We start from the raw sequence: 71,661 nt of genomic DNA on the forward strand, positions 1-71,661 counted from the left end.
GTTATAAAAATTTCCTTGGATTCATTTATTATTAACACTATTCAATGTCATTTACTGTCTGCTATAATGTACAATTACTTCACACTGAATAATAAAAAAAAAAAGACTTCAAAACAAACATTTGTTGTTGTTTTGTTTCTGTATTCTAAAACATTTTACAAGGAAGAGCAAACCATCCAAAATCTTAGTTTACACATGGTGCATAAATATTCTCAGCTCATTTACTGAAGGTTTCCTTACTTTGTATCTACGTAACATGCTTCCTTGTGGGTTGTTAAGTCTTCAGTTAAATTTGCAGTCAGTGAAAAGCATGGTCTATTGATATCAGGCAGTATTCTTTGGGCCATTATCCATCCCGATTTAATTCTGCTAAGGTTGTTAGCAGACGCATCGTCATTAAATAACAGTGACAGTGTTGCTCTGGCAACATTTGAGGAACGACTACCAAATTAAAATCATAACATTAACTAGCCAATTGCTAATTGATTACTTTTGTAATCAAAATTAAAGCTGATATTTTACACAATTTATTTAGTTAGTTTTGTTAAGCTAATAATGGCTTCCATTAATCATAAAGACAGCTTTTTAGATCATGTCGCACGCTTCCCTTCTCCCAACTTTTATCCAGTACGTGCCACACATGGGAGAAAAAGACGCTGGACTTACTATATGTTGATGTTAACCCTCGAGGCACCTTGGGGTACCAAACGTGTACATTCTGCTGATTTTGGTTTTTCATTTTTCAATATCTCAGTCAATTCAAAGGCTATCTGTATAAAATTTCCCCAGGATTTTTCTTTTATTCTAAATTTTAAAATTCCAATTCCCCTCTATTACAAGCTGTATAGAATAGGAGATATGCAAAATGCATACACTCTTTACCCTCGGGACCCGTTTTGGTCCCATTGACTTCCATTATAATGACATATTTTTGATATACTGTAATCCTGACCTATTATCATTCTTTTCCCATTAATACCAAATAAATCTAAGCCTCTACCTTCAAAATACAGGGAAAAAAGGTTTTACGGTTCATGACCCCCCCAAAACCACCAGGGTCAGCAGGGTTTTATCACATAAGGTTTCGATCGAGGACTGGTTCTCTTACGTTACCAAAATGCATGGCAATAAGAAATCTGAGCACCACAAAAATGGTCTTGGTGTGTAGGACTGATGTAAAAGAGTAGTGTGAATGTGAGTGAAAATGTATTTTTTATGTGTGTGAGTGTGTGTGAGTGTGTGTGTGAGAGAGAGTTAGTGTGTCCGCATGTGAAATTTCAGTCATCAAAGGCCCAATTGGCTCAGTTTATAAAACAGAGTGAAAGTGATTGAGAATACATTTTGTGTGTGTGTGTGTGTGTGTGTGTGTGTGTGTGTGTGTGAGTGTGTGTGTGTGTGTGAGTGTGTGTGTGTGTGTGTGTCATCAAAGGCCAATTGGGCTTATCAAGAGAGAGCCTCGTCTCTCCTTTTGGATGTGTAGTAAACACAGACATGCACCTGCATAAACATGCAGGGAGAATAGTTTGCAGCCTTGTCTGGCTGGTCATATGTCCTGAAGACAGCCATCAGGGGAAGAATGAAACTAGGCGAGGCCCCTGCTGCAGACTTGCAGTCCTCTGAGGAGAGTGAGGAGCAAGTTACCAGCAGTGAAAAGTCAACCGAGAGTCAGGTGGAACTCCTGCTAGGCAACTAGGGGACCTGCAACTCGGAGGAGGAGGAAGAGAAAGTGGTAATATCTCAATAGAGATCAGAAAATGGGGAAATCCTTTGGTCTGCCACACATGAAGAGCCCCTGACATTCTTTCACCCTCCCATCTTGACCCCAGGATGGACTTATACTTTGCATTTGTCAGGATCAGCGGCCCTGAGACTGCATTTGAGAGTATGTGCCCTCCAAACCTGGAAATTATGGGTTGAAGAGGTTGTCTGAAGATATTATGGGCTGAAGATGTTGTCTGCCTGCATGCAGACCTCATATGCATGCAGGTTTCAAGTATATCTAGGAATATGACATGATGGACATGTCATGTTACAATGCCTATGTCCTGCTCACTTCTGTGGACCCATGCTGGAACAGCACGAAGTGCTGCAGCTGGCATCTCTTCTTAGAGTCGGTTGACAGAGCTCTCATTGCCCCAGCCATGGCAAAGAGGAGGCATTTGCACAGAGGACTGTCTGCAGACAGACTGGTCCGACAAGCCCAGGGCCAGGACCATGGTCATGTGGAGAAAGAAGAGAAGGAGGAGAAGCTACAGCCAGGGACCTCCAGAAAGCAGAAGCAGTGGGTGTTGTGCCCACAGTGCAGAAGGGTGTGGAACCAGTGCACCAAACGTGGAGTGCATGCATGCTAAATTCACCTCACAGGGATCTGTGGTTTATGCATCAACATGCATTGCAAACACACAGACACACATGACAAAACAAAACATCTTTTGACAGAAAATAACAAATTGGTAAATATTGCATAGGAGTTTTTCTCTCCTGTGCTTATGACAAAAAGGGGATAAAACACTAAAAAAACATATAAAACTGATAAAAACCTTATATATATGGATAAGTCTGAAGCTGTTGAAGAGATCTAATGTGGTAAAACTGAAAAAAAAATATTTCTAAATAACACTTTTATTTCAGTTTTATGAGAGTGCCCATTTTGGACCCGGAGGTAAAAGGTCTAAATTTTGTACATAAACTCTTATTGCTGCAAAAATAATAATGCATCAAAATCAAAGTTGTTATCAATTATTGACATAGTCAAGGCTCTAGTACCCTCATCCTGAATATTTCACTTTGCATCTTATTTTTGGTAAATACTGCATGTTTTGTGTTTTTGCCTGTTGAAAAATCGGGGGTTCTCATGACAAAAAGGGCATAAAAACCTAAAAAACATATAAAAATAATAAAAACCTTTACATATATGGATAGGTCTGAAGCTGTTGAAGAGATCTGATGTGGTGAAAGTGAAAAAAAATATTGATATATCTCATTTTTATTTCACTTTTATGAGAGGGCCCGTTTGGGGTCCCGAAGTTAAAAGGTGTAAGTTTTTTGAATAAACTCATATTGCTCCAAAAATAATAATGCATCAAAATCAAAGTTGTTATCAAATATTCACTTAGTCAAGGCTCTAATACCCTCATTTGGAATATTTCACTTTGTATCTTATTTTTGGTAAATACTGCATGTTTTGCGTTTTTGCCTGTTGAAAAATTGGGGGTTCTCATGACAAAAAGGGCATAAAAACCTAAAAAACATACAAAAATAATAAAAACCTTTATATATATGGATAGGTCTGAAGCTGTTGAAGAGATCTGATGTGGTGAAAGTGAAAAAAAATATTGATATATCACATTTTTATTTCACTTTTATGAGAGGGCCCGTTTGGGGTCCCGAAGGTAAAAAGTGTATGGTAATTTTAAAGGTGCCTCGAGGGTTAAGGATACATACGCCTTTAACCCCCTCCCCCTACTGCGCAGTTCTGATCACAACCCCGATTATATAAATAATCGTCTTTGCAAGGCTGGAAATGCTTTTTACATGCTGAATAGTGTTACAAGAATAATCTCCCACACCAAAAACCTGAGAAGAATTGTGCAAATCTGATGAGAAGAAGGGAATTGGGCACTTGTTAAGGACAGAGCCAGAAAATATAATCTGCAAAACCCTTCAATGGACACCAGAGGTCAAATGCAGACAATGAAGACCAAAGAACACCTGGTGATAAAGAGTGGAAGGAGCATTAAAGAGCATGAACCACACTTGGGACCATCCAGAAGCTGGCCCAGAAAAGACTTTTGTTGCCACCCTACAAGCCAGTGGCAAAACAGGCAATACAGAGACTCCACGTCTGCAGAAATGTACAGAAATACAGAAATTTAAATAAATAAACGGCAACTTTGTTTGCAGGTTATTTGAATCCTGCCAGATAAAATGAGTAATTGGTGGAACTTATTTGAATCCTTGATGTTGAATCCTAAAAGAAAAAAAAGTTTCGGTTTATAGGTTTTAATAAAAACTGATTTAAATTTATTCAAACTCTTACTGAAGTATCACTGGGTGACTACCAGGGAATTCTATCAGAAAAAAATGTCAATGAAATTAACCTGCCATGTTTTACAGTGCAGTTTTATTTATTTGTTTGACTATAGGCAAAATACCCACACTAGCTGCTGTCACTTTGACAAATGGCACCATTGACACCCATCAGTGTTTGGAGCCGACACTCGTTAACAGCAGTCAGAGTTTGGTGATTCAGGAGAAACATCAAAACCAAAGTGATGATGAGGTGGGTGTTCATTAATGTTAGATTTCAGTTAATACTTTAAAAGCGTTAAACAATTTTACGGCAAAAATAAGCAAATGTAACTTTCAAAATAAATAAAATAACAAATAAAAAAGATATGTTGTCGTTATCACATGCTAGATCTTTGCCGTCATGGTTAATGATCAGCAGCTGTTAAGGACTAAATAAAAAAAATACATTTGGTTTTATAGACACAAAGGGTTCGGTTGGCTAAAAGTGATTAGGGTAAGGGAAACGTGGGGTTTGAATTTTAACAATCCAATAGCAGTACTGATTTTCAGTTTAAAAGAAGAAACTGCTGTCAAGTCCTGTGTTGTTGTTTTTTTTTTTTCATCCCATCTATTCTCCCAGATGCATTATACACCTTTTAATATGTTAAATGCTGAAATACTGTCTCATGTTTCATATAATTCATATATTTCGTTCCTGTTTTTCTTCTGTTTTTCCAAAAAAGCTGTTCCACACAAGCCGATGTCCCAGTCAACTCTTCTTCTTCTCTCAATTACTTTCCCAACTGCCCCAATGGAAATGTAATTTTTATTGCCATCATCCTCACTAATGTCATCCTCCTCCTCCCTCTGTCCCTCCTCGTCCTCTACCTCGGTCATCAGCGATGGAGGCAGCAGCGCTCCTTTGCAACAACCAGCCACTCTGACATCTTCACCTACCACTGGGCTGCCACGGAGCTCATCGTCGTTGTGGGGGCAGCTTTTTCCCTTTGTGGAACATACCTTAGTCTCCCAAAGTTAATGGAAGTGGGGATTTACACAACTTCCAATTTTTTCTCTGGTCAAATGTACTTTCACGTCCTGACCTGCATTGAGCGCTACCTGGCTGTTGTTCACCCTGTCATCTACTTGGGGCTGAGACAATCAGGGGGCGCCAGGATCAGAAACATCAGCATTGGGTGTGTTTGGCTGCTCTACTGTGGATGGATTGGTGTGGAAGCCTTGTACATCCCCGCTGTACCCTATATGCCAATTTTCTCTTTGTTGGCCGTGTTCTTAGTTATTGTGTCTTTTTGTAGCCTCTCTGTTCTCCGTGTCCTGATTCATCCAGGGCCAGGGGAAGTTGGTGGAAAGAGGGTTCTGGCTGACCAATCAAAGCAGAGGGCTTTCTACACCATCACTGTTATAATGGGAGTTTTGTGGTTGAATTTTCTAGGGATGCTTGTCTGTATTGCTCTGGAGAAGTCACAAGTGCTGAGTGACGATGTCAGCTGTCAAGTGCTCGTGTGTGCAAACTTCTTTACTCTGCCCAGCAGTTTAGTTTTACCCTTGTTGTTTTTAAAGAGAGCAGGAATATGTCTTTGTTAAAAGAAAGTTAGTGTTTAGTCAGTCTTACAACAAGTGGTAGCATAGAGACTTAGACTTGGTGTCACTGAAGAAAACTGATGAAATACAGAAGTTACAGGATAAAATGCTACGTTTTCTTAGATAATTTTATAGCACATATGATTTAGTAATGTTTTCTCTGGAATCAATAACGTGTACATGATTTTTCATGATTGACGCAAATGTACTAAAGAGCACAAACTGATATTGTAAAGATAAAAACGATCCAAACTAAATGGACAAATTTATATTTTGTACAAACCATTTAGTTTGACTTAGCTTGAGGACACACATGAATGACTAATATGTAAATACACATTCACCAATTTAGGCATAAAAAACATTACATAACTGTATAATGTTACATATTCTTCCTTTGTATTTCTTTCATTTATTAATGCTATTTAGTGTTATTAATCACCTATTATTATAAACAATCATCAAACAATTATGAAGGTGTTTATATTCATTCACTGCTGGTGCTTGCTGCTGTGTCCTTCAGTGAGGATACAAACAATGCAAAACTGAATAAAAATTGCTTCTTTTTTTTAAGGTTTTAGGAGGAATAATTTACACATTTAATAAATTTGAGAGACATATAGAGCATTAGGGAATGTATTGATAAATACTGTATGTCAACATATGTTTTATTTGTATTTAACTTTGATAACAGCATGAATTCTGTAGCTTTTGACTTGTGATTTTCTACAATAAAATGCTACCCCCCAACAAATGTTGGGGGGTAACCCTGTAAAGCCCAGTCCAATAAATAGTAGTTACAACATCCTATGTTTGTGTATTGCACACTTTGTTGAAAAAAATTGTGAGAGATTATTGCAAAATGTAGAATTTTTCGTGTTTAATGTTTATTTTTTATGTTACATCAGAAGTTTATGATAATTATTTAATCAACTGATTTTTGCGTATCAAATATGATACCATTGGCCTTATTTAAACTAGTCGTCATAATGACTCAGCTGATAGAACTGTCTATATGTCTGCATGATACTAAGTGATTTAAATAATCATCAGTCTTTTCAGGCAGGTTATTTGTATTCTGTCACACAGATTTAATGAATGACAATTAAAAACATGACTAATGAAAAACATGCATGAACTTGCAATTGGGGCTTTGTTGAATATACGTTGTAAAAAAAGAACTCAGTGTTACGGAAACTTCTTTGGGCGAGACACCAGGTCACTACCACTGATGTTCATCAGCAGCTGACCCTGTTACCTGTGATTGAGTTACGTGATAAGCAAATTTGCCTGCCATGATTTAAAGTTCAGAGATGCAAAAAATATTATGTTGACAGTATGCAAAACCCTCACAGTCCTGCTGCTCGCTGTTACCAAGACAAATGGATGATATATTTAGAGCATTCAATTTAGGGTCAGCTTTTGATGAACACCAGACAGAGTCTGGAAGAGAAGGAGAAAGATCAGAAACAAACACTGAAGATGAGGTGGGTAATCTTTAAATATGTAATGGTTTTACACACATACGTTCATGAAACTATCCTATAAAACTACATGAAATGTTGTTATATTGATATATATGATTGTTTGATGTGTTTCAATTAGGTCTCTCCCTTCCAACCTCTCAAATGCCGTGTTTCTCTAAAATATCTTTTAGAATTTACTTTAAAATCTGAGAAAACTAGTAAAATATTTGTGTTATATGAGTTGTCATGCAACAGAAAAATGTATTATTTAATTATTTTGAATTAAGTTTTAAATTAGTAGTGAGATAAGCAATACTCTCTGCTTTAAGACGTTGTCCGGTGATGTGCTGACAGTGGCAGAGCAGGCATTCTTATCTTAAAACATCAAAGAATTGTGACATACTGCTGCAACAGGCAGTTCAAAGCTGGAGTTTTAGTTTGTAAAATGCTGAAATGTGCTGAATGGGGTTTTCCGTAGATGAATTCAGTTCAGTGACTCCATTGTGTCATTGTGCTTCCTTACTGTACCACCCAAAAAAATCACAACCACAGAAAAAAAACAAAACTGCTTACTGTCTTTGTAATTCAGTACTACATAAGACTGCTTCAAATGTTAAAACTATACTGAATGACTGATATGACTTTATAGTAGTATAAAGTAGGACTGAGGCTGCTCACTACACAGAGATTCTATATTAGCTATTATTATTGGAATTTTCATTTTAAAGACCATCCTATATTTTTTGGTAAGGTATAGACAGGACATACTTAATGATTGGCAATAACTCTTTTGGCTCACATTTTGTAAAAAAAAAAGTTTTTCACTGTTACCGAGATTGTCCATAAAATTACACATAATTACAAATATATAAAATATAAAATACTGTTTTTTTCTTAGTCACAAACCACTTTTACACATTTTTAATTACGTTTTCCCTCTTTTCTTCTTTCAGTCAAAGCTATGTCACTCATTCCAACATGGCTGATAACTCTTCTTCTTCTTCCACCAATTATTTGAACAACTGCTCGGACTCTAAAGGAGTATTTATTACCTATATTGTGTATAGTGTCATCAACCTCTTCTTCCTCCCTCTCTCCCTCTTCGTCCTCTACCTCGGTCACCAAAGATGGAGGCAGCAACGCTCCTTTGCAACAACAAGCCACTCTGACATCTTCACCTACCACTTTGTTGCTATGGAGCTCATCCATGGGTTGGGGACTTTATTTAATGTTTGTGGACAATACCTTGGTCGCATTGAATTGATGACAGTGGGGTATTTTGCAATTTCTGCGTCTTTCCCTGGACAGACGTTATTTCACATCCTGACTTGTGTAGAGCGCTACCTGGCTGTTGTTCACCCCGTCATCTACCTGAGGCTGAAACAGTCAGGGGGCAGTCAGGATCAGAAACATCAGCATTGGTTGCACTTGGCTGCTCTACTGTGTATGTTTTGGTGTGGAATCTTTGTACTACCCGAATGTTCCCTATACTCAAGTTTTTTGCTTAATGGCAATGTCCTTAATTATTGTGACTTTTTGTAGCCTCTCTGTTCTCTGTGTTCTGGTTCGTCCAGGACCAGGGGAAATGGGCAAAGACAGGGCTTGGGTTGACCAATCAAAGCAGAGGGCTTTCTACACCATAACTGCTGTAACAGGGGTTCTATGGTTGTATTTTGTAGGTGTCAGTGTTTGTGTTGCTCTGGACAACGCACACCTGTTCAGCTATAACGATGCTTGTTTGTTGCTGTTATCTGTAAACTGGTTTTCTCTGCCCAGCAAGTTGGTTTTACCTCTTCTGTTTCTAAATAGAGCAGGGAAACTAGTCTGGTGCCACTGCAGCAATGGCTAAAATAAATACTGCATTGAAAACGAGGCAAGTTATTTCACCTGCATGTCCTGTACAATACTGTCCCTCTGCTTTTCTATTAATTTGTCATAGAGTTCTCCCAAATAGTGTCATATTTGACTTTAAATAGTGGACAAATAATTGTTTTATCAAATAAATAAATAGTTTTCTGTAGAACCTTTTACTACATTGTATTCTAGGTGGAGTTAGTTTTAACAAAGTTATAGTTAGTGAAGTCCAGTAGTACCCAGTAAGTCATCAGAATAATCTAAAGAGTTGTGAAATGTGTAATAAAAAAAAAGGAAAAATATTCAGCACACAAATCCTGGTTTATGTTAAATATGCAATAATTTTATCAGTTATTGAAAAGGAAAAACACTTTTGTGGAGCACCGAAAAAACACATAAAAACTGAAATGTGATGAATTAGAAGTATCAAATAGCAGAAAATATAAATACTTGTGTAGATCTACTTTCAACCACTGGTTACTTGTTTAAAGGTTTGACATATGACAGACGCTACACATAAGATTAAGTAAGTAGTCAGACACAAGGCTGCAACAAGGAAATGAGAAAGCGAGTTGAAAATGAATAAATAATAAAATAATCATTAGTTTCAACCTTTCAAGTATTTCAATAAACAGGCACAATTACAACACTTCTCCATTGACACATTCCTACTATCATGTTATACTAAAGTAGATTTAAGACCCTAGAGCTCATCATGGTGTTGAGGTGTTGAGTGGACTACTTGTGCCATTTTGTTAATGTTCTTAGCAGCCTTGACTGCTGATTTCATCGCTGTGTCAATCCAAGCGTGAGGGAAGGCTGTGTGTTCACCAGCAAAGTGCACCTTGCCTTCATGTCTGAAGAGCTCTTTAGAGTACTCTATGTGTTGATATGGTGTAAAGAGCGCGAAACCGCCCAAGCTGTAAGGATCCAAGCTCCACCTCTTCACCACCACCCCTGTGCAGAGAGACTTCACACGCTCACCGTGGATCTTCGCCAAGTCTCTCAGAACCAGTTCTTTCAGGTCGTCATCACTTGCACCGTGAAAGAGGAGAGCGTCATCGGCCCAGGTATAGGAAGCCAGGAGGACGCCAATGCTCTCATTAGTTGGGAAACTGTGACTGGGGTAGTAGATGTAACGAGAGGGTCTGTCAGTGATGCTCTTTCCTCCTCGGATGCCATCCTCAATCCAGAACTTCTCACTAAATGTGAGAATGACTTTAGTGGAGCTTTCATAATGGACCCCTCTCAGAGCCTCCATCTTTGCTCGGGAGAGTGGTGGCTCGAAGTCAATGAAGAGAGCTGCTTTGGCTGTGGTTGTGACCAGAACAGCGTCGGCAGAAATGTTTATTAGGGGAGACTTCTGGTTTACCTGGTATGACACAACGACACCCTTCTTTGATTGGCTAATGCGTTTGACCTTAGAGTTGAGAAGGATGGGGACATCAAGGACAGTGAGAAAGGCTTTGGCAAGGAGATCTGTCCCACCAGTTATTTCATCATACCTTCAAAAAAAAAGATACAACAAACAAAAATTACATGTGTAATTATGTAATAATTGTATATAATAAGGTGCACAACAAATTAATAATTGTAAAAGACGCTAATGTAGCTGCGCAAATGTAAAAAATTATCTCACGAGACATCGTCGCTAACATCACTCTCAAGGTAAAGCATCTCTGTCAGCGCCAAGTGCATGAAGCTCTGCTCATTGAGCAAGTCTCCAATCATCCTCACTGCTCCTGGACTCAAACCACCTTCTTCTTTCAGATACTCCTGAGAAACAAATCATACACATTCTTAATTCGTCAGAGCCCATCTGTTAACTAAATTAAACCGAAATTTGTTTTATCTGATGCCTGGTCTAATTTGCTTGTGATGATCATAAGTTCACTCAACATTATACATTACCTTCACAGAGTAGTGGTCGTATTTCAGAAATGCAACTTTACAGCCATGTGCAGCCACTTCATCTTTTACCTACATGTGATAAATTACAGTTAAAAGCTACACTTTCTATTGTCTGTTACTGCAGCTTAGAGAAAACAAAATTTTTAGAGAACAAAGCAAGTGAGTTTTGTGATTTTGGTGATTTTCATTTCTTATGACTTATGAAAAACTTACAGTGACAAGCATGCAAAGCACAAATGTAGAACATCATTGCTCTTACAAACCTTCTGCAAAGCTTCCTGCAGCAAAGCGTTGGCTGATTTCCCCATTTCACTTTTCATAAGTTTATATTTAAAGATGTCTGGGTTTGCTTTCACTGTATATGTTCGTTTCCGCAACCCATGGACCAGGTAATAGGTGTTGTTGTCATCCATAATAAATCGGTTCATCTTTACCTTAAGGTGCTTAGCAAACCAGCGTATGAACCTGTAAAGACACAAATCAATAATCTTGTTTCCTATAAGTAGATAGGTGTCAAGAATCATTCCAAAAAAACAATGTAGAATATTTTTGATTGGCCAAACTTGGAAACGCAGTTGTATCGCAACAATACTGTACATTCCTTTCAGACAAGTGGGAATAAAAAAAAACATATTTTTGCTCACTTATGAGTACTTGGGATCCTCATAGCTCCCATTTCAGCATACCAGCCCTCCTTTTCATTCCTGTACGTTTCCACTCGTCCCCCAACTCGACCACTGGCTTCTACTATGGTGACCTTGTCAAGACAGAATATTTCCGTTAACATCAGCGAATTTTACTATTATTCATAATAAAACAAATACCACAAAGCAAAAAGATGATGAGAAATCAGCCGTTTTAAGCTGGAACAACCACTAAAAAAGCCACTGGAATCCTGAGAGGATTTATTTTTATTATTATTATTATTAAATATAACCTGTAAAACATGTGATGAGCAGTGTCTGTACAACTGTCCGTTTTTACTATTTCCCTCCCCACTTTTGGTCAACAAACCCACTAAAGTGGCTTTACAGTGTTAAACTGTTGCATGTACCTTGTGTCCAGCATCTTGCAGTAGCTTGGCAGCTGTCAGTCCTGCCATGCCAGCTCCAACTATTACAACATGATGAGATGTGTTTAAGGGTGAGAGGCCCTTATTCAAAGTCTTCATCAAGTCATCGTAGTCTTTGTCCTCCAGACAGTCAGCCAGATGTTCTTTTAGGCTGATAGCAGTAGTGTGGCTGTTGTACAGTGTGCACAATAGCCAGATAACAGAAACTGAAATGCAAAAAAACACATCTTACTTCAACTAGAGACTTTTATCAAACATTTCTAAGCTTCCTTTATGCCGGGAACCTGAAAGCCCCAGTTACATTTAAAATTTTCTAAGAAACGTCTACTTTTATGTCAGGGTTGCATCATATGCCTATCCACAAATATGTTATTACTTCCTGACTTACTTGTTAGTATACTATTGTTTTATCAATCTCTTTTTTAGCCTCCTCATTCACCGATTATTAGTCTGAAAAACATTCACTTCCCCAGAACTGAAAAGTGAGAGGGGCTGTGGTTGCAAATGTCACTTCTTCTTTTCAGTTTACGACCTACATTTCTGTGCACACCAGTATCCTTTAATCACTCCTCTGATGCTGAACTTCTGAAACCCTTTTGTAAAAAAGCAGAACTACATTACTCAAAGGTGCTGATTTCCTAAAAAGGCCAAACCGCAGACAGGGATTTTAAAAAACGACCATAGCACGATTTGCACGTACTACACACAGAATAATCACAAAAAATCCACACACATTTTGTGCACATTCAAGTTTCCAACACCCGGTACAGTACACTGCCAATGTCTTGTCTAAATAAAATAACAAAAAAACAAAAAAAAAAAAAAAAAAAAAGAAGTGCAAGATACTCACAAAATTTTCCACTTAAATACATGTGGATCCATGACAGCTTGGAACCTTTGATGGCATGAAGGAAAGAGTAAGAGAAACAGAAACACAATTTTTTTTTTGCATTAAGCTTATGATCGAGTTCATTGACAGAAAATATTTACACCAAAAAAGTGTAGGACTATTACTAGAGAGCAAAATCATGGTCATGGATCTTATGCATATGCATATAAATTGTGATGTATATGTTGCACTCATCACCATCTGCACATCAATTTTTATTTTTATTATAAAATGGTTGGTTAGGTAAATTAATAAAGCTGATGTGAAGTAGAATGAAAATAAATGCAGTATTTTCTGATGTGAGCACGGTGAAAATACAAAGATGATGATTGAATAATAACAGGAAATAAAGTTTTCTTACCTTTCAAGTTGCACAAATGTCACGGTATGATGATACAGTGATTTGAGGTAGCCTCTTTTATACAGTACTGCTCCCAGAGATTTTTTGTCAGCTGATTGCCCTCACCAAAAAGCATGACTTTATTTGGGAGTTTTTTTTTTTTTTTTTTTTTATCAGGGTTTTGGTTTCGTTATCTTCTTTCTTGCACAATCAGGCAATCTATAGCAGCTGCTCAGAATCTCATGATCAACAATATAGCTGTTTCCCAACATCATCAAGGCAGCTGAGTGGTGCTTTTTGGGAACCCCTCATGGCATGTAAAGGGGAAATAAACATGTATCATGAAGAATCTAATTTCATTCACTAACCACATGTCTGTCATTCCCACAGTCACACAGTTTTAGTTCGTGCCACATGGAGGAATGGTATCCTTGAACAGTTTAACTTTTAATGAAGTGAAAACGAAATTTTCCGTATCAGTCCAACCACAGTGTACTTTGGTGTTCACACAGCATTTTGTACTTCATCATTTATTATGATCTCCTTTGTCAGCAACAGTTGCGCCCCATTGTTAAGATCATCCACTGTCTGATGATTTTACACTGAGGTCGTCTGCATAAATAATATGGATGTTTGGAAATTTTGTTATTTCACAAGGACCCCAAGAAGTAAACAATATTACACGCTAAGTCACACAGATATTGTTGGGATTTTCCATAGTTATCAAGGTCTTCTATAACAATAATCAATAAATCTTGTACTAAATTAAATTCAGAAATATAACAAATCAGTCCTGCTCATTAATTTGAAACACTGATTGCAGACATGTTTGATAAACATGTCTGCACACATGGGAAGAGTGATTTGGAATCAACCTGAATTTGTATTTAAATTAGTAACTAATATTTGAATATTTAGGTTAGGAAGTAAAAAACTTCACACCAAACACAGGACACCAAATCCAAGTGATGCTTGTTTCAATGATCAGTAAATAAGCTTGGTACGTGCTTCCACCAACTATAACTAAGTTATGCAATTTGCCAAAAATAAATGGTTATTATCATAACTTTTTTTAACTTAATGAATTGAAATAATTCTCTTGACGTAATTACTAATGATGGCTAGCGATAAGAAAGAAAAAAGAAAACAACCTTTGACATGGTTTAGGGTACCACCTTGTTTGTGTCACACTTTTGATTTTGTTTTGCACTTAAAATACACCTGCCATATATTTCCATATACTACTGATCCTGTCTTCCACTGTGTACATCGTTTAATTTGAAAGAAAAACATTTATTTATTGATGAACGTTCAGTCTCTCCCTGTTTCACAAACTGTGACCTTTGCTTTACTCTTACGTTCATACAATTAGGTGTCATTGGGATTTTCCCTTCTTCAGAAATATCATGTTTGGTTTTTCTTTCATAACTGATCAGACACACATTTTGACCAAATGTTACTAAATCACTACATTAGAGTAATTCAGCAACATTCAGTCATATCACACAAAGACAGATTTCTGATTTGAAAGTCATCACAAATATAGTATTTGTTCATCAGTGACAGATTGTTGTTGTGGGTGTAGTTTTAATTTGCAGCTTAAAGCTATTGTTGACTTAGACAATAGCATAGTACAGAAACAGCACAGTGCATTTCACTCTTCACTCTCGACTTATCTCATCCAGTCAATGCACATGGACACCCAGTCTGAGCCTGGTTATGTTTTAATTATTATTATTTTTTATTGTCCCAGTCACCTATTGGTTTCTAAAGGGGGGGGGGGGGGGGGGGGGGGGGGGGTTATTGTTTTTTTCTGTATTATTTTAAGCTAAGGTCTTGAATTTATTATATAAAGTGTGTTTTTTGAGGTTTTATTTAGTATTTATTGCAATTGTGTTTTCTAAATATAAAAAAAAAAAAAAAAACATGTTCATTACAGATTCAATTCCACATTTCAACACATTCTACATATTCAGCAAAATTTCAACATTTATTAGGTTTCTCTGGTGTTACATAGATACAGTATTTATCGCACATTTTCTATTCAAGTCATTTATACTGTAATACACTTTAGCAAGGACAAATTAGTGACTTGAAGTCAACATCTCACAGTATTGCATTATTTTTTCTGATTGCTTTACAATGGCACCGTGGACATAGATCCGATGAAGTAAGTACAGCCTGGTTAATATTTCTAGCAGCCCTGATTGCAGATTTCATAGCAGTCTCAATCCAAGCGTGAGGGAAGGCTGTGTGTTCACCAGCAAAATGCACTCTACCTTCACTTCTAAAGAGCTCTGCTGCATACTCTAAGTGTTGGTATGGTGTGAAAAGAGCAAAAGCACCCAAACTGTAAGGATCCACACTCCACCTCTTCACTACAACTCCTGTGCAGAGTTTTTTAACATGATCCCCATGGATCTTCGCCAAATCTCTTAGAGCTATTTCTTTCAGGTCTTCATCACTTGCACCTTGGAAGAGGAGGGAATCATCAGACCAGGTGTAGGAAGCCAGGAGGACGCCAATAGTGTCATTAGTTGGGAAACTGTGACTGGGGTAATAGATGAAGCGAGATGGTCCATCAGTGATGCTCTTCCCTCCCCGAATGCCGTCCTGCTCCCAGAACTTTTCACTGAACGTGAGGAGGATTTTAGTGGAGCTGTCATAGTGGACTGATTTCAGGGCGTCTGCCTTTTTGATGGACAGTGGTGGATCAAAGTCAATGAAGAGAGCTGCTTTGGCGGTGGTTGTTACCAAGACAATGTCAGCAGAAATGTTCGTCAATGAGGACTTATTTTCTGTCTGATATGACACAATTACACCTTTATCATTTGGCATTTGGCTGATGCGTTTGACCTTGGAGTTGAGGAGAATGGGGCCGTTGAGAACTTTAAGAAATGCTGTAGGTAGAAGGTCGGACCCACCAGTCACTTCCTCGTACCTCAACAACAAAAAGACAAACAGATATGATTACTGAAGACATCTTTCTAGAGAAAGATACAAGTTTGAAATGTGTCCATGAGGTGAGGTTTACAAAAAAATTGAAAAATTAGAAGCATATCGAAGTTTACTACCATAGTGCAAATCTAACATACCAGACCCAACCCAGAGCTGGCGAGAGCACATTTGCAGCATATGTTTTAATGCATGGGAATGATTTGTTTGTCAAATGTGCAATTAGTCCATCATTTCTTATTTACTTGACAAAGTGAAGACTTATCAGTGTTGTGTTTGCAAATTTGTCCCAACAGTAATTGTATATATATATATATATATATATATATATATATATATATATATATATATATATATATATATATATATATATATATATATGTATCTGTAATCACAACGATGGAAGATATACAGTACAAAGCAAAATCAAACTTCCCTGCTTGAGGTAAAAGACACTTTTTCTAGCTGCTTGCAGGTTAAAACACTTTTAGTTTCATCTAACTTTAATACTTTGCTGCTACATAAATATAAAGCCACTGAATTGCTATGTTGTTTTGCTCATCTGCTTAAAATTGACTAATCTTTTCTATAATATTATTTATTAACATTCAGTGAACACATAAAAGATGAAAACTAAATTCAGTACAAGAATGTATTGTACTGTTGGACGTAGCCTTACTTAACACTGTCACTGATGTCAGTCTGGTCATAGATCATCTCAGTCAATGCAGTGTACATAAGGCTCTCTTCATTAAGCAGGTCTCCAATCATCCGCACTGCTTCCAAGCTTAAACCACCTTCTTCTCTCAGATACTCCTGTCAAACAAGCAGATGTGGACAAATCCAGTTTGCACATAATCCATTAACATAACAGCCGGTTTATGAAACTTTGTGAAACCATATTGTGCTTTACCTTCACAGAGTAATGGTCGTATTTTCGCAGTGCGGCTTGGCAACCGTGAGCCTCCACTTCATCTTTGACCTAAAGAAAAGAAAAGGAAAAAATACTGTGTCATGATTAAATAAATAATCTATACAGTTACTTTTTGTTATCTTGAGTATTTAGAAAAGGAGCCACAGTGGGATTATTTGGAGGTTGAAGCCAACAACAGCACAATAATGTCAGTTATTGTTGAGGTATTGTTGGGTTTACTTGTCAAAAGTCCCCTCAAAGACAGCGTTTATATTGTAGATAGCAGGTGTGTAATAATTGTGATTACTAAATTTACTCATTGAGAAATAAATCAGCATGGAGCTTATTGCTAATTTGTCAATGAAAACTGAAATGAAAGTTGCAAAACAGAGGAAGTCATTACAGTTTATTAGCTATGGAGCAACATCATATTTTATCTAACTGGAGGAAATAGGAGACACACATTGGCTTGAATTGTATGAACTTGTATGTGAAAGTGCTGAGAGCAGTACATTTTAAGGATGTGGAAATCTGAGAAACTTTTTGGACACATAACAGAAAGTTCAAAATTGGCTAAAGTGGCAGCGTTAGTGTTTTCAGCCCAGAATCTCCCACCATTTCTCCTTCCGTTCCCATGCTTTATGTACCTTCTGCAAAGCCTTCTGTAGCAGCTCGTCCGCCGACTTTCCTTTCTCGCTACTCTCCAACTTGTATTTGAGGATATCAGGGTTTGTTTGCACCGCGTATGTTCTCTTCCGCTGCCCATTAACCAGGTAAAAGGTATTGGGGTCATCCATGACGAATTTATTTAGCTTGAGCCCCAGTTCATTTGCAAATGAGTGGACAATGCTGTTGAGGATATCAGAGTAGCAGAATTAGCAATGACTTCACGACCCAAGAAACCCTTATAGGACTTTTTCTTAATCAACAACACCAGAAACCTTCACTGGCATCGTGTATTTGCTGACAACAGCACTTTTTATTCTAAAAATAATATTTTGAGCCTTCACTACATGCATGACCTTTATAAAAATGTATTCCACTTTACTAGGAAATTAGTATCTGAGGTCCTGAAGCTATTCATAAAAAGCTGATTTTCCAATTTGTAATTTCTATTTCACCTTCATCTGTACACTTCATAACTTCATGTACAAATACACTGATACTTACTGGTGAAAATTTGGGATTCTCATGGCCCCCAACTCAGCATACCAGCCCTCCTTTTCATTCCTGTACGTCTCCACACGTCCTCCAATACGACCACTAGCCTCTACTATGGTGACCTTGTTCAAATAAATGAAAAAATAAGTGTATCAGTGGTGTTTTGGTTGTGGTTATCTGGGACTAATGAAGCTGTTACCAATGCAATATTAGCACCACTGCTAATAATAGACTATCTACATATACATTTATTTATTTTCCATCTGTTGCATGTACCTTGTGTCCTGCATCTTGCAATAGTTTGGCAGCTGTCAGTCCTGCCATGCCAGCTCCAACTATTACAACATGATGAGATGTGTCTATGTTTCGAAGGCCCATCTTCACAGTCTGCAGCAACTCATCGTAGTCATTGTCCTTTAGACAATCAGCCAGGTGTTCTTTCAGGCTGATTGCAGCAGCGTGGCTGTTGCACAGTGTATACAGCAGGGTGACGAAGCCAACCGGAAACACTGTGGAAGAAAAACAAACCATTTTCTCTAACAAGGATCTACCTTTCTATGTCTTCTGCAGCTCAATTGCAGTTTTAAATTGTTTTTAAAGTCATATGAACATCTATGTGTGTATCTGCATCACCTTTGTGTTTGCATTTACACTTTTGCCAGGTTTGTGATCCAGAAATTATGCGCAAGTTCTAATTCTAAACTTCTACAACCTATAATTAATATTTCTGTGAAGTTCAGCAAAAACTGAACTCATTTCATAAGCCCAAAACCAAACAGTACCAGTGTAAACCTCAAGCCAAGTATAACATGTATTGGCCAGGAAAAAAAATCAAAGAAGTAATGAAAGCAAAAATGCAGTTTCAGCAAATACAGCATCACATTCTCAAGCATCACTGTGCTACTTTTATACAGATATGTCCAAACCATACTTTTACAAACTAGGTAAAAAGATAAAATTAATGAAAAAAATGTTCACGGAATGAAACAATTATTTATTTATATATGTATTATTATAGAGTAAACATTTTTATTACAAGTGTTTATTACATATTGCATTGTGAATGAATTGTGCTATATAAAAACGGTGCAGTACTCACAGAATTTCTTCTCATGCAGAGCCATCTTCTACTTCTTGTTCTTTAGTAAAATGAAGAGGTAGAGAAAAATACACTTGACCATTTATTTCAATCCTGGAATGGCCCTGAAAAACCACGAGTTCACCACTGACTGAATTTTTAACTATTGCATTGCATTGGGATTCTAACACGTCAGAATCAGATGTTTTGGTCTCATGATCAGAAAAAACAACATTACCAACAAGGCTTGGTAATTCTCATCTTAAGAGGAACCTCACAAAAATCAGCTGAAATGAGGAAATGAAGTATTGTTTCATTTGTAATTTGATCTTCAATTCCTCTTTCTTGACCACATGCTTGTCATCTACTCAGTGTCATGTACTCATACAGTATACAGTGTGCACCAACCCTGCTGATTCTCAGAAAGTAAATTACTTTCACTTTCACCATCGTTTATTGTGGTCTTTACATACTCTACTAATACTTACTAAACCGTTAGATATACATTGTAAATTATGTAATATAGCTAAAATTCAGCCTTCTCTGTCCACTGGGGATACTGAAACTTTAATTCACACTTTTGTGTCATCCAGAAAGGTCATGTTGTATTCATTGTAATATGTTTGAAATGTTTTCAAGCTTTTAAATCATGACTAATAGGCATAGTTGTAAGATTCTTCCAATCATAACTGTAGCCTTCTATACCCTACCTCGCTCATGTGGAGGTCATTGCTTGCTTTGGATAAACGCATCTGCCAAATGAATACACTGTAAATGGAAATGTCTTCAAATTATCCAATATCTGTCTGAGCTGCCCTTCACTGGATAGAAGGTAAAATGATTAAGATAAAGAACTGAAGAAGTGCTCCTTCTTACCTATCTGACATATCCCACCTTGGAGTCCTCTCTCAAAGTGCAGGCCTCGGGTCTATCCCCAGAGGTAAACGATGGAAAGTGGCTGCAGGGCCTTTTCCTATTGTTTGACAGTCTGAATCTATAAATCTGAGGTTAAAACCCAATTACATACACCAGAACCTTCAGTTAGTGGCAGGTCTGTATAGACTATCTACCTTTCTCTCCCTCACTCTTGTGCACTGTCCTTTTTCTGCCCTCCAGTCTTCACGTCAGGAGGGGTTTATATGGTACAATCAGCTCAGAACCAGGAAACGATTTGCCATCTGTCCTTTTTGGGGTTCTTTCTCTTTCCACTCTCCACTGCTAGTCGAGGCAGATGCCTGCCCACTCTGAGCCTGATACTACAGGAGGTTTTGACTGCTAAAGGGTTTTTTTCCTTTCCACTGCCACTTGGTTACAACTGCACACTTCTAATGCAGTCCAATACAGCAGCTCTGCTGTGAATACTACTTTTACAAGCTAACCCTAACCTAACCCTAATTTCTTAGTTATTTTTTTTAACTATGAGAAATCTGATTCTATAATATGTATATTGTTAATGTGGTAATTATTACTGCCACATTATAGTCACATCAGGGTTGCATCCCCCAGTATTACATACGATATTGTTGACATTTGTATTGTGGTTTCAGGACCTTATAGTTCTCTGAGGTGAATGTGGCCTCTGCCTAAGCTTTTATTATATTTTATTTGAATCAGGGATTCATCTTTGCATGTTATATTCAATCATAGTAGATCAACTGATCAGATCTTGTGATCACAAAACAACAAAACATCATAATACACAAGGCTGTGTCCCAACCCCCCACATGACGCACAAAGTAAAGGGTATGAAACACAGCTAGCATGTTTCAGAAAGATAAACATTTTTATCTTGACCGTTGTGGGTCACAAGTAAGTAAAAAGTTGCATTTACTTGATAAATGTAAATCAGCAAAGAACAAGATGAAGAACATATGTTGTGCCCTCACAGTGTTCATACATCTTACCCATGACAAATATACCTAACACAACATGGTATATAAGGTTGACATAAAACTATGAATGTCTGTTTCAGTATGAAGTTAACCACAGTTGGTTTCAACTCTACAGCAGCTCATTTTCTGTGAACAGTGTTCAAATGTGTGTGAACAAACAAAGCATATGGAAAAAAATTGGTAGAAACTGATACCTCAAAAATATCGACACGGGCATTTTGGTCAGCGAGCTGCAGACTGCATGAAAAACCCACAAGGGACTGTACTGGAAAGTTTGAACTATGCGAGACTATGAGAGCTTTTGTAACAGTTTTTTCTGCATAAATGTCTCTAACATTTAGCTTTTTTAAAACATGTAACAACATAACATGGTAGAAACCTTGATTATCTTTGAGTGTTTCTTTGGTGTATTTACTTTTCTTTTATGTTTACTGGGACCCATGTAATTAGATTATCTTCACTTTCTACTACCATGTCAAAAATACCTCCATGCACTTTTTTAGAGTCACTACCTCCCCCTCCATGCAGGAGTTTATATGTTTGTTACACACTCACTGTGTTGCTCTTTACTATGACTGATGGCCTTTCTTTGCAAGAAAATAAAACTCATAAAGACAGTTTGGGTTTTATTTTAATTTACATTGACTAATACTACACTATCACTTCTGCTCACTTACCACACAAACCTATGAAACTTGATGCGGCACTTCCCCATGAACCACCACAAGATGAACACTGGCACCTCACAGAAGACTCACTCAGCTTCATATTTTAAAGTGACATCAGATATTGTGTTTCATTTTCTCAGCTGTGCATTGTTCTGCACATGCAACATGCATTTAGTGAAAAAGTGCATTCTTATGTATTAGTTTGTTTTATTTTATATCCATTACTGATGCATTGCTAATTGTAAGGTTGTTTTCTGCTCAATTCCTGCAGCTGTGCCTCAGTTTGAAATCTACTCATGTCTTTTCATGTGTTTTGGTGGGAGGCTAATGATAAACAACAACAACAACAAGGTTTCAGCAAAGACAGTTAAATTAATGAGTATAACAATTCAAGGTACAAAAAAAATAATAATGTTAGAGTGTGTCATAACAGGAGCTTTAAAAAACTCTTAGTGAAGATTCTAGGTAAATAAGGCTCAAAGTTTACTGTCCCCATAAATCTCCAGACACTTGTATAAATGCATCACTTACAGATTTCTACATATATGTATACTGGTGCACCCATATGCATCTAAAACTGAAAAAGCTTGTGAATTGACTTTGCTGAACATAAAGTAACTCTTACTTCCTTATTTTGAATTGTATCTTGTTACTAAACACTAAGTGTAACTTTTTACTTTGAATTTTTTTTTTTACTTTAGTCTTTTAAAGCTCCTCCTTCAGTCAGATCTCTCTCTGAAACCCCGGGGAAACAGAAGAAATTTAAATCATACAAATCCTAGGTTCTCACTGCTGTACAAAATGTCTGTTACAGAAGTACATGTAAATATTTTTTTTATTATCATTGATTCATACTGCATATGTCTGTCAACAAATACTTGCTTCAATAGGGCAATTGCGAACTAGTGTAAAAGTATTTTTGGCAATAAACTTGAAGGAGAAGAAGCAAATGAAAGAGACAGAGGCCAAAATTGATGTAACCACTGAAAACTTTACATTACGTGACAAATGCTCTCATGTCATCATACCTCGCCGATTCTTCTCTAGAGTGTGTTCTGCTAGTGTCCGTGTTACTACTCAAGAGCAGAGACACCAGGAGACAGGCAGTTGCTCCGGGGGAGCTAGACCATGTCTTAGAAAGTTCTTAACTCATCAGAAGTACCAGCTGATCCTTCGTGCAAGGTGCGGTGAGAGCCTAACACGTCCTCCAGAAGCCTACTGGCATGAATGTCTTTGTCCAAATTGTGAGACATAGAAAGCCTGATGCCCTCCAGTGTTGACCTGTGCTCAGAGACTGCACAGCCTGACTGGTATTCCCCAGAGAACATTAAAATTCAACTTTGAAAAGAGTCTGGAGATGAGAGGAGAAGATTTTGCTGCCTGTAATGTCAAAGCATGACTGGTTTGGTGGTGGGCAAGTGATGGTCTGGGAAGAATGTCCTTGGAGGGCTGCACATACAGTACCATGTTATGACCAACAGTACCCTGACTGTTGTAAGGTACCGGGATGAAATCCTCATGGTGACTGTCACACTGGTGCAATGGGCCCTGGGTTCCTCCTGGTGCAGGACTGTCGAGCCTCGTGTCAACAATTTCAGGATGATGGCAGCAATGATGCCACTGGTTGGCCTCACGTCCCCTGACCTAAATATGATCCAGTACCTATTGGGCTTTATGTATAAGTAACACCACAGACTGTCCCGGAGCTCACTGAAGTCATGATCTGGGAGGAGATTCTACAGGATCTCACATCAATAGCATACTCAGACATTGTTGAGAGTATGTACAGGTATGTGAGGGTCGTACACACTTCTCAGTCAGTCCATGAGTCAGTGTTTTTGGTTTCTACTTACAGCTTTTTATGTCACGTTGCTCTAAACAAAAAAAAAAATGTACAATTTACATTAGTGAAGATTTTCAACTTTTTCAATTCATTTATCAAAATCTTATATGTTATTCATTAACTTTATTGGAAAAGTGCATTTGCAATCTGTCCAAGATTAGAAATTAAAATGGCATGTCTTGCTAAGTCATTCTAATGATCTAATCATCATTTTCTGGTTGAGAATACATTTTTATTTCTATTTAGTAACAATCAAGATATCTTACTAGGTGTTTGTGACATGGACCTGCATGTTTACAGGCTAAAGCTGTCTTAAAAGAAAAACCTGTCACTCTGTAATCCTGCACATCCATCCTTCTGACATGAACTTGAATTGGTCTTACCCTTTAGACTATAAAATTGATGATGTCTTCTGTGTTATAGTAAAAAGGTGAACTGGTACCAGCTGAGGGAAATGATATAACTGATCCTAAATTTAAACAATACAAAATGATGTCAGTGCTTTGTTCTGAAATAAAATTCATACATTGAAAGAGTTATATTTATATAGTACCAAATCACAACAAAAGTCATCTTAAGGCACTTTACAATATAAGGTTCAAGACCTTACAAAAATATCTATGTAAATATTTACATGGAAACCCAACAACCCCACTTGAGCAAGCACTAGAAAACAGTGGAGACTCTTTAACGGAAGAAACCCTTTGTATTCACTTCTGAGGGCCCCTTCAGCCACTATTGCCTGAGATTTTGTACTGTAGTTTTAATGTCAGAGGTTCCTATGACCATCCACACATAACAGAGACTGATGCCATTGGTATATAAATTTAGCATCTGTATCATGTTGGAAAGGTCAATGTTTTATACTTTAGAAATTGCAGTTTTGTGCAAAAACCCTTTGCAAACGAGGCTTTTGTGTTCCTAATAAAAGGCAGAAACATGACTTTATACTGTATGAGAATTATGTTACTTTGCTACTAAACAATAATGACAATGTCATTCACAAAAGTGAAACGTCTGCAAAAAGTTCAAAGACTTCATGATGAGGTTTATATTAATTTTGCCAACAGACAAAAAAAATAAAAAATCAGTGGTGGCACTTATATTCCCCAAAAACAACGTATATGTTATTTCAGTTTAGTTGTATAGATACATAATTTTTAGGAGACTGGGTGAGAGACTAATGGTTTGTGCTCCAACCTGTTTGACTTCTAGCTGAGCCTGATCCCTGCGTCAGTGTGGACACACAAAACACTACAGGAGTGAAGTAGAAGACAAATAACAGCATCGTTAGAAAACCAATACAAGAAGAGCTCCTGCCTTTTCTAGGATATTTCTTACTGCCAAAGTTATTTTTAATAAATTCTGCATGTTGCTTAAACATAAAGACTAACATGAAGTATAATGTTTTACTAATTAATTTTGGACACTTATGTTAATATGTTGTTTGTATTGGACAGTATAAATGACAGTGAAATTTAGATTTTACTGTATTTTAATTACCTCTTTTCCATTTAAAAAAATGAAGTAGCCCCACCACGAGCAGCAGAACCACCAGTAAAACAATGACGATTATCCATGGAGTGCAATATGAAGACGTTGGAAATGTCCCTTGTTTGTTATCTGGAATAGTAGAAAGTATTTTGCCTTATATTGTGACTTTAACATTAATTTTACAGTTAAAAGTTACCATGTCTTGCTTGAAGTCTATAGCAGATAAAAGAGAGCTATAAAGTCTAATGTAAAAATTTCACTTTTCAATCTTTCTTTGTCTCACCTCTGATGATCAACCTGCTCTCTGCTGATTCTCCAGCTCCAGAGATGCTGCACTTGTAGAGTCCTTCATCAGACTTAGAAACACTGTGGATGATCATGTTTCCTGTAGAGCTGTTATTGATGAAGACTCCATCTTTATGGAAATCAGCTGAGGACTTTGAGGAAGTCATCTTGTTTCTACAAGTCAGAGTTACAGCTTCTCCCTCCATCACAGGAAGAGCAGGAATTTCCAGGATCACTGAACCATCTGAACAACAAGGATGTAAAAGCTGATTTAATGATACACTCATGTTGACTTTATGACAAAATGTTGTTGTCATGATAAAAACTTACCAGTGACAGTGATGTTGACACTGTTGCTTCTTTTTCCACCTCCAGCCTCAAACCAGTATTCACCACTGTCGGGTAGATAAACATTTCTAATGGTGCAGGACGACCCTGTTGATGTTCTCTTATTAACGGCATTAGATATATGTATATTCCCATGTGATTCCCGAACAACTTCACAGTAAGAGACCCCCTCACAATAAAATGTTAGTGACTCATATACAAAGAACTGTGCTCTGTTTGGATGAATACGAAGAGAAGCTGCATCTGAAATAAAGAAAGAAAGAGATTAAGTAACATTGAACTTTTTTGATGTGTTCAGTGAGTAAATAACTTGTACTTACCGACTTCCTGATCATGTTTACTTAGCAGCAGTATCACAATCATCACTAAAGAGACAAAAAAAAAAGAGATGCTTATATGATCTAAGTGCCGATACAGATTTCTTTATACAGAAAAACACAAACTTCAGTGATATTTGGGACATAAATTAATAGAGACAGACTCAGTACTCACGCAGTTTGATACAGAGAGTTTTGACCTGCATGTTGTCTTGCTGCTGACTGAACATCAGACTGAAGTTTAATGTAGGTGCACAGAGGGGCCTCTTCTGTTTTTTAGATCACAATCTTTTTCTACTGTTATAGCAGAAATAATCTGGTGGATAAACATCAGTGGTTGGAGCAAAGCACAACTGTGGATTTAAAAAAAAAATTCGAACTAGCAGTAGACCATAGATTTTTTTTTACAGATATCAGTTAAAAATATGCTGCATCTACAGCCGTTACGCTGCATTTTGGTTTAAACCATAGCAGTATCTTAATAGAGGAGAATTGGTTCATGTCGTGCATCTCACAGTGGCACTGCACTGTTAAATTTGAAGAAGGCTAGCATTAGCAATTTAACACTAAACACCAAAACACTGATAAAAACATTATTTTCAATGCAAATTGTTTGTACAGTTTCAAGATTCAAGATTCAAGATTCAAAAAACTTTATTGATCCCAGAGGGAAATTGTTTTGCCTCATTACCATTGTTCTCAAAACAGACAGAAAGAAAAGGAACCACAACCAGGAAAGATCCAACACCAACATAAATACACAAACATAAATACACAATAACATCAATACTGAAAAACTCAATATATATACTGAATACGTAAATAGATAAATGAAATTGGGTCAATATATTTACAGCAAGTTTATGACAGTATCACTTCCCCCACCCCTTACAGAAGGGGCAAGGAATTGTACAGATTGATTGCCACAGGTAGAAAGGATCTCCTGTGGCGCTCTGTGGAGCACTTAATGTTTATCAGTCTCTGGCTGAACGTGCTCCTCTGTCCAGTCAACACACTGTGCAGTGGGTGGGAGGGATTGTCCAGGATTGAGAGGAGTTGGACAGCATCCTCCTCTCAGCTACAACATGTGGAGGGTCCAGCTCCACCCCCAGAACAGAGCCAGCCCTCCTAATCAGTTTGTTTAGTCTGTTAGTGTCTGACACCTTCATGTTGCTATGGACCTTTTTTGCTGGCCACAAATATTGAATTTTTTTAATTTATTTATTTTATTTTATTTTATTTTATTTATTTATTTTTTAAACCAAGGGGAGCAATAGTATATTTCTTTTTTTCAGTTTAAATTACACCTGTTGGACAAGTTGCCACACTGGAGACAAACGTAGTTGAGAATAAACCACAGAGTCTGTTCACAGAAGTGTAAAGTCTGATCAAAATGGAAAGAGTCAATAGACTCTACCGATGTTTTCATCTGACTTTGACTTTTGAGAGCATGATTTCTTTCTAACATTTGCAGGACACATTTGTTGAAGCTCAGAAAAATGTTAATAGAAAATACATTCTCTATTTCATAAAAATAGGATACAAAGCCACTAGTTACTGCCATTCTACACCAAATGTATGAAAATATGCAGACCTGTAATTAAACATGCAAATATTAACACATGGTAATGATTCAAACAAATCATGATGGGGTATGAACTTCTGCAGTACATGAGTACAAGTCTCAGTGTAAGGATCTGCAAAGACAGTAAAAATATATTTGTTTTGTCAGTGGTTGTGAGGGATGGTAGTGACATAAGTGAAAGCAGGGATCATGACAGTGGTGATTAAATGAGTTATTTGCTTTGTGTGAGCTTATTCTCCAGCTCCTGAGATGCTGCACTTGTACAGTCCTTCATCAGACTGGGAAACACTGTGGATGGTCATGTTTCCTGTAGATCTTCTTCTGATGAAGACTCCATCTTTAAACAGAAAATAATATTGCCTCATCGTAGATGCCTCCACTAACGAGTAAAGTAGTTTACCCGCATGTCAGTCCTGACTTATATTCTAATGAATGGATTTAAGTTCATCAACCTCAATCAAGGTGATGTTTGTGTCAGATATATCAGAATTCCTTCAAGGCATTTCTATAGCATTGATGACAACAGGACAAACATAAGGTCACAATCGACTTTTGATTTTTGCCCACTAAAATCTGTTCAGGTCACCTGTTGACCCAAGTGACAATTTGTGTTAGATTTTTATTGAATTCCCTCACGGCTCAACATGAGGTTACTGTGACTTTTGACCACCAGATTCTAAGTAGTTCATTATAGTTTCCAAGTGGAGAGTTCTGCCTAATTTGAAAGAATTCCCTCCGAGCATTCCTTAGATATCATGCTACTTAGCTCTTGCTTCAGCAGAGATATAAATAAGAGCATCACAAACAAATGTATCTATGTATTATTAAACAATACTACGACTACTACTACTACTACTACTACTACTACTAATAATAATAATAATAATAATAATAATAGTAATAATAATGGATAAGGTTCCGTAGAGAGCTTGAGTGTTAATTCTTCAAACCCACTTTAGGAGAGGACCAGAAAGCTGTGTATGGTTTAATTATCTAGGATAACAGTGCCCTCTTGTGGTTGTTAACTACTAAAACAATGGAAACCCACTGTCTGTCTTTAAGGTGAAGACACACATTTTTGTCTGGCAGCCAGTTTGAAGACACTCACTGACGTAATGCATTCCCTGGACGCTATTGTCCAGGGAATTGTTTACTTAAAAACAATAATCTACTAATCTACCAAAACTGATAGTCTTAAAAGTCTCAAAATAGTCTTGACCCCAAAGTTGCTCTTTGAACGCCCTTCTCAAAAATGTCCTCAGTCCAGTTGTTAAACAATGATGCCCGTCCCCACAATAATAGCCATGCAAACACATGCACACAGAGAGTTTCTATTCAATCTGGCAGAATAAATGATTCTGTAAAGTATTTAAAAATACCCTCATACTCTACATCCAATCACCAGAAAACATCAGACTAGATAATCTTTTTCCTCACACTCTGAGAGTCAGTAGCACTGAGGAAAGTTCTCAACTAATCTAGCAATAAATAAGCCCAGATCAGTGGAGGGCGTCCTTCTGGAGTAAGTCAGTGTGATGACCATGACTGTGATTTATCAGATCACCTTTCATACAGAAAATAAAGAGAAAATTGTTTTATATATATATATATATATATTTTTTTTTTTTTTTTTTTTTTTTTTTGTAAATGTCTATGTATACATTTAATTATTTATTTCATCACAGGTGTGGGGGGAAAGGAAGCTTGGAAATGTGACAAACAGAAAGATTACATTTTTTTAGATTAGACTATATTAGTTTTCTCCTTTCATCAGGACTCTTGCAGATACCCATCAAACATGAGACGTGCTGCATCAGGTTCACAGAAATATCCCTTTGTAGACCACAAAGAAGTAAGGCAGTGTGTTTCAGGTTATATTGAGTAACACTATTAAGTTAGAGGTTCACCACAGCGAGTCTATTTAAAAGCCACAGCAGCTCTTTGCTTGTAAATTGTATTTTTACATGTGTGAGCAGACACGCTGCTAAATTTGTTTAACTGGTAGAAATAGAGTTGAAAGAGACATGTTCATTACTTAGTCAAACAGCTAACTTTAAACGTATTTCATTTAATCTAAATTCAGTGTTTACTTTCTACACAAAATGTAAACTTGGACAGGTATAACTGTGCATCACTCATATTTTGCACCAAAAACATATGGATTTGAAATAGCTTCTTAAGTGCTGTCTTACTTTCCAATCAGATCATGGTTATTAATTTAGAAATGCTGAAGATAACTGTGCTTTAAAGCTTCTGCTTCAGTCAGTTCTCACTTAAATCTGTAAAAAACAAAACAAGCAGTTTTGCAATCATAATAGTTACCTTGAGTTTCTAGTTATATAAAGCAGTCCATCTCATTTGGCATGAGTTACTTTTTATTGTTCTGACCTATTGGATTGTAGAATACAAGGCATCTTCTGTCAATGGTAGGTTGGTAACAGCCAGGGAAGCTGGTACAGCTGGTTCTACATAAAAGAAGAGAAGGAAAGAAAGATTATGATAGCATGTTTCCAAAATAGTTATGCACTAACTAGTTACCATTTTTAATGAACTCACCAAGTTGTTGAGTATCATCCAGGCTCAACGTATAGTAAACTGCTCTAGATGTTGATTTGTTTTCATCTGATAATGACAGAGATCGTAGATTTTAGCTAGCAGCATAATAACAAAATAATTGATTAAAAGTACCCATATTGTTGTAAATAGGTAATTTTTGAGCACATATGTGACTCATACAGACACACACCACGCATCCCCTTGTTATTGTACTATATATATATATATATATATATATATAAACCCTGAATAATACATGCAAAGTTATGATGTATTCTTGAGTCTCAGGGACCCAGCGACTGTTCAGACTTGATCCAAACACCACGAATGACACTTGCAGCTTGCACTTGTTTTTTCTGGCTGCAGCAAACACGTTCTGAAAAAAAAAAAACTCAACTACAGCAGCGGAGCGCAAAGCACGGACCCTGCTCACCTTTAAGATTTATGGACATACTGAGAACCTGAGCCGTCTGTGTCTCGACTTTTAATTGGGTCCACCCCAATGAGTCACAGATGACAGCACAAATACAGGTATACAATTTTTTTTTTTTTTTTGTGTGTGTGTCAGGTGGAGATGCTGAAACGTCTTTTTAACATAAAGATATTTGTTACATATAACATATAAGGTGTAGTAACCTGCTTATGCTTGTAACACCATAGTCATATTTCAAGAACTGTTGTTGGCATAAACAAATATGGTCATATATGTCTAAACCAAATAATTTATTTGAACAATTTGAGCTATTTCACCGAAAACGTACAGTAGATATTACTCAAAATACTTTGCAACAGCATAAATCGCTCCACATGTCGCACTTGAATTGATTGACTCTTCATAATGTGAAAAGAAGAATGTAAAAAAATAGTAATATATACAACTATTTATTTTAGTATTTGGATTTTTATTACATACTATTTATGATTTAATTTTAATTTACAGAGTAGAGCAGAGGACCTGTCTAATTTAATACATTGTTAATGCACTGAAAAAACACTAAAGTTAATAAAAAGGCTTTTAAATTTTGTTTCTAAATTTTTATTCTCTGATTTGTCTGAAGGATTTTGTAAACTGACTTTTTGTGTTTTTAATAAGAAGAATTGTCATGAATAATGTGTCAATACCAGTTAACTTAAAATGATTGGTTTTCTCACCTGTTTGATTTGCAGCCGAGCCTGATCCAGATCTCAGTGTAGACATGTAAAACATTACTGTAGGACAGGAAAAATAACAGCATCAATAAATAAATAGATAAATAAAATGTCTTGATTCTCCTTGATTCTGAAGTTTCACTCATAAACAGGTAAATCAGAACCAGTTTCATTAAATTGTGCTCCAAAAATAATTTTTGTAGCAACTACTTGCTGTGGACAATTACATGAAAACCTAGTTATACAATACAGTAAGTAGTAGTATATAGTATTTATAACACAAAAAAGGTTGTTCTATCATTGCGAAAAATCCAAAGTATTTTGCATTAAGTAAAGAATTCTGCTGTTGATTGGTTAAAATTTAAATTCATGCTTGTAAGGATCCACCCATCCACGCTGTGACTGACATGAGTTAATATCTAAAATAACAAATATTTGGCTAAAATGTATTTTTAATTTTATTTTATTTACCTCTGTGCCAGTAACCTTTGACAACTTGAAGTAGCCCCACCAACACCAGCAGAACCAGCAATAAGACTGTGGCAATGATCCATGGGGAGGAACTGGAAGAGGGAGTCTCTTTTTGACCATCTGAAATGTATATAGACAAAAAATATACCTTATAATGTGCAGTGACTTATTTTTATTTTGACAAATATGTTACTCAAAGTCTATATCTAGTGCAATGGTTGTCCTTTTAATCACATGTATGTATAACCTCAAACCTGTGTCTCACCTCTGATGATCAACCTGCTCTCTGCTGATTCTCCAGCTCCAGGGATGCTGCACTTGTAGAGTCCTTCATCAGACTTAGAAACACTGTGGAAGATTTTGTTTCCTGTAGAGCTGCTATTGATGAAGACTCCATAATTATAGAAATCAGCTGAGGTCTGTGAGGAAGTCGTCTTGTTTCTACAAGTCAGAGTTACAGCTTCTCCCTCCATCACAGGAAGAGCAGGAATTTCCAGGATCACTGAACCAGCTGAACAACAAGGATGTAAAAGCTGATTTAATGTTGAATTTATGACAAATGTTGTCATGATAAAAACTTACCAGTGACAACAATGTCAACACTATTGCTTCTTTCACCCCCTCCAGCATTAAACCAGTATTCACCACTGTCAGCTGGATAAGTCATTATGGTGCAGGACGACCCTGTTGATGTTCTCCTATTAGTTTTATTACATGACTCTATTTTTCCTTTGGACTTATGTTCAACATCACAATAAGAGACCCCCTCACAATGAAAGGTTATTGAATCATATACAAAGAACTGTGCTCTGTTTGGTTTGATAAGAAAAGAAGCTGCATCTGGAACAAAGAAAAAGAAAGAGTCATAAAACAGCTGGAATATATTTTTAAAATAAATGAACAAAAGTAATATTGATCCACTACAAATTCACAAATGGCAGCATGATTTCATTTCTGAACTTCCAGTGATGAAGTTGGACCGACAGAATAAGACAAACGTATTTTGCTATTTTTGACTTGTTACAAATATGCAACAAAAAACTCAGTAAAAAAACAAACTGCTACTTACTAACGTTCTGATTATGTTCACACAGCAGAAACATCAAAATCATCACTAAAGACACAAAAGAAGAAAAAGAGATGTTTATAAGATCTAACTGTTGATACATAAAACACAACATTGCAGCTGAAAGTTTGTACTATAAAATAACAGACGGACTCAGTACTCACGCAGTTTGATACAGAGAGCTGTGACCTCCATGTTGTCTTGCTGTTGACTGAACATCAGACTGAAGTGTAATGTATTTTTTCAGAGGCGTTTTGCAATCATATTTGCTAAACAAACTAATCAAGAGGGATGGCTTTGTTCTGGGGGGTGGAGCTGAAAGGAGATGGCGTCCAAACGCCTCTAAATCCTGGACAATCCCTCCCATCATTCCCCACTGTAACCGGCAAAACAATTTCTCTCTGGGATTAAAAACGTTTTTTGAAACTTGAAATAAAATTAATTAATCGTCATGACTCTCATTGGGCTCCTTAACAGTGTAATAACTGTTGTATATAACATACAGTGTATTTACACTGGAAACCATGATTTCCCACTGTCATGTCCTAAACACAAAAGTCAGGCTGACATTCTGAGGAGTATTAAAAATGTAACTCTGCAGAAAGATAGAGGCTAAAAGTGTCTGACAGATTAAACTGGAACTGGTCAAATGTAAAGTTGTGTACAGAAATACATGTGCAAGTATGTAACTATGTGTAAGTTTTGACACCATAACCGTGAATTGTGGAGGTTGTTCCAACTGTAAATTAATTTAAAATGACACCTAGATGCTCTTTGCTGCATCGTGGAAGACTTTTTATTCTTAACCTGATTTCAGTGGAGGCTGCTCCTGAGCTCCTTCCAGTGTGTGGATATGTTGCCAAGACATCAAGGTCAACATGACTTTGGTAGAACCAACAGATCCATGATCACGTCATCTCTCTAACCTGGTAATCTGTGTTCAGAGAACAGATTTCACACATGAACCCATTCATTGAAAGCCATCAGACCAAAGACCCTTTATCTTCACAGTCTTTGAGGTGAGTTTTTTCAAAACTTCAAACAGGAAAGCATGTGTTTTGCACAGAGACAAAGAGGGCTCACTCTTTTTTTTTTTTTTTTTTTTTTGAAGAGAAAACACTTAACATCAAACTAAATACAAATGTACCACAAGACATTTCTGTCAGGGCTGTTAAACACGAGACATGCTTCATGAGGTTCAGAGGACTACCACATTGTTCACAACAAAGTGGTAAGACAGAGTGTTTCAGATAAAATAAACCATACGAAGGTAGACGTTGACCGCCACAAGTATATTTAAAAGCCACAGAGGCTCTTTATGTGTGAACTAAATTCTTACACGTGTGAACACATGATGGAAACAGTTGGTTTACCTGGTAGAAACTGGGTTCTAATCCTCTGGTTAGTTAAAGGAATCATATTGATTCCTTCTAATAGTTACTTTCTAAATTGTGCTGACATGTTAATTGTAACAAATGTGGTGTTAGTAGATCTAAATAAAATGTCACGCACGTCAAATGGTCAAAACCAGATTATTATTAGAAAGATACCGAAAATGGGCAGCGAGGAAAGAAAAGCAGAAATGCAGACACAGCTGTGGAAGGTTTTGACAGAAAAAAACAGATTAACTGAACTACAGAGTCAATGCATGAGCATGAATAAGAGATAGTAACCTAGAAAAGTAATAACAAAAACACATTTTAAACTAAGGTATAAAGTGACAACAACTACCAGAACGAGCAGGCAAAATCACTTGTAGGAAGAGGTACAAAGTCCATAGTCAGGGTGCTGATCAGGGAAAGAGAGCAGAGGTCCAAAACACCAGGTGGGGTCAATTCCCGAAAGGGCATGGGGCAAGGAAAAGGCAAGATTCAAAAAACAGGGTCGACACACAAGAGCAGGACACAAATAATCAGGGTAATTAGTGAAGCGACAACAACACGGTAGGGAACGGGTAGAAAACCACAATGAAAGCAGAAAGACAGGAAGTGAAGCCGAGATCATGACATTGATTTATATGTCATGATCACAATTTGCCATTTGTGATATTGATATTGTGATTGGTGCTTCGGACCTAAAAATTTTTAAAACTAAATAATATGGATGTTGCCAACTGCAGCTATTAACAATTAAAAGTTCAAGTGCACATTTTCAAGACCCCTCATGAACACATAAAACTAACTCAAGTTCCCGGTGACATGAAACCATCTGTTATTGTTTATTGTTCTTACCTACTGGATTGTAGAATAGAAAACATCCTCTGGTAAAGGTGGACTGGTACCATCCAAATAACCTGATGCAGCTGGTTCTACATAAAACAAGATTATGTTACCATGATGCCAAATCACAACATGTTTCATTTACTTTAAATTGACATTTTCATTAATCACATCATCAGTCACCATTCAATTGGGTTTTTAATAAACTTACCAAGCTATGGAGTATTATGCAGGTCCAACATGTAGTTAACAGGTCTACATGATGATTCATCCTCATCTAATAAAAACTGAGACCGTGAAGGTTTGCTGGCACAACCACACAAACACATTTAAGGTTATTTTAGAATATTTGTTCCCATCAATGTGTCTCATTGTTTCCATCAGGACAAATTTGACATTTCTGGTTCATGTGTCTTGACTTATCTAATACAAATCAAGCCACAAAGCCTCAACATCTTGCTGTATGTAGCTGACATATAAAAAATAATGAAACAATATTAAACAAGCTTAATGTTTACAGTGTAGTACTGAAGCTTGTAACACATGTGTAGTCATCATTTCCATCTGTTGCTTCTGTTGTTAGTATTATTGTAAAAAATGGGACATTTCCATGTAAACGATCTATTGGGGACATTTGAACCATTTTAGCCAAAATTTATGTAGATATTACTTAAAATACATTCGGGCGTAGTGCTTGTTGGGATAGTTGTGAAGTAAAATTAAAACAACACTAACAGGCGAGGTACTATACTTGTACTGATCTTTTTTTATTACTACAGCATACGCTTCTGTGCTTGTAGAAGATGATTCAACACTTGAGCAGATTGAAAAATAAGTCAGCAGTGTAGGAGACATATCATCAAGACATAAAAAAATTGCTATATACACTATTTATTTTAATATTAAGATTATTATTCCAAGTGTTTATGATCTGACTTTTCTGTAAATGTGTAGAGGGTCTGTGTCATTTAACACGTCATAAAACCATCAAATTTGAGTATTTGTGTATGTATTTGTTTCCTAATGAAAATGTCAGCCTGCTCTCTGCGGATTCTCCAGCTCCAGGGATGTTGCACTTATAGAGTCCTTCATCAGACTTGGAAACACTGCTGATTATCATGTTTCCTATAGAACTGCTACTGATCAAGACTCCATAATGATAAAAATGAGCTGAGGTCTGTGAGGAAGTCGTCTTGTTTCTACATCTCAGAGTTGCAGTTTCTCCCTCCATCACAGGAAGAGCAGGAATTTCCAGGAGGAAGCTGATATTGATACACTCATGTTGAGATTATGACAAAATGTTAAAGATATCATAAAAACTTACCAGTGACAGTGATGATGACACTCTTGCTTCCCCCCCCCCCTCCAGCATCAAACCAGCATTTTCCACTGTCCACTGTTTCCCACTGGGGCAGGACGAACCTGTTGATGTTCTGTTCTTAGTTTTATTACATGAGGATATTTTTCCTTTGTGGAAATGTTCAATTTTACAATAAGAAACAGCTTCACAGTAAAAGGTCAGGGTCTCATGTAGAAAGAATTGTGCTCTGTTTGGATTAATACAAAGGGAAGCTGCATCTGCAACAAAGGAAAAGACAAAGATTCACAAAACAACTGTAACATATATTTTTTTAAATAACAGGACCAAAGAAATGAGCATGATTCCTATGTTAGACCATAAAACAACAGCAACAACATCTTCTTCAAAATCAGTGCTATACTTACAAACTTTCCGATCATGTTCACACAGCAGCAACATCACAATCATCACTAAAGAGACAAAAGAAAAGATCGTGATACAGATTGTTGGTACAGAAATAAAACAATGTTTCAGCAAGTTTGTATGGTGAAGTAACAGAGACAGACTCAGTACTCACGCAGTTTGATGCAGAGAGCTGTGACCTCCATGTTGACTTACTGCCAACCAACTGAACATCAGACTGAAGTGTAATGTAGGAGGACAGAGGGGCCTCTTCCTGTTTCTTACCTCTGCCATGATGTGATCTGCAGTTGTAGCAGAAATACTCTGGTGGTTAAACATCAGTGGGTGAAGCAAAGCACAACTGTCGACTTAAAAATAAAAATTGAAATGACTAGTTGACCAAAATGTTTTACAGGTGTCAGATGTAAAAATATACCACGTTTACAACCTTTGTGTTACCCTATAGCTCAAACCACTGCTGTATGTTGAGAGAATAGTTCATGTCTGTATAGTAACCACCTCCCTATGACACTGCTAACACACTGATGTTTGACAGGTTTTATGACATTCCTCTATCTTTCAACCCCTTCAACACTAGTCAAAGACTTTAACTGCAGTTTAATCTCAAAACATTTGCAGACAAAGGACATTTGATGTCGCCACATTGGAGATAAATATAATGCATCATAAGTCACATGTGTGTCCACACTGGTCACAGAGGTGTAGAGGTGTTAAATGTTCGGTCAAAGTAGAAAGTCAACTGATGTTTTCAAAGGATGATGTGTTATATGTTACTACAGTAAAGCAGTAATGTTTCCCACAGTAAAGCAGTCCCTCCATCAGCAGAGCCAATATCAATACAATAAACAGTTTTGAAAATGAGGACGACATGACATCAGTGGTTTGAGGGAGGTTGAACCTCTGTCATATGTACATGCTCTCATATGTCATTGGTGCTTAAAGGTGTTGTTTGTTTGTGTTGTTTGCTTTGAATGTGCGAATTGGTTTCTCACACAGTGTGTATGGTCAGACCGTTTAATGCGAAGTGTGAGCCTTACCAAATCATGTCCTATCAGTTTAATTTGACACAGGTGAACTCCATTTCAAGAACTAGAACAACAATCTGATTAATTGTGCCAAATTCCATTTATTTACATTTATTACAGAAAGGGAATATAATAATGTGATGAGGTCCAGTGATGTCACAGCTGAAGCGGGGTGACTGATGTGGGTTGAGGTCATAATGAGAGCAGCAGGGTGAACCTGGAAGTGAGGAGTTGGTGATGTGATGATGAACCGAAAGGGGAGTAGAGGTGAGAGGTGGATGATGTCACCATCCAAGATGGCCGGTGCAGATTGGAGAGCACATGGAGCTGGGAGAAACAGGTGGAAACACAAACTCCTGGGGCACAAAGCAAAAACCTTATGGCTGGTTATAAATGTGTGCAAAGTCAGTGTAGAAGCACTAAATTCAAACACTCTGATATCCACAATCCAAAACTTAGTGAAAAGACCATTGAGGAGTCTTACACAGAAAAGGCTGTTCCAATAGGTGATAGGTAGGGAAGATCCAAGAACCGAGTAGAGGGGATGATCCGAGGTCATACACAGTGAGTTCCAAACATGGAGAGAGGGTGAGGTAAAGGAGAAACTGGAAGAAGTCAGGCAGAGACAGGTTTCGTTTCAGATGAGCAGTCCAAAGATAAACGCAGGGATAGTTTTGCTCTGAGGTCAACGTGAGACAATCTGGCAACAGGACACCGACAGACCTAAGTACAAAAGGGACAGAGGAGACACAGGTGCAATATACAATCAATATACAATCAGCAGTTCACCTGATATAGGAGAGAGAAAAACAGGAAATCAGGGTCAGGCAGGCTCCTGGAGCTGGAATCATGACCCATTTGTAAACATTTTGAAAACTAATATTTTCCTTTGGTGGTGAATAATTGTGATTATGGAGTACTTATTGTAGATTAAATAAAACTATGTTACACTTGTTGATGTATGCATGTGATAGGCATAATAGTAGCTGGCATCTATCACACTAAGACATTAAACTATCACATCTATCACACTAAGACATTAAACTGCAAAAAATGTGATGGTCTGACAGAAGTCAGTGAACAGATGATATACTGGCATTAAAGACTATGACTGTAATTTATCTGCTGGGGAATATTAGATATCAGATCACATTTTATGCAGAACACATAAAAAATAAAGAGAAAATAGATCAGTTTTTGTGTTTGTTTTTGTAATACTAACGTAGACCACAGGGGCGCATCACTGCACCATGTTTTAAACAGCAAGGGGGTCTCAATTCAGACTGTGAATAGGTTTATCAGCCTTTTCTTCAAGTAATCTGTACATAGTTTGTACATCATAAACACATTGAGATTTTAAATAAAGGAAAACCAAAAAAAAAAAAAAAAAAATAGTAATGAAAATGACTCTAACATGTTTTAAAAGAAAAAAAGGAAACTTTAAAATAAAGAGAAAAATAAAAAATTCTACCAGGACGTTTGTAGTTAAACATGAGACATGCTACATGAGGTTCACACTGTTGACCACAAAAGAGTGAAGCAGCATGTTCCACATTAAATAAAGTAACAATAATACGTTAGAAGAGTTCACCTCAGCCAGTCTATTTGAAAGCCACAGCAGCTTTGTGCTTTCGAACTCTATTTTCACATGTGAACAGATGCTGTGAAAAGTTTTTTTTTTTAACTGGTAGAAATCAACTCCTCTGAAAAAGATATAATTAAAAATAATATAATAATATAATTTAGCAGGTCCAAGAGAAAAAAAAATGTACACAGTTTTCACTTCAAATGTACTTTACAGCATTAAATGCTAATTTTCCGTAAAAATCTATGGACACGTGCATAAAAGCATCATTCATACTTTGTAGTAAACACATATGATAAATGCAAATAGTCTGCACTTACAGTGGCACCTGCAAATCGTTCATTGTTATCTGAATCTATTCTGTTGTGGACTTGCTTTGGTGTTTTGGTCCGTTGTCCTGAAGCATCACCCAACTTCTACCGATTTTTAGCTGACGTACAAACATTTTCATATTATCCTGAATAAATTATTGACACACTTAGCAAACAATGTTTTCCTCAATTACTGCAAGCTGGCCAGGCCCTGATGCAGCAAAGCAGGTCCAAATCATGATGTTTCCTCCACCATACTTTACGATTAAGATTATATTTTAATGATTGCATGCTGTGCTGTTCTCTCCAAATAGTTAAATCTTAGTTTTGTCAGTCCACAAAACATTTTGCCAATATCACTGTGAATTGTCAATGTGCTCTTTGGATCATTTTGACAGGCTGTCCACTTCTTGGTGTAGCCACAATGCTAAAGTGTCTTCATTTGTTCGCCTAACTACAAACTGGTGAGGTCTTTGAAATCACTTTGTAACCCTTTACAGCTTCATGTCAATCAGCAGTATTTGATTGCAGATCATCTGAAAGCTCCTTTAGTAAGGAATGACTCACAGGAGCATTTTCGTCTCGTCTCTCGTCAGAGCAAATTAAAAACTTTTGAGTAGTTTCTTTCAAAGTAGCTCTAATCCACAACTCCAAACTAATTACCTTAACAAGCTGCTACACATCACTGCATTTAGCTTTTGTGAGCTAATTTTTTCACATACTTTTCCACTAGCGCTATGAGGGTTGTATAATTGTCGTCAGTGAAGACATAAAAGATCAGAATGTTTGTGTATTATTTTGGGCACATATATTTAGTAATACTCTTAGACAAAGATCAGATCAAAGTTTAATGCAGAACATCATGAAATTCCAAAGGGTTCACATACTTTTTTTCTTGTCACTATATGTATTTTATTTTTACTAACTGGAACTCAGTGCTTAAACACTGCTTCTCATTCACCCATTCGCACACAGTGGAGCTGCCACGCAGAATTGAAGCACCCGTCCAACAATTGGTAGATGACTGCACACCAGAGGACATGGCTGCCCTTATGGGTTTCAAATAGCTGTCTTAAACTGTGTTTTTAAAGCTCCTCCTCAGCTCTCAATCAAAATCCTGAAAGACACAGAAAATGTACAAAAAATAACTAAAACAAATTACAGCTTGTCACTTCGCTGCAGAATTAGATTTGCACGACTTTTGTTCCAAACTTGACTCCATCATACAACAGATAAAGAGAACTAAAGACCAACAACAATCTTGTGGTAGACTGATATAATAGTACTTGGAGACATTGATTTATGCAACTATTAAAACCTTTTGCTAACACATTGATTTCTTCATTAAACTAACCTACATGGCTGTCAAACGATAGTCACACATCACAGTTATATTAAATTCTATCAAGTATCTGCATGTCATGTTGAGGGATTTTAATGGTTGGTTTCTGATTTCTGCACATATGTTGACTTCTATGTTGTAATTGTCATTTGCCAACTGTGAAAACTACAATATTTTGAACTTGGTGCTTGGAACATGAACTTGTCTGAGAAGTAAGCAATTATGTATGTTTGTTACTAGCTAAGGTTATTTAACATAAGAAAACATAAAATCCAAATCCTCAACACCACTTTTGCAATCATACAACTACCTCGAGTTCCCAGTCATATGAATTCTTCCAGCTCATATGCAGAATAGAAGTCTTCTTCTGTTACAGACAGGTTGGTACCAGCCAAGGGACCTGATACCACTGGTTCTACATTAAAACAGATTAAGTGATCATGCTGCCAAAATAAAACACACTTTTTATTTACTTTAAATCTAGAATGATCCTTTTCATCAACAACAGATAGCAATTAAATGGGTTTTTAATAAACTCACCAAGCTGCTGAGTATTATCAACGCAGAACATGTTAAAAACGGGTCTACGTGATGATTCATCCTCACCTGGTGAAGACAGACGTTGAAAGTAAGCAGGCACACAAACAGCAACATGAAAACCGATGCTCTAAGATGGTCTGAATATACTTACACGTTAAATAGCAATAAAATATTCTAGAACAAACCCATGAAACAGGAACAAACTCTAACTAATTTGAACCTAAAAAGGGAATTCTACAGTAGTACTATATGGTAGTGTTTTTAACTCTGACATAAATGAGATACTAGTTCTAGCAGACTTTCTGAATAGCAAGAATATTCTGTCAACATGTTCCACAGTTGTTACGTATAGGCACTAAAAGCGGCTTCACCTTGCTTGGTTCTGATTCTGAGAACAACAAGTATGCCCTTCCCAGTTGCTCTCAAATGTCTTGAAATCTAATAATGGATAATAACTTGCAGACAACTTCAGGCTTCATATATCATTCCTGAAATGTGTTGTTTTGGCATATGGTAAGCCAGAACATATGATAGGAGAACACAAAGGATTAATAATAATAATAATAATTATTATAATAATAATAAAGTGAGAGGTGAGACCCAGAAAGATTTAAAGATTTAAATAAAATATAATTTAAACGTACATGTGATGTAAATGACATGGTCATTTAAAGTTGTGTGCTATTGGTAAATGTGTAATAGAAGATGTTGTACTGTAGGATTCAATAATCTGAGCTGGAGGAAGCATGTATGTGTTGAAATACAGGGGTTCAAGAATAGACCCTTGAGGAACACTACTTGTAATTTAAAATACCAACACTTAAAAATCCGTGTCAACAGTGTTAAATTCAGAACTGAGATCCAACAAAACCAGAACTTTCTGAGGAACCATAAAACAGGCAGGTGTGATTTAAGACTTTAGTTTGTAAAGTCTCAGAACTGTGACATAGATGGAAACAGTCCCACATTTGGAACAGTGTATACAGGTTAGCAGCTAGCACACAACTTCTACTTTAAGGTTCACATGTACTCGAAAAAAGACCCAAGATTTGGGACTCATTTTTTGAGGGGGTTGGCCACAGGAGCAGTATCTGATCTGGTGTGTAACTTGGTGAAACCACAGCATCAGACCTACAGTAAGAGAATGGTGTCCTGTGCCCTCAGGGCCTAGAGGCTGACCAGAACGTCTGAGCATAGCCTTTTTCAGGATCATGTGAACTTGAGGTTGCAGACAAGGCCTGTACCAAATATTATATGCATATGTAGAAAACCAGAACAGTGATGTGTTGCTTTTAGCTTAAAAAGTTTAACTTAAAAATTGACAAAATCGGATTTAGTTTCATTAAATTAGAACAAATAATTTTCTTTGGCAACAACTTTCTTTGGACCATTAAATAAAAAGCTAGTAAAATTTGAACCAACAGTTAGAATGAACCCAAATAATGTTTAAGAATGCTAATACACACAAAAAACATTCTGCTGCTCAGAAACTTGTTTGTTGAAACTTGTTGAAACTTCCCCTTCTTTAAAATTAAATTGACAGCTTTGTTGGACCCACCTATTCACACTGTGAAACTATTAATCTTATGTGAAAAATAATTATCAAATAAATATGTATATGTTTTACTTTGTTGTGTTTACCTCTGTGCCAGAAGCCTTTCACAAAGTAAAGTAGTCCCATCAACACCAGCAGAACAAGCAGTACAATTAGGACAATGATCCATGGGGTGGAAATGGATGATGAAGTAACCGTCTTTGTGGTGAAGGGAGTAACAGCCTCCTTAGAAGAGGGAACATCTTTTTGACTACCTGAAATGAAAATCATTAAAATATCATTGTAATGTTCAATGACTCTCACAACATTTTAACATTACTTTGACCATTATCTAATAATATTGTGTTGTTCACAGTCAATATCTAGAATTACAGTGGTCATTTACATCAAAAGTACATTTAAATTCTATTTTAAAATCTTTCTGGGTCTCACCTCTCGTAGTCAACCAGCTCTCTGCTGATTCTCCAGCTCCAGAGATGCTGCACTTGTAGAGTCCTTCATCAGACTTGGAAACATTGTGGATAATCATGTTTCCTGTTGAGCTGCTATTTATTAAAATTCCATAATTATAGAAATCAGCTGAGGTCTGTGAGGAAGTCATCTTGTTTCTACATCTCAGAGTTACAGTTTCTCCCTCCATCACAGGGAGAGCAGGAATTTCCAGGATCACTGAACCATCTGAACAACAAGGATGTAAAAGCTGATTTAATGAAACACTCATTTTGAGTTTATGACAAAATGTTGTTGACTTGATAAAAACTTACCAGTGACAACAATGTTGACACTTTTGCTTCTTTCCCCCCCTTCATCCTCAAACCAGTATTTTCCACTGTCATCTACATAAACATTTGTAAAGGTGCAGGATGACCCTGTTGATGTTCTCTTATTAGTTTTATTACATGTGGGTATTTTTCTATTGGGTGCATGCACAACTTCACAATAAGAGACCCCCTCACATTTAAAATGTCAGGGAATCATATTCAAAGAACTGTTCTCTGTTTGGATGAATACGAAGAGAAACTGCATCTGCAACAAAGAAAATAAAACAGAACCAAAAGAATATATGTGTATATAAATACAAATTTATCAATTTGTACTGATCCAGTACAAATTGATAAAAGTCTGCATGATTTCTGTGAATTCTGTGATAATTGATTTAAAGTGTTCCAATCAGAAATGACTGGGTCACCTGAACAAGAAAAAAACAAATTTTCGTGATTCTAACTTCTTTTTTGATAAACAAATAAACAAATGAACAGCCAACTGTGAAAAACTCAGCGAATAAATAGCTGGTACTTACAAACTTTCTGATCATGTTCACACAGCAACATCATCACAATTATTACTATAGAGACAAAAGAAAAAAGCAACACATGATTATAACATCTTAGTGCTGAAAAAAAAAACAACTAAAAGTTTTTACTATAAAGTAACAGAAACAGACTCAGTACTCACGCAGTTTGATGCAGAGAGCTGTGACCTCCATGTTGTCTTGCTGCTGACTGAACATCAGACTGAAGTGTAATGTAGGTGCACGGAGGGGCCTCTTCCTGTTTCTTACTTCTGCTGTTAATATGCTGATTTTTTTTTTTAGATCAGAAACTTTCTCTACTGTTGTAGTAGAAATAATCTGGTTGTTAAACATGTGTGGGTGGAGAGAAAGCACTACTGTGGACTTAAAAATATAAATGAACACACCAGTTGGGCATAACAGTTTTACAGTTACCAGAGTTTAAAATATACCACGTCTACTGCCGCTATGCTGCATTTTAGTTGAAACCACAGCAGTAAGTTGAGAGAATGTTTCATGTCTGTATCTGCTAACACACTGATGTCAGGCAGGTTTAATGATTTCCATATATTTCTTCCATAGGTTATTAGCATGCTAATAGCCTATGGAATTAATTAGCATTAGCAAACTAAAAATGGTTCTAATCAAAAATTAGATTAGTTTTATTTGACAAAATTAAATGTTTTCCTCATAGTCACACTTAAAGTCCTCTGTGAAACCTGAAATGGCACTGTTAACCCCAAAGCCATTTCTTTATGCATATGAATAGCTGATTTCAAGATTGTAGAAAGTTTCCATCAATGTACTTTTTTTTTTTTAAATAGCTTTACTTTCTTTTTTGTGTCTTTTACTCAGAAACACACACGGAAACACATCAATCAAATTCACTAGTCCTACTCTGCCCCCTGCAGTTCAACACTAACACTATGATTTTCATGACAAGTAAACATATTTGCAGACAAATGACATTTGATAGTTCCACAGAGAGAAATTTGCTGCAACATATGTCACGTGTGATCCCACACTGTTCACAACGTCTGTTCACAGAGGTTCAGAGTTACATGTACGGCCTACACTACACTACATCAAAGACATTGAACTTTGATCTTCATCCACTAAAGTCTAACCAGGTCATCTTTTGACCAAAATGATAATTTGTGCCACATGTGAATAAATTGCCTTAAGGTATTTCTGAGACATCACATTCACGTTAAAAACTAGAATTAAATGGACATGAAGTAACTGTGACCTTGACCAGTCACTTTTGGCTGTCAAAAACTACGCAGTTCATCATGTGTCCAAGTGGACAGTTGCACAGCCTGACTATTACTGGATTGGACACATAAAAAATGAGACCATAAACTGACAACAGCTTTATTTACTACAAATGAAGGAAGGAAGGAAGGAAGGAAGAAAAAACTATAAAACTAATCAAAAAAATCATCACACATAACATCAAAGATTTTACTAATCAGGATGATTGTGATAATTATTGTTGTTGTTTTTGTTAATTAATAATAATAATAATCCTGGATATATTTATGCAGTTGTACTTTAATTCCACTTGAGACGTGGACTAGAAAAGCCTGATTTAATTCAATCATCTAAGATAACAGTGCACCCTAAACACAACAATGTTGTCGACTAGAACAACAACAAAGGAAAGCATGATTAGTAGGTTTCGGCAAAAGATACACACATATAGTAGACTGTTTTACCATTTGAGAGTTTTAAGCTGAAAATCTATGATAATGTTTTAAGACATGTTAATTTGCAATTTGATTAGAAAGTATTATGTGAATATGCAAAAATATTATTCAGGATATCTGCAATTGCAATCTGACCAGTAAGCATGACATTTAAAGATATCTACACTTACATTTTTACCAGCCACAATTTCTTGCAGCTATTAGAAAATTATGTCATAAATGCCATTGCACTGATTTAGCATACTTTGTACCAAAGGTTTTGTCTATCCATAGTGAATTTTAAATAGATTTAATTACAATAGACTAGTCAAAATTGCAATTAATATCTCAAACCAAGATATTACATGTTGCAATTCAATTGTAGATATCTTTCATTGGAATTATGACTGCTTATTACAGACATATGTAATTTCAGTCCTGTTTACCTTGTATATGTTAAATTTGCATCCGATACACACACCCAAGATAATCTGTGAAGTCATTGCAGTTAGTTCAGTCCAGTAGGAAGAATTTGCAGTTTTTTGGTTTGTTTTTGTAATACTCTTTTAAACCACAAGAGTGCACTACCACACCATGTTTTCAATAGCAAGAGAGTCTGAATTCAGACTGTAAATAGGTTTGACAGCCTTTTACTCTTCAAGTCATCTGTAAATAGTTTGAACATCATAAACACAATGAGATTTTAAATAAAGCAAAACCAAAAAAAAAAAAAAAAAGTGACAAATGGCATATTTTAAAAGTTGACATCAGCAAGTCAATTTTAAAGCTACAGCAGCTCTGTGCTTTCGAACTGTATTTTCACATGTGGACAGATGCTGCTGTTGAAAAAAAAAAAAAAAGTTTCTATTACTGGTAGAAATCAATGCAGTCTCTATAATAAAATCTTTAGACTGTAAAATACATGCGAAACAAAAAACAAAAAAAACAAAAAACAAAACTTATGATAATGACTCTAGCCAACATTCATCACAGTAACAATAACATCCTTTTTTTTAATATTTTGAGTAAAATAAAGAAAAAGTCGATCAATTTAAAGCAGATGTATCACCAAACTTTTCTTTCTATCAGGACTCTTGTAGACACATGTTAAATGTGAGTAATGTTCCAACAGGTTCAAAGGAATATCATGTTGTTAACTGCAAACTGGCAATGAATACAGATGGCAGATCTGTCATGCAGCTGATCTGACTCACAGGGGTTGAAGCTTCTCCTTTATTCATCTCTCTCTGAAACCTGTAGAAAACAGAAAATGTACAAATATTAGTTAATTTATAGAAATTACATCTTCACACTGAACTGGAAAAAAGTTGCATTTACAAACTCAAAGAATTAGTTGATTTCTTATTTGTGTAAGCATGCTGATTTGATGTCCTATTTATGATTTGTAAATTGGGTAAACTACAATATACTGTGACATGAATGGTGCTTGAAACCTGAAAGTGTCTAAAAGCTAAATATATAGTCTATATGCTGAAAAGTGTAGTGGTAAGATCACCACTCTCATACAATGTGAGTTATTTTGGATTGTTCTTACCTACTGGATTGTAGAATAGTAAACATCCTCTGGAAAAGGTGAAGCTGATGCAGTTGGTTCTACATAAAAACAATAATATGTTTTCATGTAACACATTTCATTTACATTTAAACAAAAAACTTTCATTTTCTCTGGTTATGTTTGGTCACAACATCAGTAACAATTTAAATGGGTTTTAACTCAACTAGCTGTTGAGAATTATCATCCGGCCTCAACATGTAGTAAACACTTCCATATGATGATTCATGTGGAACGATGTAGCAGCCAGTCTTCTTGTCAGAAATGAACATATCACATGGTGGTGATCTGACTCTGATGCAATTTATATTTGTTATACAATGTTTGTTTATGTATTTTTAAAAAATGTCCAAAGTGGTTGAATGGAAATTCACGACCTCTACAAACTCCTTGTACTCTGCAGATGTGTCAACCTTTTTTTCTGTGGTTTAAATTAAGAAGCTTAGGTTTAAACCAGCACTCACATATCTTACAAACACTGAGACAACTGCAACCAAGTGTCATGTAAACAATTTGTATAGTCATATTTTCACACTGCTGTTGTTACCATTAATGCACATGGTCATACATTTCTAATCCATATAAGTCTGATACAAATAGGTATGTACTTGTTTCAATATTATAAAGTAAAGTGAATACAACAATGTTAGGTGAAATATTTTACCTTTCTTTTTCCTGGTTTTTGTTACTTCGTCACATGCTGCAGTGCTTGTAGCAGTTGAATTGACATTTTCATAGACTGTAAAAAACATGTACAAAATGTTATGCACTATTTATTTCTTTAGTAAGATTGTTAACTCTTAACAATCTTTAGACTTTCCTTAACACAAGTAGAGGAACTATTTAATTTTATATATCGTTGAACCATGGAAACAAACACAACTTGATTTTTGTCTACTGGTAAATTTGTTACTTGTTTTAACTGGGCATTAGATTTTGTCTTCATGTTTCATAAAAACAAAACATAATAAAATTATTTTCACATTATGTTTAACAATATATTTTTAAAAACAGTATTTTCTGTTTTGTCTGAAGAACTTTGTCATCTGGATATTTCTGTTCCTAATGAAGCTTGGTTATCTTACTTTACTTGGAGGAGGAAATCATGCACTGTGTGTCTGGTTAGTTTTCTCACCTCTTTGATTTTCATTTGAGTCTGGTCCAGGTCTCAGTGTGGACACGTAAAACACTACTGCAATAGAAAAAAAAAAACAGGAAGAGAATATGTTTTTCTTATTTTGTTAAAAAGTTAAATCTAAAAATAGACACAATCAAATTCAGCTCATTTAGTAAGAATCAATTTAAAAGGAACACAAATAATGTTTGATTATTATATAGTAAATGCTAGTATTATATTCTATAATTAGGTTTGTTTATATAATTCTCAACAGTATAATAAGTCTTCTTATGGCAGGTTTCCTCGCCTCCCACCTGCAATTGAAATACCAACAAGCAGCAGGCAGATACCTTAATACCTGTCTAGAAATGTACTGAAAAATACTTAAAACAACAAAAAATACACCAAGAAAGCATTCTTCTGCATAAAACCTTACTGGTTAAAACTTTTTTTTTTTAAGTTTTTTTTTTTTTTTTAAACTAAATTCAAAGCTTGGTTGGACCCACCTAGTTACACTGTGACTGATGTGTGTGGATACAGCATCGTATAACTGTTAATCTCTTAAAAAAGCAAATATGAATGTTTATTTTTAACTGAACTATTTTCTTTTACCTCTGTGCCAGTAGCTTTTAACAAAGTTAAGCAGTCCCACACAGATCAGAAGAACCAGAAGTAAAACTGTGACAATGATCCATGGGTTGAAAGTGGAAGAGAAAGTAACCACCTCTTTAGAAGAGGTAGTACTTGTGTCTTTGAAAGAGGAAGTAACCATCTCTCTCTGACTATCTGTAATGAGTACAAAAAGCAGTTTACAGTCAATATCAAGCATTTGATTTTTCATTCATACCACAGGTATTGTTGTTGTCTAAATTCTATTTTCAAATGTTACTGTGTTTCACCTCTGACATTTAACCAGCTCTCTGCTGATTCTCCAGCTCCAGAGATGTTGCACTTGTAGAGTCCTTCATCGGACTTAGAAACACTGTGGATGATCATGTTTCCTGTAGAACTGCTATTGGTGAAGATTCCATAATAATAGAAATCAGCTGAGGTCTGTGAGGAAGTCGTCTTGTTTTTGCATGTCAGAGTTACAGCTTCTCCCTCCATCACAGGAAGAGCAGGAATTTCCAGGATCACTGAACCAGCTGAACAACAAGGATGTAAAAGCAGATTTAATAAAACACTCATGTTGTGTTTATGACAAAATGTTGTTGTCATGATAAAAACTTACCAGTGACAACAATGTTGATAATATTGCTTTTGTTTCCCCCTCCAGCATCAAACCAGTATTTACCACTATCAGCTGTATAAACATTATTCAATGTGCAGGACGACTGTGTCTTATTACATGATGATATTTTCCCTTTGGACTCATGTACAACTTCACAATAAGAGACGCCCTCACAATAAAAAGTTACTGACTCATATTCAAAGAACTGTGCTCTGTTTGGATCAATGTGAAGAGAAGCTGCATCTGAAATAAAGAAAAATAAAGAGACCCATAAAACAGCTGGAATATATATTTTTTAAAATAACCGATAATAACTAATAAAAGATTCCTGCGATAATTGAAAGTGTTGTTTCCAACCGCTAATAAGAAGTTATTGGGTCACCAGAATAAAAAACAAACATCTTTTCTTGTTTCTAACTTCTTTTGAATAAACTAATAAAACAACAACAAACAATAGTGAAAATGTGTCCTTTAATATGCTGTTTGTGTTCAGTGAGTAAATAACTGGTACTTACTAACTTTCTGTTCATGTTCACACAGCAGCATCATCACTACCATCACTAAAGAGACAAAGAAGACAAAGAGATGTGTATAAGATCTGTGTGCTGATAAAGATTAATGATACAAAAAAAACATAAACTGCAGCTGAATGTTTGTTCTATAAAGTAACAGAGACAGACTCACTACTCACGCAGTTTGATGCAGAGAGCTGTGACCTCCATGTTGTCTTGCTGCTGACTGAACATCAGACTGAAGTGTAATGTAGATGGATAGGCATCACTTCCTGTTTTCTTACTTCTGGTGTTAATGTGATGATTGATGAACAAAAAATAAAATTAATTGAATGCTGTTTTACAGTCCAGATCCAGTCTAGATTTCAGAGAGATAAAGTACATGTTTGTATCACATGTAATTAAATCCCTTCTAGGTATTGCTAAGATACAACATTCACAACAAAAGGACATCAATGAGGTCACAATCACCTTAGCGACAATAAAATCTAATCAGACCACCTCTTAACCCCATTGACATCAAGGTGAAAATGGACACAGGAGTTGCTCTGAATAAAATTCTCGTTGTGACCCTAGTAGACCCTAAGTGGTACTGTATGTAAACCATGATATTTCCAACCTGGCTGCATAAAAGATTTAGTAGAGTGTTTAAAACTTGGTTCCTTTTGCCTCATGGCTTTTGGTTTATGATAGAGTATATATGGTCAACTGTGAGGCCTCTTATAGGGAAGCATGTGTTTTCATATCACGTACAATCAGTTTAATGTACCACATGTGGACTCCAGACAAAATGTTAAACTATCATGGGAAATAGGAGGCACCTGAACTAAATAAGTGTTGTTGCAAAGGACCTGGTCACTTATGCCAAAGTGGAATTCACGTTTTTTATCGTTTTTCATATATTTGCAAACATTTAAAAATGTTTTTTTTTTTTTTTTTACTTAATTATTTTTTTCTTTACCATTATTGGTTACTGAGTGCAGATTTATAAAAATGAAAATACTTTGTGTATTGTATGTCTGTAAGAAAGTTACACTGAGCAAAATCCAGACTCACGGCATGTTTGAGGTTTAGCTGCTGGTTTCAGTGAGTAGTACTTTCAGTTTCTCCATTTTTATCAAAATCTACTTTGATGCTACAAACAGTACAAATCTACCTAATTACTTAATTTGTTTTGTGCTATTTGATGATCTGATAGACATAAGTGAACAACACAATTAATTTTTAGTTAGAAATATTAGATAGCAGATCACATGCATAAAAAAAATTAATTGAGATACTACTGAGTTTGTAGACTTGAAAGATTAATCAGTTTTTCATTGTGTTTTGTTAATACATTTAGCAGACACTTTAATCCAAAGTGACTGTCAAGTCAGACAGCCTGAGGACCACTACAGCTGGGACTCAAATCCTAGTCTCCCACATGGGAGGCAGTGATGCTACCCCTACACTAACCAGCCACAGTCAGTGTTAAAGGTGATAATAGACGATAGGTCATACTCACTAAGACCACAAGAGCGCACCACTACGCAACGTTTTGACAGCAAGAGGGTCCGAAATTGAAATGTTGTCAAAATACATGGGTACTAGGAACATGGTGGTCTAAAAAAATCTTTGTACATTGTGAACACAAATAAGAAAGAGAAAAAAAAAAAAAACTGACTAACTCAATTCAATTCATTTTATTTGTATATTGCCTTTTACAATTAACATTGTCACCAAGCAGCTTTACACAAGCATAGAAACTATGGACGTTTCCATGAACAGTGAGTGTGCATGAATCATTATAAACAGATTGTCCCTGATGAGCAAGCCGAGGGCGACAGTGGCAAGGAAAAACTCCCTGAGAAGGCAACAGGAAGAAACCTTGAGAGGAACCAGACTCAACAGGGAACCCATCCTCATATGGGTGATTACATGCTGTGTAGGCAGCAGGTAGTCCAGTATAACAGTTAATGTCTTTAAGTTAATGTGGAGTCCAGTCAGTTTCATTCCTTCACCATCGAGCATTGAGTCGGGACCTCCGAGAAACAGCTGCCGACGTCCACCGAGACTAAAACCGACTTCACTGTAGCGTGTGACCAACTCCAGTCACCACACGCATCCCATAGGGCAAACGGTGGATCGAAGCGACCACCAGAAAAGGGTGGAATGACGTGTGGCTCGACAGAGAGACAGGAAGAGGGAAAGAGAGAGAAGAGGGATAAATGATAAGAGAGATACAGTAACAGTTAGATATGACGCAGGAGGTGAATGTATATTTGGTGTAGAGTAAAGCAGGGACTCCTGGAGGACTAATTATGACAGCCTAACTAAAATGGTGAGCCAGAAGGAAACACAGACATGAGGGCTCCCTGGGATGTAGAGCAACCGAACACTTCCCCATCAACAAACCTGAGTGATCAATAAGAGTTGGGAAGACAGCATCTAAACATACCAGTTCACCATAATGCTCTACGTCCATGAGTCCTTCCCAAATCTATTTACAAAAATGCTTCATTAAATAAATAAATAGGTTTTCAGCCTAGACTTAAACACTGAGACTGTGTCTGAGTCCCGAACCCTATTTGGAAGGCTATTCCATAACTTTGGGGCTTTGTAAGAAAAAGCTCTGCCCCCAGCTGTAGTTTTCATGATACGAGGTACTGACAGGCAGCCAGCATCCTTTGATCGAAGTAGACGTGGTGGATCATAAGACACTAGCAGTTGACTCAGATACTGCGGCGCAAGACCATTTAATACTTTAAATGTCAAAAGTAGTATTTTAAAATCAATGCGAAATTTCACGGGGAGCCAATGAAGTGTAGATAAGATGGGCGTGATGTGCTCATATCTTCTGGTTCGAGTGAGGACTCTCGCTGCTGCATTCTGAACTAACTGAAGCTTGTTTATGCACCTGGTTGAACAGCCAGACAGTAAGGCATTACAGTAGTCCAACCTAGAGGTGATGAAAGCATGGACTAATTTTTCTGCGTCATTTAGTGACAAAATATTTCTTATCTTCGCAATATTTCTGAGGTGAAAGAAAGCTGTCCTGGTGACATTACTACATGAGCTTCAAATGAAAGACTGGAATCTAGAATTACACCAAGGTCTTTGACTGTTGCACTAGATGTAACAGAAAGGCCATCTAGAGTTACGGTGTGGTCTAAAATCTTGCTTCTAGCTGCAGGTGATCCTATAACTAGTACTTCTGTCTTATCAGGATTTAGCAGAAGGAAGTTAATTAGCATCCAGCCTCGTATATCCTTTACACATTGCTCAACTTTATTAAGCTGTTTGATCTCATCTGGTTTTGATGAAACATATAACTGTGTGTCGTCAGCATAACAATTAAAGTTAATGCCATGCTTACGGATTATGTCGCCAAGGGGAAAAAAGCAGTGGGCCTAAAACTGAACCCTGTGGAACACCAAACTCCACTGGAGAGCATGTGGAGTAATCGCCATTTAGATCTACATACTGATAACGATCAGTCAAATAGGATCTAAGCCAGGAGAGGGCCATTCCCGTAATTCCTACAACATTTTCTAATATGTGAAGGAGAATACTATGGTCAATGGTGTCAAAAGCTGCACTGAAGTTGAGTAGCACAAGCAAACTGACGCTACCCTGATCAGAGGCCAATAGGAGGTCATTTCCTAATTTAACAAGTGCCGTCTGTGTGCTGTGATGAGGCCTAAACCCTGAATGATAGAGTTCATGTATGTTTTTTCTATGTGGAAATGAGCATAGCTGCCCAGCTACTATCTTTTTGAGAATCTTGGAGATAAAGGGGAAGTTTGATATCGGCCTGTAATTGGACAGCTGACAGCGGTTTAATAACTGCTAATTTAAAACACTTTGGGACCTACCCACAGCTGAGTGAAGAATTTATGATAGTCAGCAGGGGTTCTATTATTTCTGGCACTATCTGTTTTAGAAAATGTGTCTGTAAAGGTCTAAGTACAAGTTGATAATATGCAGAAGAGATTGGTGAACTTAGTTAATTCTCTTCAAGAAGAGTAAAGTATTCTAGGTACTGATCTGCTGTGGTTAGTTTATCATCTGCGTCAATGTACCATGAGACATTTCTGTCAAGGCTGTTAAACATGAGACGTGCTGCACGAGGTTTACAGGAATATCACATTGTTGACTACTGAGTAGTAAGACAGCGTGTTTCATATAAATAAGGTAGACGTTGACCACAGTTAGTCTGCTTAAAAAGCCACAGAGACGCTTTGCATGTGAACTCTATTTTCACATGTGAGAACAGACACGCTGATAAAGGAAAAAGTTGGTTTACTTGGTGGAAACTAATGCCTCTTAAAAGAGACATGTCTTTTGGTTAATTAAAGAACTTAAGAAAAAATAAATCACCTTACCTGCTTTTAAGTTTCAAATGTACTTCAATCAATATAAATACAAAGTGTAACTTTCATACAAAACTATGGACACTTTCTGTATAAATACAGTCATTTTTATTTTGTAGTAAACACATAACGGTTTGAAATAGTTTGTGACTTTACTAAACATACAGCTGTCTTACTGTCACATCATGGTGTTAATTTACAAACACTGATGATAACTGTCCTTTAAAGCTTCTCCTTCAGGTAACGCTCTCTCTTCAAAACCTGCAAGAAACAGAAAACATACTCAACATCATAGAAATTACAGCTGCGTTAAAGACATAACAAAATTATGTGTCAAAATTTGATCCTTCAAACTATCAATCTAATTGTTGATTATTGATTTGTGCATTTGTGATTTGTGTGTTAATTGTCACCAATTTGGTTTTAGTAAATCCTAATTAAAAGGCCTGACACAAGTAAAATATTCATAATAAAATAAAAAAAAATAAACTAAAAACTGAACTAGATGGTCAAAGAGCATAAACAAGAGAGAGTAACCCAGAAAAGTAGCAACAAAAAGACATTTGACATCTGGTAAACTACAGGTGAAGAGGAATACAGAGAGATAATGAGACAGGTGAAAATAATTCGGATGATTAGTGAAGTGAGCGACACACAAAACACGGTAGGGAACTGGAAGAAGACCACAATGAAAGCAGAAAGACAGAAAGTGGAGCTACAATCACGACATTGCTTTATATCTCATAATTACAATTTGCCATGTGTGACAATGTATTGTGTTGGTTCTTGGAACCTGAAAGTCTAAAAAACTAAATAAACCTGGATGTTTATAAAAAAAAGAAGAATAAAAAAGATCAAATCCACATTTTTAAGACCACATATGAACACATAAAGCTACCTTGAGTTACCAGTGACATAAAAACATCCATCTAATACAACATGATTTATTTTTCATTCTTCTTACCTACTGGATTGTAGCATAGAAGGCATCTCCTGATAAAGATGGACTGGTAAGAGCCAAGGAACCTGATGCAGCTGGTTTCACATTAAAACAAGATTATTTTATTATGCTATCAAAATAGAGCGTATTTAATTTACTTTCAATCTAAAATTGGCATTGATCACAATATCTGTTTTATATTTGAAGGTGTTTCTGATAAACTCACCAAGGTGTTGAGTATTATCCAGGTCCAACATGTAGTAAACAGGTCTACTTGATGATTCATCCTCATCTAATACACAAGACAGAGACAGTGGAGGTTAGCTGGCACATCAACAGCAACATAAGAATTGATGCTCTGAACAAACTTAAGGTTTAGAATTTTAGAATATTTGCTACCCTTAATGTGTTTCATTGTTTCCATCAAAATAAATTTGACATTTGTGGTTCATGTGTCTTAATTTATCTAACACAAGTCAAGGCACAAAGCCACAGCTGTTTGATTTTACAGCTTACGTTAGCCTGTATGTAGCTAACATAACAAATATCAAACAAGAGTCGTGTAAACAGAGTAAACAGCTTATGCTTGTAACACAATAGTCATAGTTTCACTCTGCTGTTGTTAGCATTGATCGACATGATTGGACATTTCCTATGTAAATATTTTATTGGGGAAATCTGAACCAATTAATCTAAAATTAATGTAGATATTATCCAACATGCTTTGGAGTCATGTGCTTGTTAGGATATGTAGTACAGCCTAGATGTACAATTAAAACAACAATGGCAGGTGAAGTACTGTACCTTTCTTTTTCTTGTTTTTTGTTACTATAGCATAAGCTGCTGTGTATGTAGCAGCTGCATTGACATCTTCAGATACTGAAAAACAAGTCAGCAGTGTAAGAGACATTGACAATATATGGACCAAATGTTATATACACTATATTAACACTATGTAAACATTTTTTTTATTAACAAAAATATGTTTTTTAATAAAATAATATTAAAATTTAATTATAATATTTCATACTAAATTTCTATTGTATGCTTTGTCTAGAAGAATGTGTTGCTCAGTTTTTGTATATGTATTTGTTTGCTAATAAAAAAAAGTAATTATTTTACCTTACATGAGGAAATCATGGACAATGTGTCTGTTTTGTTTTCTCACCTGTTTGATTCCCAGTTGAACCTGATCCAGGTCTCAGAGTGGACACGTAAAACACTACTGCAATAGAGGAAAAATAACAACATCAAGTTAAATACCTAAATTAGTCCTAAAAACATACTGAATGCTGAATCTGGCTTGTTTTAACAATATCCACTGCTTGTTTGAACCTACCTGTTCTGAGGTAGCACTGTATAAGTATTAATCTCTTACAACAATTGTAAGTTACCTCTGTGCCAATAACCTTTGAACTGAAGTAGCCCGATCACCACCAACAGAACCAGTAGAAAAACTGTGACAATGATCCATGGCGTCGAAATGGAAGAGGAAGTCTCTTTTTGACCATCTGGAATGGATATAGAAAGTACTATACCTTATAATGTGCAGGGACATTCACAACATTTCAACAAAAAAGAGTCTAGATCTACAGCAGTGCAACTGAAACATTTTCTACTTTGTGCAAAAAAAAGATCAATCATCAAATTGTTGAAGCTGATAAAGGTCTTTGCTGCATCTTAGCTATTCTCATTTAACTTTTTGTTGGGATCTGTATCAACGCTGACAATAAGTACTTTACATAGATCAAACAAATCACATCTTTGCATTCTTCTTACAGTAGAAAATTATATGTCGACAGAAAAACCTTTTGAGATGTTTAGAGGTTTCTTTCATTTTCCGTCCTTATATTATTGGGATAAAAAGAGGATTATACAAAACCAACTGTAAACTCATTATTAAACGTGTAGTTTTTGGAAATTCCAGTCGAACTGCAATAACTTCATATGCAAACACGCAAAAATTGTTGATTAAAACAATCAGGTGTGGTAAACAGGTCTGTGCAGTTTTTTTTCCTGACTTCCCTACACCTATGATAACATATTATAAGTGTAGGTAAAAATGATGAAGATTACAGGAAACCCAACAGAATCTACTAAAATTAATGCAGCATAAACAGATATCTCACTTGAAGGTACACAGAAAAGTTTGTATATTGTGTTATTACAAATGAATGAATTTCAGGGTGAAGCTACAGAGTTTTTGATGAGAGATCATTATTGTTAATGCTACAATCTGAAGGGCAAGCAGAAGCCCAGCTAAAGCCAGAAAGATAATGACACTTTTTTTTCTCATGATAGTTGGATACTGCAGAGGTTTACATATAGACCCATATCTGTCGTAGGCCGTGAGATTTCTAGCCATTTATTATCATTATTACGTGATGTTATGTTCCTTCATAGTGAACATTATATTCTTGACCTCAATGGGTGGTTTCAAATATGGATAATACAGACATCTTGGTACAAAAAGTAGTGCTATGCTGATCATGGTAAACTGCAAATGTCCACACAGCATACATAAATACGGTTGATTTATCATTTTCACCCCAAAAAAAAAAAAAAAAAAAAAGAAAAGAAAATTGCCAAGAATCACAAAGTAATTGAGCAGGATATGAAAACTAAGTACAGTTTAATATTTAGGTTCCATATATGCAGTATTTCAGTACAAATTTAAACGAAATTCTTCTTCTTGTTCAAAAGTAAAACTAAAACCTGTATATTGTCATGTGTTAACTGTAGTTATTTTTAACTTTCTCAATGCATGCAGAAACAATGATCTAGAAGAGATGTTCTGATTTTGGATGTTCAGAAAATTCCAAAATATCTCTGTGCCTTACTGTAGGTTTTTTAGATATTGATGATTAATTGCACAGATTGACAATGAGCCCCAACATGTGACCAGAGTCATACAGAACCTCATGGACGGTATGTCATGTTAACTGGCTGACCAAATTTAATCTCATTACTATGGTGCTAAAAGGAAATAATAATAATGAAACCTGCGATTCACAGCACAAAAAAAAAAAAAAAAAAAAAATGTGATCAGTCATTAGTGACAATATAAGTTTATGAGAGCTAAAAGGTAAGCCTTGCTAGACAATCTACTAAGTGGACAAGATACGTACGTAGTGGGTAATTACAAATATTAGTACTAACAACATTAGGTCACTTTGTCCTGACACAAAAACCTTTTGAGATGTTTAGAAATTTCTTTCATTTTCAGTCCATATATCTTTGGAACAAAAAGAAGATTATACAAAACCATCCGTGAACTCATTATTAAACGTACAGTTTTTTGGAAATCCGTATGCCAATCAAACTGCAATAAACTCATATGCAAAAAAAAACAAAAAAACAACACAACTATGTTAACATATTATGAGAATCCTGGTGTGAGGTAAAAATTATGAAGATTACAGAAAGAACAACAACATTTAACAAAATGAACACACCTAGAACAGTTATTACTCTTGAAGCTACACAGAAAAGTTTATTAATTGAGTTATTACAAAAAATAACTTTCAGAGTGAAGCTCCAGAGTTTTTGATAACTGCTCAGTGTTGATAATCCCACTTGCTGACATCCAGCCAGAAGCCGAGCTACAGTCAGAAAAACAAAGACAGTTCTTTTCCTCATGATAGTTGGATACTGCAGAGGTTTCCACATATCTGTCACAGGCCATGACTGCTAACACTAAGAACCAACCAAGGCATAAAACAGAGAATATTGAACAATACATGCTCGATGTGATATGATCTGTTTTTCACTTAAAAAGTTAAGCAGTAGTTTAGGGTAGATATTAGTGCTCTTAGGAACAGAGTTCAGTAACAAAGCTGCAAGGAAAATTTACATAGACTCATGGAGGTCTTGGTGTTTCCATATCAAATACACAGTATTAGAATATACAATAATAAAAACCCATAAAAATAAAAGTATCTGTATTTGTCAACATGTCCACAAAACTTAAATATGTTACATTTAGGTCTTCGTTCATTAAAAAAAAAAAAAAAAAAAACTGACTAATTATTTAAACAGGCAGAAAATGTGAGAGTGTTCCGAGGTGTGAAGTTATGTGTAGGAGCTGTTGACAGACATACATACTTACATCACGTGTTGGTTTTCCAGGCGCAGGTGCAGAGTGTCAGTTTTTAATGGTACCTGTGTGAAAAGCAGAAGAACTTGTAGAACGTTACAGAGTTGGTTCACAACAATTTGATATTATCGACACTAAATGGGGTAAAAATGTTAAAAAGGAAAGTGAACGATTTTGTTGACATACAACCAATAGCTTAAAGTGATTCGTCGGATGGTAAAATAAAATAATGATTTCTCGTTCGAGCTATCAGAAAAAAGCTACTGTTGTGATTGTAAGGTTTATGCAAGCTTAAAGTTGAGCAATGTTAGCTACATCTTGTACTCACACTAACGACAACTTAGCAATTCAACATCAACTCGTTATTTTTTACATTAATTAATCTTTATATTTATGCTGAACAATAATGAAAGAAACTTACCGTTTTTCCAGAGTCGTCGTTGCACAGCATCGGCCAGCCTCCTCAAACTTCTTCAGACAGACGCTTGAACAGAACTAAGATATTCACGCTTTGACCAAACTTCAACCTTTTTATGCCCTGGTGAAATTTAGCGGGCAGAATGCAGGATGCTGGTGTGTGTGTGTGGGGGTGGGGGTGGGGGTCCAACATTCTCATGGATTAGCAGACCATTCACCTATGTTTATTTTTGAATTTATGAATGACCACCTTGTATATTATAATGGTCTTAGAGGGGGTCGGCCGGATGTCTGGAAGCCATTAAAAGGTCATCTAGAAGTAATTAAAGGTCATCTGGAAACCATTAGAGAGATATTAATATACCCAGGGGGGTTATGGGAATGTGGGGGCATGGTGATGTTTGACCTCAGGGTCATCAATCACTTTTGCCATGACACAAAGTAATAAGGATTAACTCTGACGAGCACAGTCTTTAAAATGAGGGACACAAAGGTTTGTCTGCAAGCTCCAAGCGGCCTTTCATGGGTTTTGCACTGAGGCAAGACTTCGGTTTAGCTACTTTGCTATAAAACCCAGATCAGTGGTTGTCTCCAATCATTGGTCAGTTTGGCTAGACACCAGCTTGTACCAGCTTGAATTTTGAATGCCGCTCTGCTATTGGGGACCTTTTCTTTAGCCTTCGCCCGATATATGCCCTGCACAAATGTTGTGTCTGAGTTCCATTTTAATACTTTTGCAAACATTTCAAAATTCTGTTTTTACTCATGGTCTTTATGGATGACTGAGTGTAGATTAATGAAAATGATATTACAATGTTTATTGATGCCTGTTATAATAGTAGCTGACATCTATCACACTAAGAAAGCTACACTGAGCAAAGTCCCTCAAAATCTTTAAGGTTTAAGGTTTTACTGCTGATTTCAGTGTGCAATACTTTCAGTTTCAACATTACATCAAAATGTGTGTTGCATCTACAAACAGTACAAATTCACTGAGTTGTATTTTTGCAAACTGCAAAACATGTGATGGTCTGATTGAAGTCAGCAAACAGATTATATACCAACATTAAAAACCCATGACCCATGATATATCAGAAAAGCAATATGAGATTAGTTTACTTGGACCACAAGGGTGCATCACTACACCATGTTTTAAACAGCAAGAGGGTCTGGATTCAGACTATGAATAAGTTTAACAGCTGTTCCTTTCATGTAACCTTTAAATAGTTTATACATCATAAACACAATGAAATTTAAAATAGAAGAAAAAGAAATAGAAATGGAGATGACCTGTTAAACATGGGATGTGCTGTACAAGCTTCACATAACTATCACATTGTTGGACACAAAAGAGTGAGACAGCATGTTTCAGAGTAAATAAAGTAACAAGAATACGTTAGAAGAGTTGACCTCAGCATGTCTAATTAAAAGCCACAGCAGCTCTGTGCTTTTGAACTTTATATTCACACATGTGAACAGATGCTGCAGTTGTAAAAAAAAGTTGGTTTAACTGGTCGAAATTGATACATCTTAAAAGGAGACATGTCATTTAGTTTGTCAAAAAGCTTTAAAAATTCAACGTACACGTTGTCATCGTACCAATGTTAAGAGTCCCTATTCTCAAATCTATGTTCCTGCCTTTTCCCTTCTCTCTCTGACCACGAACCCTTCTGCCTCCCCTCTTTCTTCGACCAACAGTAGTCAAATTTCCACCGGCACCCTGTAGGTTAACAGCACCGGTGGCGGTCGTTGTTAACCCGGGCCTCGACCGATCCGGTATGAAAGTGTTATTGATGATTCGTATGGTTATTTTGTCAATTTTTACGCCGGATGCCCTTCCTGACGCAACCCTCTCTATTTATCCGGGCTTGGGACTGGCACAGAAGTCACTGGCTTGCAACCCCTGTGGCTAGATTATATTTTTTATCTGTTCACATATTGTAAAAAAATATGTACAGTACACATATACAGGCAGTTTGTTACTGAGATCTTCCATAAAATTACATATAATTACAAATATGTCTGATACTTTTGTAAACTTAACAAAATAATGTTTTTAGTCCCAAACCACGTTTTTCCTCTTTTCTCTCTTCTTTCAGTCTTCACCTACCACTTTGTTGCTATGGAGCTCATCCATGGGTTGGGCACTTTATTTAATGTTTGTGGACAATACCTTGGTCTCATTGAATTGATGACAGTGGGGTATTTTGCAATTTCTGCGTCTTGTCCTGGACAGACGTTCACATCCTGACTTGTGTAGAGCGCTACGTGGCTGTGGTTCACCCCGTCATCTACCTGAGGCTGAAACGGTCAGGGGGCGTCAGGATCACAAACATCAGCATTGGTTATACTTTGCTGCTGTACTGTGTATGTTTTGGTGTGGAATCTTTGTACTACCCGAATGTTCCCTATACTCAAGTTTTCTGCTTTATGGCAATGTCCTTAATTATTGTGACTTTTTGTAGCCTCTCTGTTCTCTGTGTTCTGGTTCGTCCAGGACCAGGGGAAATGGGCAAAGACAGGGCTTGGGTTGACCAATCAAAGCAGAGGGCTTTCTACACCATAACCGCTGTAACAGGGGTTCTATGGTTGCATATTGTAGGTGTCAGTGTTTGTGTTGCTCTGGACAACGCACGCCTGTACAATACTGTCCCTCTGCTTTTCTAATAATGTGTCACAGAGTTCTCCCAAATGGGGTCATATTTGACTTTAAATAATTTCATTTTTATTAACAGCCTGGTATTATACAGAACCAGTTAAAGAAAAAAATAATGTAAAGCCTGGAGATCTGTTCTACTCTGTTTTGTGACTGTTTGTACCCTGGTGGTCAATGAGAGAAGTCAGTCCTTTCTAAAGTACAGAGATATCCACAGCTACACTGTAAAAAAATATCTGATTTGTCTTTCATGACTGACTGCTTGTGTCAATGTATGATTTTATGGCATGTGGGCAAAACCTTACTGTTGTAGCTGTTCAAGGTGGAGCTAGTTTTAACAGATTTATAGTTAGTTTAGTTCAGTAGTACACAGTGGGTCACCAGAATAATCTAAAGAGTTGTGAAAAAGAAAATGTAAAAAAAAAAGACAAATATCTAACACACAAATCCTGGTTTATGTTAAATATGCAATAATTTTATTAGTTATTGAAAAGGAAAAACGCTTTGGTGGAGCACCAAAAAAACATATAAACTGAAATGTGACATATATATATATATATATATATATATATATATATATTGAAATATCAAATAGCAGAAAATATAAACAATTGTGTAGATCTACTTTCAACCACTGGTTACTTGTTCAAAAGTTTGACATTGTGACAGACGCTACACATAAGATTAAGTAAGTAATCAGAAACAAGGCTGCAACAAGAAAACGAGAAAGCGAGTTGCAAATGAATAAATAATAAAATAATCATTAGTTGCAACCTTTCAAGTTTTTCAATAAACAGGCACAATTACAACACTTCTCCATTGTTACATTCCTACTAGCATGTTATACTAAAGCAGATTTAAGACCCTAGAGCTCATCATGGTGTTGAGGTGTTGAGGTGACTACTTGTGCCATTTTGTTAATGTTCTTAGCAGCCTTGACTGCTGATTTCATCGCTGTGTCAATCCAAGCGTGAGGGAAGGCTGTGTGTTCGCCAGCAAAGTGCACCTTGCCTTCATGTCTGAAGAGCTCTTTAGAGTACTCTATGTGTTGATATGGTGTAAAGAGCGCGAAACCGCCCAAGCTGTAAGGATCCAAGCTCCACCTTTTCACCACCACCCCTGTGCAGAGAGACTTCACACGCTCACCGTGGATCTTTGCCAAGTCTCTCAGAACCAGTTCTTTCAGGTCGTCATCACTTGCACCGTGAAAGAGGAGAGCATCATTGGCCCAGGTATAGGAAGCCAGGAGGACGCCAATGGTCTCATTTGTCTGGAAACTGTGACTTGGGTAGTAGATGTAACGAGAGGGTCTGTCAGTGATGCTCTTTCCTCCTCGGATACCGTCCTCAATCCAGAACTTCTCACTAAATGTGAGGATGACTTTAGTGGAGCTTTCATAATGGACCCCTCTCAGAGCCTCCATCTTTGCTCGGGAGAGTGGTGGCTCGAAGTCAATGAAGAGAGCTGCTTTGGCTGTGGTTGTGACCAGAACAGCGTCGGCAGAAATGTTTATTAGGGGAGACTTCTGGTCTACCTGGTATGACACAACGACACCCTTCTTTGATTGGCTAATGCATTTGACCTTAGAGTTGAGAAGGATGGGGATATCGAGGACAGTGAGAAAGGCTTTGGCAAGGAGATCTGTCCCACCAGTTATTTCATCATACCTTCAAACAAACAAAAATTATTTGTGTAATTATGTAATAATTGTATATAATAAGGTGCACAACAAATGACCAAGTGTGTGTGGACTAAAAGACGCTAATGTAGCTGCGCAAATGTAAAAAAATCCAATAATCTCACCAGACATCGTCGCTAACATCACTCTCAAGGTAGAGCATCTCTGTCAGCGCCAAGTGCATGAGGCTCTGCTCGTTGAGCAAGTCTCCAATCATCCTCACTGCTCCTGGACTCAAACCACTTTCTTCTCTCAGATACTCCTAAAAAACAAAACATACACATTGTTAATTTGTGGGAACCCATCTGTTAACTAACTTTATATGAAATGGACAGGTGGAAATTAGTTTTATCTGGTCTTCACCTTCACAGAGTAGTGGTCATATTTCTGAAATGCGACTTTACAGCCATGTGCAGCCACTTCATCTTTTACCTACATGTGATAAATTACAGTTAAAAGCTACACTTTCTATTGTCTGTTACTGCAGCTCAGAAAAAACTGAATTTCAGAGTAAAGCAACACATTTTTGTGATTTTGGTCATTTTCATTTCTTATGACTGTCAAACAAACTTACATTGATGCAGACAAGCCTGCAAATGTAGAACATCATTGCTCTTACAAACCTTCTGCAAAGCTTCTTGCAGCAAAGCGTTGGCTGATTTCCCCATTTCACTTTTCGTAAGTTTATATTTAAAGATGTCTGGGTTTGCTTTCACTGAATATGTTCGTTTCCGCAACCCATGGACCAGGTAATAGGTGTTGTTGTCATCCATAATAAATCGGTTCATCTTTACCCCAAGGTGTTTAGCAAACCAGCGTGTGAACCTGTAAAGACACAAACCGATAATCTTGTTTTCTATAAGTAGATAGGTATCAAGAATCATTCTAACAATCCAATGTATAATATTTTTGATTGGCCAAACGTGGAAACGCAGTTGTATCGCAACAATACTGTACATTCCTTTCAGACAAGGGGAAATTCTAAACGTATTTTTGCTCACTTATGAGTACTTGGGATCCTCATAGCTCCCATTTCAGCATACCAGCCCTCCTTTTCATTCCTGTACGTTTCCACTCGTCCTCCAACTCGACCACTGGCTTCTACTATGGTGACCTTGTCGAAGCAGAATATTTCCATAACTTATTATAGAGCGATCTTTACCATTATTCATAATAAAACAAATGCCACAAAGCATAAAACTGGTGAGAAATCAGCAATTTTAAGCTGCAACAATCACTAAAAAAGCCACTGGTATCCTGAAAGGATTTTTTAAATATAACCTGTAAAACCTGTGTTATGCAGTGTCTGTACATCTGTCAGTTTTTAATATTTCCCTCCCCACTATTGGTCAACAAACCAATTTACAGTGTTAAATTGTTGCATGTACCTTGTGTCCTGCATCTTGCAATAGTTTGGCAGCTGTCAGTCCTGCCATGCCAGCTCCAACTATTACAACATGATGAGATGCGTCTATGTTTGAGAGGCCATTTTTCACAGTGTGCAGCAACTCATCGTAGTCATTGTCCTGTAGACAATCAGCCAGGTGTTCTTTCAGGCTGATTGCATCAGTGTGGCTGTTGCACAGTGTGAACAGCAGGATGACGATGCCAACTGGAAACACTGTGGTGGGAAAACAAACCACTTTCTCAAGGACCTAGTATCAATATATTCAACTGAGCAACCTTTCTGTGTCTTCTGCAGCTCAGATGCAGTTTTAAATTGTTTTTAAAGTCATATGAACAACTATATGTGTGTTACACTTTTGCTATTGCTAAGACACAACATTCACTAAGGTTTATCAATCACAAATTATGTGCAAGACTTTTTTTTGCTAAATCTAATTCTAAACTTCTACAACCTATCATGTATATTTCTGTGAAGTTCAGCAAAAACTGAACTCATTTTATAAGCCAAAACCCATTAGTGTATACACATTAGTGCAATTGTGCATTAGTCACACACAAGGAAAATGCAAACATGCAGTTTCAGCAAATACAGTATCACATTCTCAAGCATCACTGTGCTTCGTTCATATAGATATGTCCAATCCATACTTCTACAAACCAGGTAAATGATCAATAAATGTTCCCTAAATAAAATCAAAAATGAGTAACAATGATTTATTTATATATTTATTATTTTAGAGTTAATGTTTTAAAAGTGTATATTACACATTGCATTCTGTATGAATTGTGCTAGATAGTAACAGTACAGTACTCACAGAATTTCTTCTCATGCAGAGCCATCTTCTTCTTCTTGTTCTTTAGTAATATGAAGAGGTAGAGAAAAATACATTTGACTATATATTTCAATCCTGGAATGGCCCTGAAAACCCATATGTTCACCATTGACTAAACTGAAACTATTGCATTGCATTGGGATTCTAACACGTCACAATCAGATGTTTCGTTCTCATGATCAGAAAAGAACATCACCAACAAGGCTTGGTAATACTCATCTTAAGAGGAACCTCCTAAATATCAGCTGAAATGAGGAAATAAAGTATTATTTCCTTTGTTATTTGATCTTGAATTACTCTTTCTTGACCACATGCTTGTCATCTACTCAGTGTCATATACTCAGTCTGCACAAACTCTTCTGATTCTCAGAAAGTAAAATACTTTCACTTTCACCATTGTGTATTTTGGTCTTTACATACTTTACTAATAGTTACTAAACCGTTTTTAAAAGACTTACATTATAAATTATGTAATATAACTAAAATTCAGCCTTCTCTGTCCATGGGGGATACTGAAACTTTAATTCACACTTTTGTGTCATGCAGAAAGGATTATAATCATGTAATGTTTTATTTATTGTAATGTGTTTGTAATGTTTTCAAGCCTTTAAATCTTAGGAGCCTAGATAGTATAGTGGTAAGGTTCTTCAAATCTTAGCTTTAGCCTACTCTACCCTACCCTACCTCCCTCAAGTAGAGGTCGTTATGTAGCATAGGTACGCTTGCTTTGGATAAAAGCGTCTGCTTAATGAATACACTGTAAATGTAAATATCTTAAAATTATCCAATATCTGTCTGAGCTGCGCTTCACTGGCTAAGAGGTAAAATGGTTAGGTTAACGGACAAATGGAAATGCTCCTTCATACCTGTCTGATATACCCCATCGTGGAGTCCTCTCTCAAAGTGCAGGGCTCTGGTCTGTCCCCAGAGGTAAAAAGATGTAAAGTGGCCACAGGGCTGTTGGGTCTAAAGTAGCCACAACACTTTTCATACGCTGAGACGAAGACAATAAAGCACAACAAGGACACTGTTCGGCCTTTTTTTACTTGCAAGGGGAGCCAGCCCAAGGTCTTAGCATTGTAAGCGCTTCACTCAGGAACTGCCAACTCCGTCCGTCTCCCCTTTGTACAAGCTTTTTATTAAAAATGGGACACGCCCTGAAGTTGTATGATGTGGGCGTATGCTATGGTTACAATGAATACATGATGATTATACTGCAGGTAAAAGAACTCCATCTAAGGATAAGACACTTGATTCATTTGCATAAGCATAGACGTATAGCAACAAGAACACTGTTCAACACTAAGACTGATGACCTATTTCTGGCCTTTCAGTTTACCCAGCAAAAGTCAGTGGCCCCACACCACTTCCTGTTTCTTCGTCTGTGTGCAGGGTGCCCCTTCAGCAGAGTACAACATGTTCCTGTTACTGACAGGATTAAAACATTGAACACATATATCCTTCATAATGACAATAAGTAAGAAACAATAAATCAGCCTTATGAGTGACGTAACATCGTCATAAAAAAAATAATAAATCACTCAGTAAATCATATTTACTCTAACAAGGGCCTTTTCCTATTGTGTGGCAGTTTGAAATGTCTATAAACCTGAACTTAAAACTCATTTATACACCTTAACGTTCAGTTAGTGGCAGGTTTGTACCTGTTACAAATCCATACAGACTGTCTGCTGTAGACCGTCTCTAGACTGTCTTCTCTAGACTGTCCCCCTCTCCCTCTTGTGCATTCTGTCCTTTTTCTGTCCTCCAGTCTTCATGACAAGAGGGATTTATATGGTCCAATCATCTCAGCACCAGGAAACGATTTGCTATCTGCCAGAGAAATACGTAGCACCTTTATGTCAAACGGAGTGATTTATGACCCTCATGTCATGATTTATGACCCCCACGTGACCCTCGTGACCTCCCCCCCAGGTCACGGGTTAATTTCGTGACCCCCCTCATGCCCACACATGCACCCCCTCGCACCTCGTGACCGCCCCCAGGTCACGTGTTAATCTCGTGACCCCCTCGTGCACACATCCACCCCTCGCACCTTGTGCACACCCCCGCTGCGCCGCCGGCACGCTGGCGCCCCTCGTGTACACACATGGATCCTGCACCCCTCGGTGGCCTTAGGGTATAACCAGCCCCCGCCAGCGACCATAAAAAAGCTCCAAAACTCTTCACTGGGTACCTGGAGGACTCGTTTGATGAGGACGGACATTGCAACGCTGCGCTAACTCTGGAAAAAATATGTATATAGTATGTTTGTTTTTTTTTATTGTTAACCATAAATGTAAAGTTTAATTAATGTATAAAATAATACATATATAGTGGGGTTAGAGCGTCGGCGGGGTTTGATCTTGAGTCTCCCAAGTGTAAGCCGGTGACCTTAACGCTACACTAATCAGACAGTAGATTCACAGGGCATGATCGCAGACTAAAGTATTATATCTAAGGTGTCAGTCTTGGCCTGAAAAAGGTATTTTAAATCGTTACTGTCAGAATTTGAACTGGTTCCCATTTTCTAACCTGTTGTTAGGGTGAGTATACTAGTTAGTTAGTTAGTTAGTGTAGCTAACATTGCTCAACTTTTATAACCAGCATAAACTTTACAATTACAACATTAGCTTTGTCTGATAGCACGATGGAGAAAAAGCAATATTATTATTCTACCAGCCAGCGAGTCACTTACGGCTGTATGTCTGCAAAATCCTGGAAATTCCAGATGTTAATTTTCATTTTTTAACATATTTTATTCATTTCAGTGGCGACGAGATCAAATTAAGGAATTAAAAAAATCGAGAACCGTGCAGAGCTGTCTGCAGTCGGCCTCTGAACGACTGTTTAAAATATAAATTTTAAATTCTAGGTCATAAAAACTGGAGCAATACGTCTGTTTTTAACACTAGGGGCGGTATTCTTGGATCCCCTTCCGGCGTCTTATTCTGAAGAAAACAGGCTTTTTTATTTTTTGCATTCGTCGATTCAGCTTCCTTTTCCCGACGGATGACGGATGCAGAGGTTTACATATAGACACATTTCTGTCATAAGCCATGGCTGCTAACAGTAAGAACTCTGAACCAACCAAAGCATAAAACAGTAAAAACTGAACAATACATGCATGATGTGATATGATCCGTTTCTCAGATAAAAGGGTAGATATTAGTGCTGAGAAGAACAGAGTTCAGTAACAAAGCAGCAATGAAAATGTACATAGACTCATGGAGGACTTGGAGTTTCCAGAGCAAGCAAACAGTAGTAAAATTACTACAGAGTATTAGAATATATAATAATAATAAAAACCCGTTACATTAAGGTATGTGTATTTGTCAACTTCCACAGGCCCACCAAAACTTAAATATGTGACATTCAGTTCTTTGTCCATTAAAATAAAAGTCAAATGTGACTAATTATTTAAAGAGGCTGAACATGTGACAGTGCTCACAGGTGTAGAGTAAACTTTAGGATCTGTTGACATGAATACAAACTTTTTTTTTCTAAAAGGAATTAAGAGGGAGCAATTACATCACGTGACGATGTTTCCAAGCAGCGGGCTGATCCTTCGGCCGTCATCCGTCGGGAAAGGAAGCTGAATCGACGAATGCAAAAAATAAAAAAGCCTGTTTTCTTTAGAATAAGATGCCGGAAGGGGATCCAAGAATACCGCCCCTAGCGTTAAAAACAGACGTATTGCTCCAGTTTTTATGACCTAGAATTTAAAATTTATATTTTAAACAGTCGTTCAGAGGCCGACTGCAGACAGCTCTGCACGGTTCTCGATTTTTTTAATTCATTAATTTGATCTTGTCGCCACTGAAATGAATAAAATATGTTAAAAAATGAAAATTAACATCTGGAATTTCCAGGATTTTGCAGACATACAGCCGTAAGTGACTTGCTGGCTGGTAGAATAATAATATTGCTTTTTCTCCATCGTGCTATCAGACAAAGCTAATGTTGTAATTGTAAAGTTTATGCTGGTTAAAAAAGTTGAGCAATGTTAGCTACACTAACTAACTAACTGACTAGTATACTCACCCTAACGACAGGTTAGAAAATGGGAACCAGTTCAAATTCTGACATTAACGATACTACTACGATACTTTTTTCAGGCCACGACTGACACCTTAGATATAATACTTTAGTCTGCGATCATGCCCTGTGAATCTACTGTCTGATTAGTGTAGCGTTAAGGTCACCGGCTTACACTTGGGAGACTCAGGATTGAACCCCGCCGACGCTCTTACCCCACTATATATGTATTATTTTATACATTAATTAAACTTTACATTTATGGTTAACAATTAAAAAAAAACAAACATACCTTGTTTTTTCCAGAGTTAGCGTCGCGTTGCAATGTCCGACCTCATCAATCGAGTCCTCCAGGTACCCAGTGAAGAGTTTTGGAGCTTTTTTTATGGTCGCTGGCGGGGGCTGGTTATACCCTAAGGCCACCGAGGGGTGCAGGATCCACGTGTGTACACGAGGGGCACCAGCACGCCGGAGGCGCAGCGGGGGTGTGCACGAGGTGCGAGGGGTGTGTGTGTGGGCATGAGGGGGGTCACGAGATTAACCCGTGACCTGGGGGGGAGGTCACGAGGGTCACGTGGGGGTCATAAATCATGACATAAGGGTCAT

At 36.8% G+C, this 71,661-nt stretch overlaps 5 protein-coding genes and 1 long non-coding RNA gene across 10 annotated transcripts; all 6 read right to left on the minus strand.

Moving 5' to 3' along the window:
- Nucleotides 1-9,235: 9,235 nt before the first annotated feature.
- LOC113168750 (L-amino-acid oxidase-like) lies at nt 9,236-13,251 on the minus strand. Its single transcript, XM_026369779.1, has 8 exons — nt 13,167-13,251; nt 12,767-12,811; nt 11,899-12,122; nt 11,489-11,601; nt 11,108-11,309; nt 10,845-10,913; nt 10,573-10,709; nt 9,236-10,438 (listed from the first exon to the last, which is right to left on the minus strand). The coding sequence occupies exons 2-8, from the start codon at nt 12,786-12,788 to the stop codon at nt 9,637-9,639; spliced, it is 1,569 nt and encodes a 522-aa protein (XP_026225564.1). The 5' UTR covers nt 12,789-12,811; nt 13,167-13,251; the 3' UTR covers nt 9,236-9,636.
- Nucleotides 13,252-15,116: 1,865 nt separating this feature from the next.
- Nucleotides 15,117-20,358, minus strand: LOC113168607 (L-amino-acid oxidase-like). Of its 2 annotated transcripts, XM_026369654.1 has the most exons (8): nt 20,129-20,358; nt 19,274-19,313; nt 18,451-18,683; nt 18,184-18,296; nt 17,661-17,862; nt 17,014-17,082; nt 16,780-16,916; nt 15,117-16,086 (listed from the first exon to the last, which is right to left on the minus strand). In XM_026369654.1, exons 2-8 carry the CDS (start codon nt 19,296-19,298, stop codon nt 15,252-15,254), a joined length of 1,614 nt encoding a protein of 537 aa, XP_026225439.1. In that variant the 5' UTR covers nt 19,299-19,313; nt 20,129-20,358; the 3' UTR covers nt 15,117-15,251. The 2 variants fall into 2 exon arrangements, with proteins under 2 accessions (XP_026225439.1, XP_026225437.1); XM_026369652.1 differs by lacking the exon at nt 20,129-20,358 and having other exon boundaries at nt 19,274-19,568.
- A 2,587-nt stretch (nt 20,359-22,945) lies between these two features.
- LOC117152808 (low affinity immunoglobulin gamma Fc region receptor II-like) lies at nt 22,946-26,235 on the minus strand. The gene is made up of 5 exons (XM_033326762.1): nt 26,103-26,235; nt 25,765-26,025; nt 25,468-25,678; nt 23,297-23,456; nt 22,946-23,119 (listed from the first exon to the last, which is right to left on the minus strand). Exons 1-5 carry the CDS (start codon nt 26,143-26,145, stop codon nt 22,946-22,948), a joined length of 849 nt encoding a protein of 282 aa, XP_033182653.1. The 5' UTR covers nt 26,146-26,235.
- Nucleotides 26,236-26,245: 10 nt separating this feature from the next.
- Nucleotides 26,246-36,716, minus strand: LOC113168613 (low affinity immunoglobulin gamma Fc region receptor III-like). Of its 4 annotated transcripts, none has more exons than XM_033326774.1 (11): nt 36,470-36,716; nt 35,357-35,451; nt 35,158-35,234; nt 32,930-33,860; nt 32,443-32,700; nt 32,126-32,371; nt 31,861-31,980; nt 31,393-31,449; nt 30,241-30,306; nt 30,073-30,149; nt 26,246-26,452 (listed from the first exon to the last, which is right to left on the minus strand). In XM_033326774.1, the coding sequence occupies exons 4-10, from the start codon at nt 33,039-33,041 to the stop codon at nt 30,073-30,075; spliced, it is 936 nt and encodes a 311-aa protein (XP_033182665.1). In that variant the 5' UTR covers nt 33,042-33,860; nt 35,158-35,234; nt 35,357-35,451; nt 36,470-36,716; the 3' UTR covers nt 26,246-26,452. The 4 variants fall into 4 exon arrangements, with proteins under 4 accessions (XP_033182665.1, XP_033182667.1, XP_033182664.1 ...); XM_033326776.1 differs by lacking the exon at nt 26,246-26,452 and adding an exon at nt 27,372-27,796; XM_033326773.1 differs by lacking the exon at nt 26,246-26,452 and adding an exon at nt 27,372-28,021.
- Nucleotides 36,717-41,447: 4,731 nt separating this feature from the next.
- Nucleotides 41,448-43,703, minus strand: LOC113168633. Its single transcript, XR_003299499.1, has 4 exons — nt 43,659-43,703; nt 43,313-43,480; nt 41,672-41,737; nt 41,448-41,546 (listed from the first exon to the last, which is right to left on the minus strand). It is a non-coding gene; the product is annotated as an uncharacterized LOC113168633 (long non-coding RNA).
- Nucleotides 43,704-63,701: 19,998 nt separating this feature from the next.
- On the minus strand, nt 63,702-68,121 carry LOC113168608 (L-amino-acid oxidase-like). Its single transcript, XM_026369655.1, has 8 exons — nt 67,884-68,121; nt 67,000-67,039; nt 66,166-66,398; nt 65,779-65,891; nt 65,401-65,602; nt 65,141-65,209; nt 64,903-65,039; nt 63,702-64,766 (listed from the first exon to the last, which is right to left on the minus strand). The coding sequence occupies exons 1-8, from the start codon at nt 67,899-67,901 to the stop codon at nt 63,965-63,967; spliced, it is 1,614 nt and encodes a 537-aa protein (XP_026225440.1). The 5' UTR covers nt 67,902-68,121; the 3' UTR covers nt 63,702-63,964.
- Nucleotides 68,122-71,661: the final 3,540 nt, after the last annotated feature.

The sequence above is a fragment of the Anabas testudineus genome, chromosome 18 (genome assembly GCF_900324465.2).
Source record: "Anabas testudineus chromosome 18, fAnaTes1.2, whole genome shotgun sequence".
NCBI classification, from domain to species: domain Eukaryota; kingdom Metazoa; phylum Chordata; class Actinopteri; order Anabantiformes; family Anabantidae; genus Anabas; species Anabas testudineus.

Excerpts from the sequence above, each read along its gene's own strand:
- LOC117152808 (XM_033326762.1), bottom strand. The coding sequence starts at position 26,145 with ATGATTGTGATACTGCTGCTAAGTAAACATGATCAGGAAGTCG. Across the intron at positions 26,026-26,102 it reads TAAACATGATCAGGAAGTCG|ATGCAGCTTCTCTTCGTATT; the intron begins GTAAGTACAAGT and ends TCTTTATTTCAG. Across the intron at positions 23,457-25,467 it reads AAGTGCAGCATCTCTGGAGC|GTCAGGGGACGTGAGGCCAA; the intron begins TGGAGAATCAGC and ends GATCATATTTAG.
- LOC113168608 (XM_026369655.1), bottom strand. Across the intron at positions 65,892-66,165 it reads TGCAAGATGCAGGACACAAG|GTCACCATAGTAGAAGCCAG; the intron begins GTACATGCAACA and ends TGCTTCGACAAG. Across the intron at positions 65,603-65,778 it reads AGGATCCCAAGTACTCATAA|GTTCACACGCTGGTTTGCTA; the intron begins GTGAGCAAAAAT and ends GTGTCTTTACAG.
- LOC113168613 (XM_033326774.1), bottom strand. The coding sequence starts at position 33,041 with ATGTTGTGTTTTATGTATCAACAGTTAGATCTTATAAACATCTCTTTT. Across the intron at positions 31,450-31,860 it reads CAAAGGTTACTGGCACAGAG|TAATGTTTTACATGTCTACA; the intron begins GTAAATAAAATA and ends CCTGTCCTACAG. Across the intron at positions 30,150-30,240 it reads GGATGATACTCAACAACTTG|AACCAGCTGTACCAGCTTCC; the intron begins GTGAGTTCATTA and ends TCTTTTATGTAG.
- LOC113168607 (XM_026369654.1), bottom strand. The coding sequence starts at position 19,298 with ATGGCTCTGCATGAGAAGAAATTCT. Across the intron at positions 17,863-18,183 it reads AGAATCCCAAATTTTCACCA|CATTGTCCACTCATTTGCAA; the intron begins GTAAGTATCAGT and ends TATCCTCAACAG. Across the intron at positions 16,917-17,013 it reads ACGACCATTACTCTGTGAAG|GAGTATCTGAGAGAAGAAGG; the intron begins GTAAAGCACAAT and ends CTTGTTTGACAG.
- LOC113168750 (XM_026369779.1), bottom strand. The coding sequence starts at position 12,788 with ATGTATTTAAGTGGAAAATTTT. Across the intron at positions 11,310-11,488 it reads AGGATCCCAAGTACTCATAA|GTTCATACGCTGGTTTGCTA; the intron begins GTGAGCAAAAAT and ends GTGTCTTTACAG. Across the intron at positions 10,439-10,572 it reads GATGTTAGCGACGATGTCTC|GTATGATGAAATAACTGGTG; the intron begins GTGAGATAATTT and ends TTTTTTTTGAAG.